Genomic DNA, 72,089 nt, shown 5'->3' on the forward strand with positions numbered 1-72,089 from the left:
TTATAAGAGGCGCAGAAAAGGAGCGAAACCGGAAACAGGGAGGAGCGCCCTCGCAGCAGGGCACCGTGCCCGTGCTCGTGGGTTGCGCGCCCGCGCTCTTCTAGGTTTCTTCGACTTCTTCGCCGCTTTGTGCGTTCACAAATGGGTCTTCATGCGCTCCACTTGATACATGTTGGGGGTGGCAGTTTCTAAGGGCCTCCGCGGTGGGTGATGAGTGTCATTTATGGCACTCATTTGGCCTCTTTTAGGATGAATTTTCATTTTTTTATGTCTCTTTTATCTCCTTTTCTTTAATTTTATTTGATATTTCTCTACTTTGTGTTTTCTTTAGTTGTTTTCCCATTTTCTTGCATTTCTTGGTTTATTTTGTTTTTTCTCTTTTATTTGTTTGCCTTTCTTGAATTTCAGGGAATTGGTGACGTCTTAGGATCCAAATGACCTTCTCTCAGGATACAAAGCTTAAGATTGATCGGGAGTTAATAGGTCGTTGGGACTACAACCCTAATCAAATTAGAAATTCATAATACCTAAACTCACACCAAACTAGTTAGTGGCAAGTATAGGGTCGAACCACGAAGACTAAGTGTATCAATCTATGCTAATTAGACAACTAGGAAAGGTTGTGAGTAAGAGAAAGATTCAACTAAACACTACTTAGAGCAAACAACTAAAACTAGGGAAAGTGGAATCCAATTATATCAATACATTCAACAACAACATTGCAATTAGATGAAAATGACCTCAATTAGGAACAATCAACACACTCAACTCACTCTCGCGCAATTAAGCACGCTAATTATCCTACTAAACTAATTCACTCTCGTGCAACTAGCCTAGCATAGGTATGGAAGAATTTAGACTCTCAAACAACTCGCTTCCGCGCAATTGATTGAAAGCACAATTAAGAGCATAGAATCAATTAGCTAGAAAGATTCTAATCCATATAAGCATCATCCACACACAATAATCAAGAACCAATTGCATACTAATCACAATCAATTATTCAATTCATCTACATAATCTTCATCCATTTCCCTAGAATAAAACCTAAGCTAACATGATAAGAAGAACATGAAAAACAAGGTAAAACTAGAATTAAAACTAAAATCAAACTATTAAACTAATTAACAACTCTAATCAACAAAGAATAAACAAAAACAAGAATTAAAGGAAAGCAATAAAGATGAGAGAAAGTTAGGAAGACTCATTGAATATATGAGAAGAAAATCCACAAATTGCTTCTTCAACCTCTCAAAACTCCATGAAAAATCTAAGCTTTCTCTCTCTAAAACTACTCCTAAACTAGAGAAAGAATCCTAATCTAACCCTAAGAGAGAGAAAATAAAAGAGGCTAAACTAATCTAGGGTGAATTAAATGTTAAGAGAGTAATAAACCCCTAAAGGATATTTATACAACAAGTTAATTAAAAGAAAATAAAAAGAAATAAAATAAATAAAGGAGTAAAATAAAGAAGGAAAAAGGAATAAAAGTAAAAAGAAAAAGAAAGAAAAACAAAATGAAATTCCCTCAAACCAAATCAGACCCACGACCCTCTTCTTCATTCATTTGGCTGCTCTGATTTCTGATCTTCACCATTCACGCATGAGCCTTCAAATCATCACCGTCGATCAGCTTCAATCGTGGCCTTTAGATTAACCCAATGAATCTCAGCCGTCCAAATTCATTAATTTGTATAATTGGACCCGATAAAATGGGGCGGCCGCGGTTAGGCATCTCCCCGGCATCTACCAAAAATTAGAGGGCTGGGAGCTCACCGCAGCCCGTGCCCGCGGCAACAGCAGCCGCACTCGCGGTGGACTGGGTTGCGGTTTGCTGCTATTTGGTGATTTCGGGATTCCATTTGCAGGTTGGTGGTGATGCGAGGGAAAAGGGATGTGAATTTGGGGGTGCAGTAGGTGCGGTTTTGGTGTTGTTGATTGCGGCTGTTGCGAGGTGAGCTGATGGTTGCTGCTATATGGTGTTTATGTGGGAGTTGGAGGTGGTTTGGTGCAGCTGTTATTGACGGTGGTGTGAACAGGGTAAGTGGGCTGTTTGTATGTTTGTTGCGGCTGAGTTCGGTGGTGGCGTAGCTGGTGGGTGATGGAGGGTGATTGCTGGTGATGATTAGAGGTAGTTTAGTGGTGAACTTGAGGCTGAGGTGTTGGGTGCGTGAAATGGAGTTGTGGGCAGAGGTGGTGTAGCAGGGAGCAGGGGAGGTTGTGGTGTATGTTTGGGAATTTGTGTGGTGTAGGATAGAAATTGTGGGGTGAAGTTTAATGGGTAGCAACAAGGGAGCTTAAAAGCTTGCTTTGACACCTTTGACTCAAACCCGGAACACCAAACACGACCAACAACAAAAACACGAGGGGATTATCAAGAGATAAAATAAAATAAAATAAAGTAAAATAAAATAAAATAACTTAAAGATAAAATCAAATCAAATGAAATTAAATAAAATAAAGAAAACAAACTTGAAAATAAAAGAAAATAATAAAAGGAGGAAAAGGAGAAGATTATTATAAACTAGAACTAAGACTTAAAACATTAGAGAAGTAAGAATTATAAAATAAATTACGAAAATAAACTAAAAACTATTAAAAACAACCAAAATACTCAAAATAAAGATCAAAAGACGAGAATGAGCAAATAAGTGAAATAAAGACTAAAAAGGGAGAAATTATTCGGAAAATAACTAGAAAACAACACTAAAAGGACCCCTAAAAGTGACATAAAAGTCACTTATCAAAGATGGAACCTGGTTCCTCCCCTTGAAGCTCAAAAGTGAAGGAGTGCAAAAGCCAAGTCTTTAAGGCCGCGCTCTCATGCTGCGTGGACATCAAAATCGGTGTTGAACCCACCGTGAAGGCCTCTAGTGACTGCCTCCTCCAACATGTATCAAGTGGAGCGCACGGGAGCATCGACGACCACACGAAAGAGAACTCCCTTACTCCCAGGCGCGGACGCGCATGAGGGAGGAGCGGCCACGCAGCCTCCTTCCCCGTGTTCCGTACCCATTTCGTTGTGGCCACACATTGAGAGGAGAGGCCGCGCCATTTGGGGTTCTTTTTGGACGTCTCACTAACGTCTCCATTGTTAGTTTTACTATATATAGAATTTCTTCATTTCTAGAGAGAGAATGAGTTTTGATTTAGCTTAGAATTAGACTTTGATTAGAATTTTAGAGAGAGAAGCTCAAAATTGGGGAAACTTTTGTTCTTACATTCTAGAGAGAGAAACTTGGTGAATTTGATGAATGCTACTTTAAATCTTCTTCCTCTTTGATTTTGATCAAAGTTCTGTAAGAATTCTTTACTCTTTAATGCAATTTTAGCTTTCGATTCTTGATTTTGATTGAATTACTTGTTGGTTGTTTGATTTGATTTTTGACCATTTTTGACACTTTTTAGCACTTCAACCGAACTTCTGTGCAGTTTGCCCGAACCCGAATGATTTGCGATTTACTCTGATTTTATGGATGTTGTTTGTGTGAATTGCTGCTGTGGTTGCTTAATTACTGCAGTTGATGATTATAAGAGTGAGATTTGGTGCGATTGGGAGCCGGAAATAGCAGGGGAGCTGTTTTGCTCTGATGTTAGTCGGCAATGGCGGTTTGGTAAAGGGTGAGCAAGGGAGAAGAGATGCGTGTGGGCTGGTGGTGAAGTGGAGGAGCTGCGGGGGTTGCAATTTGTTGCTTAATTGTTGCAGGTTCTTGCTGGTGACGGTTGCAGCGGTGTGGTGGCTGGACGTGGCTGTGAGGGAGTGTGCGAGATAGGGGTTGCAAAGGTGGTGGGTTTTGCAGCATTTTGGTGGCTGGTGGTTGCTCCGGTTTGATTGGTGGAGGCAGCAGCGTGAGGCTGCTGTGGCTGGTGCAAGTTGGTCGTTTGTGCCGCTGTTTTCGTTGGACTGAAATTGTGGTCTGGTGGTGATTGGGGGTTGTGTTGGGTGGCTGAACGTGAGGTTAAGGTGGCTGAGGGAAGGTGTAGATGAGATTGATTTGTTTTGGTGCGTGAGTGAGGGGGCGTAGCAGCAGCTCGATATTGGGTGGCAATTGAAAAGGCTCGGCTTGGACCTTGAACTCGAGCCTACACATAAACAAACTCGAGGGGAAAACTGAGACAAATAAAATAAAATAAATAAAATAGAAATAAGAAAAATAAGACTAAAACTAACAAAATTAAAGAAAACACAAATGCTATTAAGAAAAAATAAATAAATAAAACACAAACAAATAAAATATGAAAAAGACTCGAAACTAATTAAAATAAATAAAAGTAAATTAGAATACTTTCAAAGAAAACAAAGAAGGAAATAAAACAAATCCAAAGCAAATAAAATACAAAAATAAACTAAAACTAATTAACTAAAGAAATTAAACTAATTAAAACACTCCAAAATACCAAAATAAAAAGAAACTTTATTAAATAAAAAATAAGAGAAACCAAGCCCGAAAATGACTCTAAAACTACTCCCTAAGAGTGACATAAATGTCACTCATCACAAATCCTCTAGGATTCCCATATTGGGAATTGTGAATAGTCATCTCTTCAACAACATTGCTCGCAATATTCACATCAAAATTCATAAATCTCCCGTTAGCTGCAGAGTCAAAAATCATTCTTTAATTATATCCAAGCCCGTTGTAGAAAGCTTGGATTATCTGCCACTGTGCTAGTTTATGATGGGACATTCTCTTTGCAAATCCTTAAATCTTTCCCAAGCTTTATATAAAATTTCATCAGCTTCTTCGGAAAAATTTTGGATTGCACTCCTTAACAAAGCTGTCTTCTCTACATGGTAATATTTATTATAGAAATTCAAAGCAAGAGTATCCCAGTCAGTAATACCTAGTGCAGTTCTATTCAATCCATTATACCATGATTTAGCTTTATCACACAAAGAAAAGGGAAAAAGAATCTCCCTGATTTGGTCCTGAGTGACCCCAGTTTGCCTAATAGTATTGTAATATTGACAGAATTCCAAAATATGAAGATTTGGATCTTCACCCTTGGCTCCGCTGAATTGCTTCCTTTCAATCATAGTAATAAACTAGGGCTTAATCTCAAATTCCATCCATCTAGATTAGGTGTAGGAGCAAGATGTGGAAAATCTGTCAAGGACGGTTGCGAATAATCGCTAAGCTTGCGAGGTGGAGCAGGTGGTGGATTCACCATCTCTGATTCTGGTTCTGAAGAAACTTCTGAATCACTAGAATCAGATGGGGGTTCCAAAGGTGTATTACCCTCGAAAGTAGCTCGTACTTGTCTGAAAAGATTTTTCTATCTATGAAAAGATCGTTCGATTTGAGGATCGAATGGAATATAATATGATCTGAACCCCTGAGCATAAACACAGAACTAAACAAACAAATATGAGAAATTTGTCCCAAAGAACTTGCGTTCTCTAAGATGGGAGAAAATAATTTAGACTACAAAAACAATTATAAATAAAAATAAAATCATTTCCTCGGCAACAACGCCAAATTTTGAAAGGCTAAAGTCGTATCACCTAATCAAAAGTAATTCCTAAATCCTCCAGCTAAAGCAGATAGGGAAGTAGGGTCGAATCCACAGGGAAACAAGTCTTTCTATTCCTAATCAATTAAAATAATCTAAATTATTAAGTAACCAAATTAAAGATATGATGAATTAAACTAAGGGAAATAAAAGTAGGGAGAAATAAATAAATAAAAGCCTAGGGTATAGGTTCACCAATAAACAATATTACAGGGTAAAACATAATAATCAATCACCAATGCTATAATTAATCAGATTATAAAGGCTTTCTCTACGTATTACAATCACATGATTAATCTATCGGTATTGTTTCGGGTGTTTTTTGGATTTCCTCGGATACTGGTCACGCTCTTCAGGCAACGAGACTCGGACACCTGCAAAATGAACGAATAGTCCTTTACCGAAATATTCGCCTCCGACGATCAAGTTAGAGATCTAAAACGGAAAGGCTAGAGAGAGAAAGTAGAGAGAAGTTGGAGCTATTTTATGCTCTTTTTTATGTAACGTCGTAATCCCCCTCCCATCATAAATGATTGGGGTATTTATAGGGGTGGGAGCTTGTGCCCCTTTGGGGTTTGTGCCCTAAACTTCCGTGACGTGATTGACTGCGCAATCACGCAATGCCACGTGTAATATGGGGGCGTCGTTTTGCGGCTTTCATGAAGATCTCTCGGGATTTGGGCCATGGTGTAATAAGGCCTTTTTAATGCTGATTTCAAGGGCTTTTTATCCCTTGGACACGCGTCATCTTCCCATAGTGACACGTGTCGCCTTTTGATTGGGCCACGTGTCGCTACGGGATTGGTCCACGTACATGGGGTATTTTTACCCTAAACATTTGCCCCTCAGAAGGGGTGGCCCGGACGATAACGGCCGCCTCCTCTGATTTTTCACTTGCCTTGAAGCGTACGGGTATACAGAGATTGGGCGAACGGCTGTGGTACATAGGTCTGTCCGCCCCATTCAAAGTTGGCCGTCTTAGGCTAGCACGCTGCTTTCGTCCGCCTAAGGCTCTAGAAGACGCCTGGCTCTGAGAAGGAAGCGGACAAAGTACGCCGCCTAAATTTTCGGGGGAAAGCGGTCGTCTATCTATTGAGATGGAAGCTTTAGTTCCGTCTATTTTGTCCATCATTTCGGACGCGCCGTTATTTGGCCGTCTCTTTTTCCGTTCATTCTAACGGCATTGTCCTTTTGCCCCTTCAAATTCAAGGTTAAATTTTCAAATTATAACCGTTTAGCTTCCTTAGGCGGGAAAGGTGAATTTACTGTTATGCCCCCATAAATTTTGCATATATATACAGGGGTCTTGACCTCATTTTCACACTTTAGAACTTTGTGATTTTTAGAGAGAGATCGGAGCTTTTAGAGAGGGAAAGTGTTTTTTCTTTGAATCTTCAAGAGCTCCACCGTGCCTTTGAGTTTTCCGGGCGTGTTTTTGAGTTTTCCGGTCAACCCTCTAGACTTTTCAAGTTTTCTACACGTATAGAGGTAGGCCACCTGTTTTCTTTCACTTTTTACTTGTATTATTTTCTTGCTTTTCATTTTTTAAATCTGGCTCAACACTCGGCTTCGTCCGTTTCTCCTCATGAGGCCGGCCGTTCGCCTGGGACTGAGGAGTCTAGAGTGGACGAAGACGAGTTGTCTCCTTCAGGGAGTGGGTCCATTTCTAGTGCGTACCTACTCACCTCCACCTATTCTTCTCTGTTCCTACAGTTGATCATGGCAAGGACAAGGCAAACATATGATCTTCATGCGGCCAGAAATCCAAACGGTAGTCTGGTGAACCCTATAACTCCATATGACCCAAACATTGACTTAGAAACTCCTTCCACTACTCCTACGACCGCTTCCATGGGTACTCATTGCTCGGCCATGGAAGTAACTTCATCTTTTGAGGAGCGCCAACGTGCTCAGGGCGTCTTTTCTGCTGCTGGGGTGTCCGGGCGAACCCCTGAACCTAGGTCCTCACAACAAGCCAACTCGGCCAGACAATCGACCGGGTTGCGATCTCGCGAGAGGCTTCCTTCCTCTTCTAGGGCGGCCATTACTGGTTCATCCTCTTCAATTCCCTTACCACCCCATCTCCAACATCACAGGTTGGACAGGCCAAGAGTTGGGATCTCTATCAACGAACCGTCCGACCTGCCCCCTCGCAGTGGTCCTTCTTCGGAAACCAGGGCGGCCGCTGCTAAAGACAAGGGCAAAAGTTCCTTAGTTTCTAAAGAGCCTCCTTCAGCTGCGGGCGGCCACGTCTCTAGAAGTCGTAGCTCGGCCGAGGCAGCTGTCTTGGACAGAGTGCTGTCCTCCGAGTTCGGCACTGCCCCTCACCCTGGTGAGGAGGTAGGAGATGAGGCCGAGGCCGAAGGTGAGACGGCCGAAGGGGAAGTGGCGGCCGAAGATGCGGTCGCCAATGTAGACAACTTCAAGGATCCGTACGCCTGTACAGTGGGTAGCACAGCCTTGGGCTACCTAAATGATGGATTCGAGGGGTATAAGGCGTTTCTCCAGCTGGGAGAAGGATTTGAACTTAAGGCCCCGAAAAGGTCTCTTTCGGTGGCCGCCTGGGAGGATAAGCAGCCGTGCCGCAGATCATTCGGCTTCTACCGAGCTGCTTTGGACGTTGGACTTCGTTTCCCCCTTCACCCCTTCATTCGTACAGTACTGGATGAGTACGATATTGCCCTCTTTCAGCTAGTGCCAAACAGCTGGTTGAACATATTTGGGTACTTGGTGACGTGCATCCGTAAGGGCTTCAAGCCAGATTTCCCGGTTTTCTGCGAGATGCACGCAATGATCCGCCTCGAGAAGCACACGGACGGATGGTTCATACTTAGCACCACAAAGGATTATATGGTGGTGATGGACCGTGTGTCGAAGTGGCGTGATTGGAAGAATCGGTTCTACCACATCAAAACCAAGGATACAGAGTTCAATTTGCGGATGAATCGGTTTAATGCCAAGCCGATCCAACTCGGCCGAGGGGACCATAGACCATACAAACCACCCGTTCACCCAGAACAGGCTCACCAACTTGAATATTTTAAACTCAAGAAGGTTAGACGGGATGGAAAGTTGGTGGTCGTGCCCCAGAACTGGATCCCCTTGGCCGACTGGCTCAGGGACCCAATTTTTATGTCTGCATGTGGCCTGTACACAAACATTCCCCAAGGTGGGACTTTAGCTCTCTCTGGCGTCCGAACTCATTTCATGTTGAAAATTATTCTAACTGTTGGTTGAATTTTGTTTTTGCAGTGTAAGCGTACGCCATGCTGGACAAGGAGCAGAAGGGGGAGATTGACATGGCCGAGATTGACTTGGCCAGATACAAGGCTCGTCAGAAGATGTACGAGCAAACCAAGGAGGTATAAAACCTTTCAAGGTCTAGCGTTTGTGTTGCTAGGTTTGAAGGAGGCTTCTTCCTGAGCCTGCACGGACGTTGTTCCGAATATTTTAATTTTTTTTTTTTTTGTCCGAGTTGGTATGTTGGAAGCAGGATCCCAGCTGTATCTACACGAACGTTAACAAAGTTTTATTGAGTTGAACTTTTGCTTGCTCTTTGCAGCTGTCAACTCCGACCCTAAGGGCTAAACGAAAGCAGCCGTCCTCGGCTGCTACAAATGACAAGGACGGGAGGGCGTCCAAGCAAAGGAAGACGGTTGCAACTAAGACCACTTCCACCACCGCGGCAAAGACTATGTCGCGGACTGCCTCTAAGTAGTCTAAAGGAGAGCAACCCCGGCTGGGTGATAGCGGGGTCTCCAAGTCCGTGGATCCAGCCGCCAAGCCGGTCCATGATGAGTCCGTGAAAACGGACGATAGGGGTAAGTTGACCCCGGCAAAAACAATCGGGCCAAACGTGACTCTGCCCGTCCAAAGAGTCCAAAAATCTGATTGGCTTGAAGCCTCTCAGTCGGCCGGTGACCAACCTGGCCGCTCAGGTGAGGAGGGCGACGAGCCTGCACCGCCTCCTCCATTCACCTTCTACCCTATTTCTCCTCCGAGCTTCTCAGACGGTTAGATTTAACAACTTTGCACACTTTCCTTTTAAGTCTATTTGCTTAAGCTAAACTCTATTTTGCCCGTGTGCAGATATTACGGAGGAGTTGAACAGGAAGGTGCCCGGCCAGTCCCTTACTGGGGCGGACAGAAAGGCCATGAGGGAAGTCATGGCCAGGGCCGTCCCAGTTGAACAGCGAGACAAGCTGCGGGGGATTCATGAGGGCTTCCTCAGCCCTATGATTAACTATAGCACAGAGGTAGCTTTTCCCAACTCCCATACTTTTCATCTTTCTTTTGCTAACTTATTTTTTCTTGTACACAGCTCTTCTTGCGGCTGACCGCCTTCCTTGAGTGGAAGGATAAAGAAAATGAAAAGCTGAAAAGAGCCTAGGAGAAGGTTCAAAATGCCTAGGACACCGTTACCGGGACGACCGCCGTCCAAAGGGTTCACTTGGAGACCTAGATCAACGCGCTGTCCGACAAGGCGGCGCGGCAAGCTGAAGATCTGGTCAAGCTGGGCAAGGCTCTCGAACAAGAGACCCTGGCCAGGGAGACCATGAGACAAGAAAGGGACTTGGTTGTCCTGGACGGCCAGCGCTGGAAAGAAGGGTTCGAGGCCTCTGCGAAGCTGAAAAGCAACGTGGCCCTCACCCAAAAGAATCTAAAAGAGGCCTTGGACGAGGCGGACGCTCTCCGGGCCGAGGTGGAGACTTTAAAGAAGTCCGTTGAGGACTTGACCCAACAGCTGAAAACACCTCGGCCCCCTAGTGTAGACGAGGTTGTCCGCATCGAGCAGAATGCCGAGGATAGGTTGAAGAGCCACTTCTTCGAAGAATTTGAACTCATGGTGGATGATGGTGAGGCCACCTACTATTAGGAGCGCTTCACCAAACACCTTAACTTCGTCTGCCTCAGGGAAAAGGCTAAGAGGGCCGGCCAGCCTTCTCCCGACCTGGACGTTACACCAGCTACCTCAGAAGATGAGGAGGATGAAGAGGGGGCGGACGGAGCTGAGGGCGAAGAGGAAAGCAAAGGAGAGCCTGCTGATGATGCATCCTTCCTTGCCTCTAAGGAGCCCGTCTAAAGCCAAGATCCAGCTAAATAGAGCCCAGGCTGTCCCCTGATTTTACCTTTTCATTTATCTGCTTTCATTGAACAATTTTTCTTTTTCTTTTTACTAAGTGTCGCCTTTTTTGAGCGGTTTTTGTAAGATATTTTTCCGCCTTTTGAGCGGTTTTAATTAATGCAAGCTTTGCCGCCTTCTGAGCGGTTTTCCATTTCATCTATTTCGTACTTAGCAAATTTTTCGTATTTTTACATTTTTGCGCTTTCGTACGATGGGGGGGGGGGGTATGCCCCTTTATTCGGCGTTCGCCTAGTCCATATTCTGAATGGTTTGATTGACTTGGTAGTTTTTATACCTCAAAGGGTATGACTTTTAACAAGTTAATCAAATCATAGTAATGATTGCCCTTAGACTAGGTACAACGCCGAATCAACTACTATTGCGGCCGTATTACGGGCCTCATGTGAGCCGTCCATTAAATCTATCGCTCGGACATACTTAGGAAATTTCAAGTAATATCTCAACTTTAAAATTTCTAAGTTTGGCTGGGCTATTTTGCCTAGGTATGCCCTTGCCTCCATTTAAGGAGGTAAATATCCTTGACGGATTTAGGGTACCTTGTGCCTTTCTCCGTCCGTCCCCGTGGGAGACGAACGTTTGTCTGTACTTATCAAAGTATATATTATTTTTGCAATCCTTTGCGACCGTTTTCTATATATTAAATAATTTCGTTTAGCTTTAATAAGCCGTGTTGCTATGTTGCAAGCAGCATTGTTATGGCTTTTACTCGGCCTTTAGTTCATTTAACAGGGACGTACGCATACAAAAACAAATAACTCAATAAGATAACAATGCTTGACTTTCATTAATTTTGTCAAGATTACATTGGTGGGCCGTACGGCTTTAATTACAAGGCTCGGTCATCAAGACCTAGCTGTATATACAGCTTTTTGGCTAAGTACAAAAACTTCTAAACATGATATTTTTTTAGATTGTCCGTGTTCCATGTACGCGAAATTGGGCGGCCGTTTAAGGCTTCAAGACGGTATGTACCGTTTCGAACTTCTTCACTAATTCGATACGGCCCCTCCCAGTTTGGGGTCCGCTTCCCATCTTCATTTGCTCGGCCTACCACCTCCATTTTTCTCAATACTAGATCTCCCGTTTTAACGGACGCTTTGACACTCGGCGATTATATGCCCTAGTCATCCTCAAGCGATAAATTTCGTGCCTAAGCGCCGCATTGCCCCTGGCTTCTGGAAGGAAGTCTAGGGCGGTCTTCAGGGCCTCCCAATTGGCCGCTTCATCATATAGCAACCCTGAGGGTAGGCTCGTACATCTCAATTGGGAGAACTGCCTCAGCATCATAGACCAAGAAGAATGGGGTTTCTCCTGTGGAACTCTTTGTTGTTGTTCGTATGGACCATAGTACATTGACTAGCTCATCAACCCATAGGTCGCCTGCTCTTTCAAGCTTGCGCTGATACCATTGGAGATCAACTTGTTATAGGCCTCTACCTGGCCGTTGGCTTGCGATCGGCCGACTGAGGCAAAGCAATGAGCTATGCCCTGGTCTCCCAGCCATTCCTTGAGTTGAGGTGTTTCGAACTGGGGTCCATTGTCGAACACTATTTACTGAGGTATGCCAAAGCGAGTAATTATGCTTTTCCATATGAAAGCTGACACATCCGTCCACTTAATGCCCCGGACGGCCTTGGCCTCGACCCATTTCGTGAAGTAGTCTACTGCTACAAACACATATCGCCTTTGGCCAGATGCTGGCGTATATGGGCCCAAGATGTCCATCCCCCATTTGGCAAAAGGGAGCGGACTACTTATGGCCGACAAACTATTAGCTGGGCGATGGATTAAGGTTGCAAATCTCTGGCACTTGTCACATTTCTTCACCATTTTCATGGCGTCCATCTTCAAGCTCGGCCAGTAGTACCCCAGATAGGTGGCCTTTTCAGCCAGGGCTCGTCCTCCAATGTGGGAGCCGCACTGCCCCTGGTGAAGGTCGTCCAGCACATCATGCCCCTTTTCAAGGGTAATACACTTCAGGTACGGCTTCACAAAAGCTTTCTTAAACAACTCCCCTTGCTTCATTTCAAACCAGGCCGCTCTGTTTTTCATCAGCCAACTCTCTTTAGGATCGGCCGGGAGCAATCCATCCCTTAGGTAGGAAATGATTCCGTCCATCCAAGTAGAGCTTCTATCAATGATTTGTACTGGCTCGGCATCAATACTCCTCTTTTCCTTCACTTCCCAAAACACTGATCTGCGAGTATCACATGATGTCGAGGATGCTAATTTGGAGAGGGCGTCCGCCTGATGATTAGACGAACGAGGAACTTGTTGCAGAGAAAAGTGCTCTAGGCCCTTAGCCTCCTCTTTAACTATCTTCAGATATTTCATCATGGCCGGCTTCCTCGCCTCAAAGTCACCATTTACCTGGCCGACTACCAGCAGGGAGTCCGAGCTCACATCCACTTTTGTTGCCCCTGCCGCCTTACACATTCTAAGGCCGGCCAAGAGGGCTTCGTACTCGTCCTCGTTGTTAGAGGCTTGAAACTGAAATCTCAGCGCATACTCAAACTTATCTCCCTCAGGAGATTGGAAAATGATTCCAACGCCACACCCGGTCATTGTTTCACTACCATCTACATACACCTTCCAGATCTGGTCTCCGACCGGCTATAAGTCCGGCCGTGTCATCTCAGCCAAAAAATCAGCAAAGGCCTGCCCCTTTATGGCTTTTCTGGGCTCGAACATGATGTCAAAGCCTCTCAGTTCTAAAGCCCATTTAAGCATGCGGCCACTTGCCTCTAAAGTTGCAAACGGCTTCTTGAGTGGTTGATTAGTATACACCACTATTGAATATGCCAGGAAGTACGGCCGCAGCTTTTTAGATGCCATGTATAACGCTAAACCAAACTTTTCAACAGGAGGATACCTAAGCTCGGCATTGTGTAGCACAAGGCTGATAAAGTAGACTGGGATCTGGTGGCCGTCCCGTTCAACAAGCAGAACGGCACTTAAGGAATGCTCTGAGATAGCAAGATAGATGTAAAACTTATCATTCTTGAGCGGACTGACGAGCCGAGGCAATGTATGTAGATGACTTTTTAACTGTACGAATGCTTCCTCTGCCTCCTCCGTCCACTCAAACATAGCTTTCTTTTTGATGGTCTGAAAAAAGTATCGGCATTTGTCCCCTGATCTTGACATAAACCGACCGAGTGCTGCCAAACAGCCGGTCAATCTTTGCCCTTCTTTGACTGTTCTTGGAGACTTCATGTCCAAGACAGCTTGAATTTTTTCAGTGCCTCGATTTCACGTTGATCAATTAAAAATTCGAGAAATTTACCGGATTCAACACCAAAGACACATTTCTTCGGGTTTAACATCATCTTATGCCGCCTGAGTTCGGTAAATGTTTCTCATAGATCTTTCAGATGGTCGGCCGGCTCTTTTGTCTTGACAATCATGTCATCAATGTACGCCTCCATATTCCGGCCGAGATGATCTCTAAAGACCGTGTTGACAAGTCGCTGCAATGTTGCAGGGGCATTCTTAAGGCCGAACGGCATTACCTTGTAGCAATACAGCCCCTGCTCAGTCACAAATGCGGTCTTTTCTTGATCTTCTTCCCATAGAGGAATTTGATGGAAACCGGAGTATGCGTCCATAAAGCTCATTAGGGCATGCCCGGCCGTAGAGTCAACCAAACAGTCAATATTTGGCAAGGGAAAGCTATCCTTAGGACATGCCTTGTTCAAATCCGTATAGTCTACTCACATTCTCCAAGTTCCATTCAGTTTCTTCACAAGTACTACGTTTGCCACCCAATCGGGATAATAGCACTGCCGAATGAAACCGGCGTCCAGCAGCTTTCTCACTTCAGCTGCGGCCGCCTGATTCCTCTCTTCTCCGTGATTTCTTTTCTTCTAGCGGACAGGTTTAACGGTTGGGTTCACAGTCAACTTATGCACGGCCAGGTTAGGGCTTATGCTTGGCATTTCACTAACCTCGAACGCAAAAACATCCTTGAATTCTCTCAATAGATGAACTAACTCGTCTCTAAGCAAGCCCATAGCCTTAGTGCAGCACTGACTGTCCGACCTGGTTGATCGGGGTCAAGCATTACAGCCTGATGATTGCCGACTGGCTGGGGTCTCAGCTCTTCAGGCCGGCCGACAGTCATTAGTTGCTATGCTTGGTCGGTCATGACCTGCTTTCGCTTCAGGCCGACCTTGTATGCTTGGAGTGAGGGTTCTTCCCCCTTCAACTCAGACGGCTTTCCATGTCCGCGAGTCGTTGGCTTAACAGCTAACCGGTTGCACTCTTTTGCCATTTTTTGGCTCTCCTGAATCGAATCAATCTTTCCGTCCGAACATTCAAACTTCATCAACATTAAATGGGGGACGATCACAGCCTTTGCAGCATTTAGGGTGGGACGACTGAGTATGACATTGTAGCCAGTCAATTCCTTCACTACCAAGAATCGAACGACCATATCCCTCCCTTCTCCTTTTTGCCCGAATCGAACTGGCAGATCTATTTGTCCGACTGGGTGAATGATATTTCCCCCAAATCCTACCAAAGGATGAGTGATGTCCTTCAAAGCATCTTCTGGGAACTTCAAATTCTTCAGGGCGGCCAGGCTGATGATATCGAATGAGCTTCCCATATCTATCATTATTCGGCCCACTTTCAAATTGCCTATCTTCATAATAAACATCATAGGATCATTGTGCAAGGCTTTGACCTCCCCCCGGTCGGCTTCAGACACGGTTATTTTGGGGAAAGGTTCAGCCTTCACAGCGTCCGCCTGCATCACCTTTCCCAAGTTCCAAACGTTTTGCTTAATTCCCTTCATGGTGGGGCCGCCTGATGCAAATCCCCCCGATATCACGGCCACAAAGCCCGAATCGGTACTGTTCCCATCATCTTCTTTATCATTTTTCTTCTTCTTCTCGAATGTGTTGTCTGTCCATGCATATGTGAACTTGGACTTCATCACATAAGAGTTCAGCATGCCCTTCTCGGTTAGCTTGTCCAACAATCTCTTCAAATTGATGCAATCGTTTGTGTCATGTCCCACGTCCTTGTGGTAATGACAGTACTTGTTTTTAATTCCTGTACTGAGCCAGGCCTCTTAGCGGCTGGGGCTTTTCAAATTTGTCTTTAATCTCCATCAAGATGGAGTAACAGTCTTTTTTGAACTCATACTGGGGCTCATACGTCTTGACCTTCTTGGATTTCTGCTGCTGGCCGTCGGCCACCCAGACTTCCTTCCTTTGCTTCCATCTTTCTTTTTTCCAACCAAGTCTTGCTGAGTAGATTGTTTCTTCTCAGCTCCCTTGGCCGGTGCCTCTGCTTTTGTAAGAGAGCAAAAGTCGACTGCCTCAATATAAGCTTCGGCTTCCCGCAGAACACCTGTGTATGTCCGAATCTTTTTTCTTACCAAGTCAAACTTAAAACCATTATGCCTTAATCCCCGAAGAAATTCAGAGTAGGCCATTTCATCCGGCAGATTATGAATTTGGGCTTTTTCTTGGTTAAATCTCTAGACGTACGGCCGTAGGCCCTCATTTTTTCCTTGGACAATTGTTGACAAATTAAGACTTATCTTTCGAGGTGGTATGTTGTAAGAGAAATTTCCCACAAACAGCAAACTAAGAGTAGTAAAGAAATTGATACAGCCGGCCGAAAGGCTATTGAACCAATCCTGCGCCACACCCTTCAAAGTGGTCGGGAAGCATTTGCACCAAGTAGCATCGTCTACACTTTGTAAGTACATCAAGTTTCTGTACGAAGTGATGTGCTCCTCTGGGTTGCCTGTACCATCATAGGCTCCCACGAGTACACTTTTTACCTTCGGCGGCTGAGGAGCAGTTAAAATTTCTTGCGAAAACGGAGGCGGCTTATCTCCAAGAGTCAGTAAGCGTATCTGCGAATCAATTGGCTGAGGTTGCACAGGCTGTCCGGCCAAATAGGGAGTCTGGCCGAGCGTCTGACCGAACGGCCCATATTGTCTGAACACTTGGGGGCTCGCCTGCAAAATGCCGTTGAAACCCTGGGGGGCCTGAAGCGACTGCACTGGAATAGGGGTTTGAGTACGCACGACTTGACTCCTGCCGGAGATGGCCGAGTTGCTATGCTGGGAAAGGGAGTGGTTGGAGAATTCATCCGGCATTGTGGGAGTGGAGGCCGTGTCTGAGTAAGCGGCACGTTCCCGTTGTTTATGCCGAAGGTAGGCTCTCGCGTCCTTCCAACGTCGAGACGGCTCTGTCTCCTCTCTTCGAGGCTATCTGCCCCTCCCCCCAGCCGACTGGGTTTTCGCCAACAAACTAGACAAATTCGTTCTTGGCACCCTAAGACACCTTCCATTCGTCCTGCGAAATGGGGTGTTCCCAGCATCTGTTGCATGGGTTACTCTGTTCTGAATTTTCTTCGGAGCTCTTTCTCCCTCTTTTCTGGGCGGCTGCCTAGAGGTAGAAGCTCGGATGCTCTCAAACTCCCTCCGAAGTTTGTTGAGTGCGGTCTGCAAGGAAGCAGCAGTAACTGGAGGATCATCGGCTTCTTGAAATGAGGCGGTCAAAGGGTTGCTGCAATGAATTGTAGGGACTATATCTTCTACATGACCGTCCTCGCCTGGACGAGGACCGGTATTAGGTGTCTGATCATCTATTGCCATAACGGACGAGTATCCCCACAGACGACGCCAAATGTTTCGGGTGTTTTTTGGATTTCCTCGGATAATGGTCACGCTCTTCAGGCAACAAGACTCGGACACCTACAAAATGAACGAATATTCCTTTACCGGAATATTCGCCTCCGACGATCAAATTAGAGATCTAAAACGGAAAGGCTAGAGAGAGAAAGTAGAGAGAAGTTGGAGCTATTTTATGCTCTTTTTTATGTAACGTCGTAATCCCCCTCCCATCATAAATGATTGGGGTATTTATAGGGGGTGGGAGCTTGTGCCCCTTTGGGGTTTGTGCCCTAAACTTCCGTAACGTGATTGGCTGCGCAATCACGCAATGCCACGTGTAATATGGGGGCGTCGTTTTGCGGCTTTCATGAAGATCTCTCGGGATTTGGGCCATGGTGTAATGAGGCCATTTTAATGCTGATTTCAGGGGCTTTTTATCCTTAGACACGCATCATCTTCCCATAGTGACACATGTCGCCTTTTGAATAGGCCACGTGTCGCTACGGGATTGGTCCACGTAAATGGGGTATTTTTACCCTAAACAGTTATTAAATCGCATCTCTCGAATCTCGACTTAACCATTTATAAATTAATCTGCCTATTGAAACTAAGCCTAAACATCAATTCTCATCTCTCGAATCTCGAATTAATATTGCATAACTCATACAATTAAACCAGGCCTAATCTAATTGCACAACATTAAATCAATCCATAGGAAATTAATCAAGCATTGATAATCAACTATAATAAATTACCCTTTCATATTATTTATGGATCCCCAAGAACCCTAGATTTAAACTACTCGTGCATAATTAAAACTAAACTAATCAAAACAATTAAATTAAACATAATTTAAACAGTAATAATAAACTAATATGAAACTATGAAAGCAATTAAATTAAACACAAAGCATAAAACCTGACAATTACCATATGAGCATAAAGAATCCGTAAAATAAAAACTAAAACTAAAGCTAATAATGGAAGCTAATCTTAAACAGAAGGAAATAAAAACTGCTTAAAAACAATTCAAAAAGTCAACTGTAAACTAAGGAAATTAATTCTAAGTTATTAACATAAGAAAAATATTCTAAAAGCTTTGTAAAACAAAGCAACATTCATAAACTAAAGCTGACACTAATCTAAAAGCTTGATAAATACTGATATGAAAATCCACTAAAACCGATTCTACGGAAAACAAAGTTCTAAAGACTAAAAAGAAAAGATAATCTGACCTCCCCCAATATTTGCCTACTAATGGGGTTTAAATACTACAAAACCCACCAATAGTCAAATGCACGAAACCGACTTAACAGCTAACAAACCCCAAAAATTTCAGATATGCCCGATTGGGCCCGTTATTCCATTTTGCCTAGTATCTCTTAATTAGGCTGGAGCTGCTTGCTTCTTTGATTTCAGCAAATCTGGGCCATTGATTCACCGAATCAAATTCCTTTAACTCGGACTTGGGCTTGAAATACTCGGTCATAAAATACGATCCGACTCTAATATTTTCGTAGTGGCTCAATAATCTCGAGTATCATCATAAATCTGTAAATTCCTACAAAATAATATCAACTCTATAGAAACACTAGAAAATGTATATTAGTAATAAAAATAGCTCCGCATAGCTCAAATAAGCAAAAATATGACTATGGGACGGGGAATAAAAATACATATAAAATAGACTCATCAACCATATTCATGATCACATAGATCGCTAACTCTATAATGGTCCTAAACCATGACTAGATATTCGGGGATGAAGGTACAAATCCAACCTACACTACTACAAAATTGGCCAAAGAGACTCTAGCTCACAGATCTCTTTGGCCTAAGAGACCATTTTATCAAAAGTGGTCTCTTGTTTTAAAAAGAAAGACCGCTTATTTCAAATAGATGGTCTCAGTTTTTAAAAAATCTGAGAACACCTATTTCAAATAAATGGTCTCAGTTTTTCAAAATTTGAGACCACCTATTTCAAATAGATGGTCTCAGTTTTTCAATAACTAAGACCACCTACACTACTACAAAATAAGCAATAGAGAACGCCTGAAATAAGTAATATAGAACGCCTTAGAGGCGTACTTTAAGTGGGGTGCCTTATAAAGTATACGAGACGCCTATTTGAGGCGTTCTATATCCTATACAATACAAGACGCCTATCATGGATGGGCGCTTCTTATTCTATGTACAAAATATATAAAACTCAAAGAAAAAAGAACAGTCATCTTAGAAAAGGCGTGCTCTATTTAGTATATAAAGAGAATACCTATCTTAAATGACAGTTTTCTTTTCCATATTTTTGTTTTTTAAAAAAATATTATTATTATTATTATTATAGTAATAAATAAATAAATAAAAGATAAATATGATACGTAGTACTTCATTTCCATTTGATTTTATCTAACTTTAAGATCAAATTCAAAGACAAACAAGCTTACATTAACTCCTTTTAAAATTTGTTACAGTAATAAAACTTGAACATAAATATAAGATGTCTTCCATTATTAAATGGAATGAACACAGGGCTTCTATCACTGCCAAACAGTAGCGCAATCAACCACATACTTTTGATGAAAATCTTGGACTCTAACTCTAAGATGATTTCCTTGTACCCATATACCTTCTAGCCAACCTCAAAACAAACAGTAAAGCCTTTTCTTCAGCTATCTCAAGCGTCCAATAAGACCGAGATCTTCTCTAAGGTTGCAATAAGTAGACCAATCCACTCTTCATCTGCGAGCGAGGCCTCATCATTAATTTTAACTTTGTCAGCAGGAGGTGCACACAATTTATTTGGGCATGTAGGAGGACAAAGACCAACTGCATTATGAATTCAGGTGGGACACTTTCCTGTTCTTCATAAAAACTAATATGTGGTCAAATAAACAATTCATAAAAAATAAAAAGGATTCATGAGTTTGAGAAGAAACATTAAATCTAGCTTAATTAATTTTAAAGTAACTCATAGTAAGACAAAAAGTTTTGTTAATTTGTTAAGTATTACTACTATATAGTCATTTGCATTACAATAGCAATCCAAACAGATATAATAATGCTCAAATAATCCCTCTAGTAAAGATTTACTTTATGTTGCATATATAAGGTACCTTGAAAAAAACTCAAGGTTATATAAGGTACCAAACTAAGAAAATTCATAAGCCATAGTTCATTATAAAATCTGAGTTACACCTGAAGGTACCTAAATAAAGATATTTCAAAACTAGCTTTTATGAGGAGAAAGGAAATGAAAATAATAGATAGAAGTCCAATGCAATGCATTACAAAAGCCAGCAGGATACCAAAGAAAATGCTTTGTGTTAGCAACAGAAACAAATTGAACAAAATATAACATTTGAAAAGAGATTAGATAAAAAAAAACTCACACAACCAAATCCAAGAAAAGAGTATCCCAATGTCAACCAGATCAAAATTTGCAGTCGGTTCTTAAAGAGAGGCATTCACCTTATGTTTTGTGCAAGCTGGTTTGTCAATCTAGATAGAATAATGGTTTTGATTCAACAAACTTCAACTTCTTAATCTTGCGGCTGGTGCAAGCATAATGGAATATTTGTCTAATATAGATCACATGTCTGATGAGCAATAACTTATACTACAATCACCTTTCCAACATGAATTGTAGTTTAAACTAGCAAAGACTGTAAGTTCAGTCAGAATATCAAGCCTATTAATGATGTCGACACTTGAATTCAGATAGAGAAAACTATTGTAGTAAACATTATTTCCTCCCAGTTCTTTTCAACCCAAAATAAAACCTATCTTTGCTAATAATCAACAATAGACAGATACACAACTACAACATTACTAGTATTTTCCTGCTCCGCGGTGGGGTAGTTAGCTTATAGTTCTATTAAAATTAACAAAAACACAACCCAAAACAATCAACTAAATTCAAATTCAATTACAAAACTAATCAATCAAATTCAAGGACCTGACTTGGATTCATGCCACGCACACTTAAATCATGGTGATGCAATTAGCTACCAATTTTAAATTTTGCACATAAATCAACTAAATGAGCTACTGATTTCAAATTTGCATAAATAAATCATTGTTGTAACTGAATATGATCATCAAGTTAATGTGATTACCCAACTCATGTGGTCGATGTGGAACTTTTCCATAAAAATGAACATTAAGGCATCGATTAGTGACTCTTGATCCCACACCATCAGCTCCGACGAACATCGCATCGTAGGTGTGGTTCACCACTGTATATTCATAAAATGAATTGTTAACATTTGATTAATTTAAAAAAAAAATTTGATATCAATCATAAAATTAGAAACTGTAACCTAGAAATGCAGATTACAAAGAGATAAGATAAGATTTTCAGGTTTTGTTCAATAGATGAAAGACCTCTCGTAACTCGAAAGTGATCGAGTTCAACTATGAACTTCAGCAGCAAAGTGGATTCCATCGTTGTCTATAATTTCAGAGAGGTAAACGGCCCCGATGTTGCAGGAACCGAGGCCAGAGAGGAAGCGGTCGGAGAAGGAGAGAGAAGACAGGGAATTTATGGCGGACTAGCGAGGGTCAGAGGAGAGAGAGGGAGGGGTTGTGGTGGTGGGATGAGGAGGCGGTTGTCCAAGTTGTGGTGGTGGTTTCGGAGGAGGAGGAAGAGGTGCTGCGTGGTGCGGTGGTGATGGTGGAGTTGAAGCTCTTTGACTGGAGATCGTTGATGAGTTCGTCGACTGGTGGAGGTTGATTGGGGTTTTGGGTTGGGTAAGGGTTGATCCATGGAGGAGGAGAGAGAGAGGAGAGAGAATGAGAGTGAGGGAGAAGAGGAGACCTGGAATGAAACGGCGGTGATGAAGAGTTAGGTAAAAAAAAAAAAAAAAAAAAAACAGAAAACAGGAGAGATGAAAATTGGAAGTTGTGATTATTGTGTGAGTTAGTTTTATTTATTTATTTATTTATTATAATGTTAAACTCAAATAGAACAGTTAACTATGAAAGGCGTTTTATATTAGTAAGTCACATTTTTATTAAAATAAATAACAAAATCAGATAGAGCGTTTAACTAGAGTAGGTGTTCTATATGATTTAACATATAGGACGTTCATCTATCCTAAGCGTTTTATATAATTCTAGAAAACGCCTATTCAACTTGACAGGTTTGTATTAAGTGTTACTTTTTCCACTTTTTGTGGTAGTGCTATTTTAAATACATGATCTCTTTCTTTATTTTTTTAATTAAAAAAAAAATTTATTCGTATTTAAATATATATAATATCAATCAAACAAAAATACATATTCATTAATACTAATAACTATACATGTAGTTTGCACTTACAAAAAATATACAAAACCAATACTAGAAAATTCATTAATACTACAATCAATATTTATTCAAAAATTATACAAAACTCATACTAACAAAACTCATTAATGCTACGCATATCTTGTGCCACTAACCGAACAATTCAACAAACAAAATCATTAATCTTCTTCAATGCACTTTGTTTCCTGAAAATTTTCCAAGAAATCCAAAATTAGAACACAATTATAATAAAAAAAATATATATTAAACAAAGTTTAAAAATTATCAACTAAATTTAAAACAGAAATTAAAAAATTAATTTAAAACAAAAATTAATTCAGCAACTCACTCCCTACTACCCCACCCACGACCCCTCAACATCACCAACCACCCACAACCCACCACCGCAGTAACACACGCATACAACAGCTGCTGCTTCCACTCCCCGGTTCCCCGCACAAACAACAGAACAACATACAACCCACTTTTTCCCTTCCTTCTCGCGCTCACTCCCACCAATTCGCCATTCTCCCTCACCTATTAGAGCACAACACCAACTACAACAATTCATCACCCGCAATCGACAATTCTATCGGCCAAATGAAGGTGATAATTGCAGAATTAGGTCTTAAAAACCCTAGAATACCATGCTAAAGGAGAAAGAAAAGGAAAGAGGATAACGAATTTGAGGCCGGTGGTGGTTGTGGTTACGGCTGCGGTAGTGCGTCGTCACCCTCCCAACCACAGCCCCAACCCACACTCACGCAGTCACGCCCGCGCCCACGAAGCAACACCGAAACACGATCTACACCCACCCGCAAATTCTAATTCACCTAAAAATAAGGCAAAAAAAAACCTAACTAAAACCCAAAAAGACCAAGAAATCAGAAATCAAACCACTGTTGGCAAACCCAAAACTATCCTAATCAAAGTGATTCCATGTCAATCGAATTCCGAAAATCGAAAACAAATATACCCACAATTCTAAACAATCAGATTCCAATTCCAATCAATGCAAATCTATGCACAACGAAATCGAAATCGAAACTCTAACCAAAATTTTACAAAGTAACAACAAAAAAGGGGAGAGAAAAACCTGGTTAGGAGCATCATTGCCATCTGAGATCTAGAGGAGGGCCGGGCTGCGGTGGGTGAGGGTATGGCGGGGCGAAGCTGCACTCATCTTTAAGGAGAATGGAAATTAGAGGAGAATGGAGAAGGATATAGGCAGAAGAATCAAGATGCCTTAAAAAAAAAAAAAAAAAAAAAAGGCAGAATAATCGAGATGTTGAAATTAAAAAAAAAAAAAAAAAAAAAAAAAAAAATAGAGAGACCATTTATTTTAGGGAAGTGGTCTCTCATTTTTTTTATTTAAATAAAAAAAAAAGGAGAGACCTATTATTTCTAATAAATGGTTTCTAGTATATTTTCAGCTTCCTAAGATACTACCTAAAAGACCATTTATTTGAAATATTGGGTCTCTTGAAACATAGTGACCATATATTTAATTAAATGGTCTCTTATTTGATGTCTCTTTGAACATTTTTGTAGTAGTGCTAAAAGAGATTGAACCTGCCCTAAATATGCCTCTACTTTGTTCTTCTCATATTCATGTGCGCTTTCCGATCAACATACAATCAATATATTAATCCTAAACCTGTTTAATCTACGTTGGTTGATTATTAATGTACAAATAAATCTATTATTGGTGATCACTTGAATTAAAATTATATTAGCCTAATTCAAATTATTAATTATCTTATTAAGTGTAACTTCAAGTACAAATTCCCTTTAAACCTGCAAGAGAGGGCGTGATCAAGCAATAAGAATAATATCAAGAATAATCAAGCAACATAATAATATTGACACAACAATCATCATCATCATAATAATATTCTCAAAGCATAATAATATTATCAAGATCCTAGACATGATACTAACAAAATTAATAACAAATCCTAGCATGTCACTAAACAATAAAAATCAAAGCTTTATTCCTAACATGATACTAGAAAGCAATAAATACATCTTGACATGATAGTAGGAATTAATAAAATATTCTAAACAAGATTTTTATATCAAAAGAATTAATTAAGTAATCAAATTACTTACTTTGATGCCTCATACCGCTTTCTATCAAAACAAAACACACGTTAGTAACTTCAATTAAATATTAAATTAAACAATCAATATGAATTGAAATTAGATTTGAGACCAAACCCTCAGAACTATCAACCTTTCACGTCGAGGTCTAAGGCAACTTTGAGCTTGATTAAGGGTGTCTAAGACTCGTGATGGACGTATGGTGTATTTTAAAAAGGCTTAGCTTAGAGAGAGAAGAGAGATGATGATTCTGGGAGATTGTTGGTGATTGAAAACGGGGGAAATCGACCCTATTTATAGAGAAAAATTGACCGTAAACGATAAGAAAAGAGTCAGAATCTGACTCGGAGTAAAACCAGCTCCATCGCGACGATATAAGGTTATCGTGACGTGATAGCGCTATCGCACAGCGACAGGCCTATCGTGGCACGATGGACCTATGGTGGCGCAATAGAAGCTGCATGATAAAATACCGTACGGAGTCCTTCTAATTGAATTGGGTTACTTAGCGTCCGTACTTATCTTTTATTAATCTTGATTTAATCTTTTTAATACACTTGTTTTATTCCAAATAAAATTATTTATCTTTTCAAAATCAATAATAATCATAATCATTAATCCTAATCCCTTTAGAATTCAAAATAACCTTCTAGATAATTCTAGAAGATTAGAATAAATCCTAATGACTGTAGGAATACAATTATAATTAATGGAATCTCCACATGATCATTGGGCCACCCATAAAACTCATTTTAAGTCCAGTTTAGTATTTTGGCCATAACTTTCTCCTTATACCTCGGAATCGGACTTATAATATATCGTTGGAAAGCTCTTTTCAAGCCCATCCAACTACACATTTATTGGACCTATATCGTAAACCAAACTAAACTGGATTGGACATTTTTCATTAATAGGATACGAAATGAATTTTCGAAATAAGAAATGAATTACTTTTAATTAAAATCAATTTAGAAAAAAGGGAATTCACGAGAATCTTCAGCATTTCACCTCGTTCGATATTCAACGACGTGAAAAGTACTCATCACTGGGTTTTGTTTTTGGAGAGACACAATCAAGTGTCTACAGGTATCAATGTGAAACTATTAAATCTAAATTTTAGGATGCTTCAAGATAAATCAAAGATACAAGATCTTTTTAGTCCAGCCTCTCCCTTGACTCTTCTATTTATTCATAAATGATAAATCATGTATCACTATGCCCAAATAAATGGTTTCATCATTGATCTAATCGGGTCACTTTTAGATCCCATCTTGAATATCATTGGATAAAGTGGAGTACTGTGATCTTTGGGCAGTAGAGATCATGTTATATTTTTGTCAATTTAAAGTACCTTTGTGGCTGTACTGGTGTCACGATATTTGAACTATAATTTCCCGTACTGTGAACAGGCTCCAAAAAGAGCAGAGCTCTGAAGATGAAGAAACTTCCAAAACTAGTGTCGCAAAGTCTCTGTCATTTAAGTGGACAATTGTGAATTTAGAGCTACTCTTGAAGATATGGTGAGATCATAAGATGTTTACACAAGTCTGCTTTTAGTAAATAAGAAGTTGTCAACAATCTAATACAAGTGGTTTTACCTTGCAGGTGAATTCGAGCTCAAAATTTATAGTTGGCGGCAAGTATGTAAGGTTGGCGGTTAATAGTTGATGTATAAACCAGAGGATACAACAGAAATTCACAAAGCAACCTTATGTGCATGCGTGAGATGAGTATTCTTTCCTCTAGAATGAGAATTTTATATAAAAAAAAAGCATTTTCTAAATAATTTTGTACTATAATTGAAATTTTGTATTGATGATTACAACGAACATTGAAAAGTAATTGAAGATGAAATTCAACATTTAGTGTTAAGATCATGTTATCTGTTTGTCACGTTAATGAACCTTTGTTGCTATACTTGTATGTTTCCTATGTACGAGGAACAGTGGAATTTTGCTTATTGTAAACACCCAAATGTGTCTCCCCAAAACCAAACCCAGTGATGAACACCTTTTGCGTCGAATGATAATCGAACGAGGTGAAAATGTGAAAGCTCAGGTGTTGCGGTTAGTTTTAAAAATTCTTTCTTTCTGTTTTCGAAAACAACTCTATTTTATGAAAACAGCCAATCCAGTTTAGTTTGGTCCACGACAAGGGTCCAATACTAGTCTAGTTGGATGGGACTTGCCAAGAGCTTTCCAACGATATATTATAAGCCCAATTCCAATGAATAATGAGGAAGTTATGGCCAAAATACTAAACTGGGCCCGGTTTGATCTTTACATGCGACCCAATGATGTAGGGGAGGGCCCAATATTAATTACTATTCCTAAAGTTATTAGAATTGATTATAGTCTTCTAGAATTCTTTAGAAGGTTCTCTTTAATCCTAACAGAATTAGAATTAATAATTAGATTTTGATAAAGTTTTATTTGGAATAAAATATTATTTTATGAAAAATACGATTTCGGTTTTCATACGAACTTTATAAATCGATTTTGATTCATATGTGGACTCCGTGTTTGAAAGCGCGTAGCAATCCAGGCTGTCGCCAGACGACAAGCCTGGCGACAAGCCTTGTCGCCACGCGACATACCTTGTCGCCTGGCGACAAGGTCGGTTTTGCGGCGACAGCGTGGAGTTTTATTCCTTATCAAATTCTACCTATTTCCGGACAGTTTTCTTATAAATAGGGTCATGAACCTCCGTTTTCAATCATCAACAATTCACAATCATCATCTCTCTCTAAAGCTAAAAGCTTTCTCTCTCTATTCTTTTTCTAAACCTTCCATCTTACAAAATTTCGCATTCACGAGATCTAGAAACACCTAGCCGAGTTCGAAGTTGCCTTCGCCCTAGACGTGAAAGAAAGAGGCACGAGGCATCAAAGTATGTAATCTTGTTGCTCTATTCTTGTAGAAAGCATGTTTAAAATTGTTTAATTCCTAGTATCATGTTAGGATGTCTTTATTGCTTTCTAGTATCATGTTTAGGGTGCCTTTTGCTCTTTTCTAATATCATGTTAGTATCATGTTAGGGTTAAAGCTTTGATCTTTTATGTTTAGTGACATGCTAGGATTTGTTATTAATCTTGTTAGTATCATGCCTAGGATCTTGCTTTTATTATGCTTTAACATGATTATAATTATGATTTATGATTATTATGTTTCTTGATATATTTTATATATTATTTATCGTTATTGCTTGATCACGCCTTTTATGCATGTTTAAAGGGAATTTGTACTTGTAATCACGCTTAATAAGATAATTAATAATCTTGTTTAGGGCTAATGTGATTATAATTCAAGTGATCGCCAATACTAGATTTATTTGTGCATTAAATTCAACCAACATAGATAAACAGGTTTAGGGTTAACCTATTGTTTGCATGCTAGTTAGAAAGCGCACATGAATACGAGAAGAATAAAGTAGAGGCCTATTATTAGGGCAAGTTTAATCTCTTTTAGGTTGGATTTGTACCTTCATCCCCGAACCCTATTTGGTTCAAGACCTTTTGGAGTTGACGATCTCATGGATCGTTAAGGGGTGTAATCTTCACCTTGTGAACGGTTTACAAGTTTCTAAATCTAGCTTCCTTCCCTTTGGACGCCACCATGCTTAAGTGTATGATCAAAGTGGGGTTCAAGCTTGGGGTAATGCTTGAAATATTCCCTACAGTTTTTGGCGACTCCACTGGGGACGATTTCTATTTTAATTCCTGAAATTTATTTCGGCAATGATTTAGAATGAGTGGATGAGACTCGAAAAGTGCTAAGTATTTCATGTGCGTAATTTTGATTAGCATTATTGTCATATGCATAAAAAAGGTCCTCATTGGATAGACCATCTGAAATGAGTAAAAAAACATAGGATTTTTACACGTAGGAAATTTGAGAAATATCTTTCACAACTAGAATCGAAATAATACTGCGAAATCTGGAAAATTCTAAGAACGTAGATACCTGCTGAGGCATGTTGGAACTAGCACCTAGAAAACAGGGCTTGTCGCCTGTAAAGTGCTTCTGTCGCCTTGCGACAGGGGTACTTTTGCGGCGACAGTCCCTGTAGTCTGGCGCCAAGTTCTTCCAATACCGAGCCATAACTCTGCCTTCTTGTTTTGACCATTTCTAGCACTGTTGGCTCGATTCTACTTCCTGATTGAGTTTTTCTCACTTTTCTGAAACCTATATGTGTTCTACATATGGACATAACCCTCTGGGGGTTCACGCTCCATCTACCCAATCGAACGCTCCTGGCAACGACGGTTACATCCGAGTTTGTGAATCCACCAAACCGTGGAAGCAAGTTTTTAACTTGCGGGGTCCCATCCACTCGCGCCAACCCTTCCAAAGGTAAGGCTTCCGCGCAGTGCATCCGGACTCATAACCATGGACCCTCTTTGACTAACCCATATCCTGAACTTTAGAGAACTAGAGCCATGGTTAGGTTGCAAACTCATTGCATCATGTTATGACTACTTGACTATTTGTGCATTCTTTGCGTGTGCATACCTTATATGTGCTAACCATTTGTTTGACTTGTGTTTGAGTCTAAATAAACCAATTAATGACTAAAAAGGACTTTGTCTAATTAATTAATTAATTAATTTGACTAATTAAAAGACTAATAAAGTAATTAATCTGACTTAGTACGACTTTAGGCATGTCCCCTTAAAGTAAAATTACTGGAAACAGTCCCAAATTAATGTTCTAGCAATGGCGCAGGAGGTTAGGGCTGTGGCGCCGAAGTTTACTGCTTGTCGCCTGGCGACAAGCTTTAAACTGTGGCGACAGTTCTGTTGTTCCAGCGACAGTCCAGATTCTTACTCGAGTCATCACGACGAGTCTAATTAACCAGTCTGCTAATCAGTTTAACCAATTTGTTAATGGCTTTAGCCATGTTTAAGTCTTTAATTGAGTTTAGGCACTTAGTCCCATGGTCATACATAAGAGTCAAAACATGTCACTTGCACTCACTTATAAAGCACACACTTAACTTGTATGTCACACCTTGACCATGTCTAGAGAATCTTGAATGCGTGTTTTTCGTCATTTTCTTTTTGGGGGGTAAGTCGGATATTAATCCTCCAATTAAACCACTTGTTTGAACCCATTTCCAAAAATATGCACCCTATTTTTGCTTTTTTTTAAAACCATAAAATCAAAGTCAATTTGAGTCAAGTCATTAAAACAAATATGGTTTACTCTACAGCGCGTGGTTAAGAAAGGAAGGGCGTTTAATCAAAGACAACACTTTCGTTCAAGTCTCACTTTTTGATAAGCCCATCGGTTGAAAAAGGAAAGCTAAGAAGACAATGGCAAGTCAGGAAGAAGTCAACGAGCTCAAGGGGCAAGTGGCTAACATGGCTGAAATGTTGAAGAATCTGACTCTTCAAATCAATGACCCTGCGAGACAACAGCAAATGGAGCTCATCTAGGAAAGTTTGAGCAGACTATCCAATGACTATAGATTGCAAGGCATTAGCTCACAAGGGGTCTCGGTGGACTAGGATCTTCTTCCGCAGAAGTTTAATGCCAACGACATCCCGAAATTCAAAGCAATGGATAACCCTTACTTTCATAGAGCTTTCGAAACTATAATGAATATTAAGGGAATAGACAAAAAAGCTTTTCATTTTGTGTTTTCTCTATCTTTAGAAACCGTTTGTCAGCAATGGTACTTTTCTCTTGATAAAGAGAAAACCTCTAGTTGGGAGTCTATTGTACACGCTTTCATTGATAGATATAAATGCAATATTCAAGTTGAAACTGATCATAGGGAACTTGAAATACTTAAGCAGAAAGAGAATGAAGGCTTTACTTCCTTTTTTAATAAATGGAGGGAAACCTCTGCAAAGATGGTTGAGGTGCCTAGTGAGAAAGAATCTGTGAGGATGTTCATCAAGAATCTCCAAGAAAAATATTCTAAGCATCTCAAATACCAAAATAACTTGCACACTTTCAAGGCCGTCTATGACATTGGTATCAATATTAAAGACGACCTAGCTAAACAAAAAGCTGCTAACAATAGTAACTCCAATAGTGGCTGGAAAGGCAAGAAGAACGACAATCCTTCTTCTTCCAAAACCACCCACTCGAACAATGTTAGCACCTTTAATTTGAGTGAAGTCCTCGCTATGAATAATCAAGGACAAAAGAAACCATTTAGGAGGAACTTTACTCCTATTGGTATGAGTTATGACACCGCATTCGATCGCTTACATGCAAAAGGTTTTATAACTCCCATAGGACCGTTTGGGGACCCACCTGTCGAGAAGAGAATGGCTAGCTGGAACCCCAATGCACATTGCAAGTATCATCAGGGTAGGGGCCATCTCACAGAAAATTGTTGGAAGCTAAAGGAAGCAATCCAAGATTTAATTGATAACAACAAACTTCCATTTCCCCCTGCAAGCAAAAAGCCAAGTATCAATAATGCACCACTGTCGGATTCCTTAGCTATTTTCGATGAGGAAAATCAGGTTGACACCTCGAACCTCATTAAACCTGTCAAAGCTATTGAAGAAGAGGAGGAAATCTTCGAGGATGCCGAGTATCATTTTCCTTGTGAACAAGAACCTGCGACTAAACAAGAAGTGTGTATTCTCATTCAGGTTGTATTGGAAGCAAGAGAATTATTACGCGAGGCCATGGAGGTGGTAAAGGAACGGAACGAACTACTCAAAAATAGACCTCTACCTAAAGAAAAGAAATCGTTCTCCCTCCAAGTAATTGACACACCCAAAAGGAGCAATAGGCCATACACTCCAATTGGGACTTCTTATGCAAATATGTTCAAAATGCTCTTCGAGAATGGTAAAATTCAACCTCTCGAACTGAGACCATTTGAATCACTAAAAAGGACAGATAGGTACTACTGTCCATATCATCAATCAGGAGGACATACTATAGAACATTGTTTCAAGTTCAAAGACTTGGTCCAAAGATTGATTGATAACAAGAAGCTAGTTCAAATCCCACAAGAACGAGATGCTACCATTAATGAGGTTTGGGATAGTGATGACGAGGATGTCTACCTCAAGGACGTCGAAGAAACTCCACTTTCGACAATATATCCAGTAGGTGACATTTGGGATGAATAGGATTCACCTATAGATGTCCTCACAAGGTCCGGGAGAATGCAACCTCCCATTACTACACAACCTATTCCCACTACTCAGCAAGTTCCCATACCAATCATAGAAGACAACGATGTTGTCAAACAATTAAAAAAGACTAAGGTCGAGATGAACTTATGGAAACTTCTAGCTACATCTCGAGAACATAGAATTGCGGTCATGGATGCCTTGGCTAAAGTAGGGATAAAATCGGACACCACTCCTGAGGGGTTGGCTAACTTCCTCACGAGTGATCTCCCAAGTCCTACTAATTTGATCACTTTTTCCGACAAAGATCTACCACCGGAAGGTGAAAAGCACAACAAAGCTCTCAACCTCACATTAATTTGCAAGAGAATGAACGTCCCTATGACTCTTGTAGATAATGGATCGGCAATTAACGTTTGCCCAGTTAGAACTGCGAGGATGTTAGGAATAAGAGATGAAGATTTATCTCCATCAACACAAGGGATAAGTGATGTATGACATTTTTGGCACTCATTTGGTTCCTTTTTGGATGGTTTTTATTTCATTTTATCTCTCTTTTCTTTAGTTTTCCTTAGTTTTATTCTTGTTTTCTTCATTTTATGCTTTTTGTAGTTAGTTTCTCTTTTTCATGTCTTTTTCTAATTTACTTGTTATTTTTCTCTTTTACTTGCTTTTTATCTTTTGCTTGTAGGTGGTAATTGATTGTCCAAGAATTCCCGGGCTTCCTTTCTATAGTTTTCCATTGATTTTCATGCCTAAAGCTTGTGCAAGAAGTTTCAAGTCAATGAGAGGTTCAAGGAGCATGCTTCAAAGTCTTGTTTATGCCTTCCTCATGGCTCATTTTCTTCAAGAAATTCAAGGAAGTTGCTGCCTACCTTGTCCTCCATCATCATCATCTAGGATGCGTGCACCTCGTGAGCAAGGGCAAAGAAGAAAGGAGGAAGCTGCAGCTTTGTGCGGGCGCACTTGAGGAGTGTGCGGCCGCACATCTGTCGTGTGCGGCCGCACATCAGGTGTGTGCGGGCGCACATTCCTGGGTACACTCCTTCGAGCGCCCGCACTTACGAGGGTCTATTTTTGGGCGTCATTACCGACCTCTCCTTTGTATATATAGTTATTTCTACCTGTTTTTGGGAAGAGGAAGTTTTAGTTTTAGATTGAATTTGATAGTTAGTTTTTGGGAGAATTTTAGAGAGAGAAACTCAAGAACAAGAGAGAGAAACTCATGAATTTTGGTGATTGCTCAAGGATTCCTCATTGTATTTGATCTTTGGATCAAAGTTTTGTAAGGATCTTCTTCTTGATTTCAATATAAGTTTGATTTTAGTTGATTTCATTAGTTTTTCATATTGTTGATGATTGATTTGGTTATTGATTGAATTTTGATTGATTTTGATTGATTGTTGGTTTAATCTTTGAATTCAAGTATGTTGATAATGAATTTGATGAATGTAGTAGTTTTGATCTCCATTTCTATGGCTAGTGAGTAGTTTCCTAGCTAGGGAGATGGTGAAGCATGTATGAATGATGGAATAATGTAATTTGGGGATAATTGATGGAGTTGATGATATGATTAAATTTGGTTGATATTTCATGTGCATGTGTGTGATTAATTGAGGTTTGGCCATCTTTGATTAATACACTAGATTGCATTGTAAGCTTGCTATGATACGGACCATTGATTAGTGAACTTGCAATTTCACGATTGAGGTGCTTTGTGACGTTCCCTAGTTAGTGTTTAGCGTAGTTGACGCTAGTTAGACCTCTAGGTGAACCACCTTAGTATGCTCTTTTGGATACATGATGATTTTCCTTCATATCGCTTGACTTAGTCGGTTTGACCTCCCAAATTACCGTTTCCATTATGATTGCATGTGGATCCATTGCCCTAGTGTCTTAGATTGATTTAATACAAGTTTGCATACCTAGTTAGCTTTACTTCTACCTCAAACCCCTTCTTGATTCCAAAATAGCTTGATCTAGACTTCGTGCACTTGATATCCATTCCTTTGGGTCCGACCTTGACTTGCCACTACGCTAAATAGGGGTTAGTTAAGTTACAAATTTTGTTTGATAGGGTGGGGTGGTAGCCCAACGACCTACCATTCTCCGTCCCATCAAAATGGCGCCGTTGCCGGGGAATGGTGCTTGAGTGTATGTTGTTTTTGAGTCTATTTCATTTTGATAAAATACAAAAAGATTTTGTTTCTCTAGGCTACATTTGTAGCCGTGCTACTAACATTTTTGTGTGAGTTTTGCATGCATAGAACCCGTGATCGTCCCCTTGTTCCCCTTGATTCGGAAATTGAGAGGACTCTTTCAAGAAGAAGAGTGGATAATAGATCCTTGGCTTATAGCTCTTCAAGTGAAGAAGAAATTCAAGAAGAACAAGGAATGGGTGAAAATCCTAGAATAGCCTTGAAGGAGCTTGGAGTGCCCGGGGCATATAGGTTTGAGAGTGGAATAGCTCCACCTACTACCCCGGCAAATGACTTCGAAATCCGGCCGGCAATGATCACCTTGATTGAGAGAAGGCAATATAGTGGGGCTAAGAATGAGAGCCCATTGAACCATTTGAAAGAATTTGAAAAATATTGCAACACTATCAAAGTCAATGGGGTCTCTCAAGAATTCATCCGCCTCAAGTTGTTCCCTTTCTCTCTATTAGGAAGATCTTTGGAGTGGCTAGACAAGGAAGTGAAGCCCAACTCCTTGAGAACTTGGGATGATGTTACAAAGGCTTTCTTGTCCCGTTTCTATCCCCAAAAGAAGACGGCGGAGGCAAGAGCCTTGATTCAAGGGTTCAAGCAAAGGCCGAGTGAAAGCCTTTATGAAGCATGGGAGAGATTCAAAGAGTATCAAAGGGAGTGCCCTCACCACGGAATCCCCACATACCAAGTGATCCAAATCTTCTATGGCGGTTTAAGTCCCCAAGGCAAGTCATGCCTTGATGGAGGGGCCGGGGGCCCTATCATGAACAAAACCGAAGAAGAAGTTGTGGACATCATTGAGGACGTGGTGACATATTATAGGGATTGGCAAGATGGGGAGAGAGACTCTTCAAGCAAGCAATCTTCATTGTATTCGGTGGACCATCTCAATGCAATCAACAACCTTTCCTCCCAAATGACAAACTTAGGAAAGGAGGTCACCGCAATCAAAGCTAAGTTGGAGAGCACTTCTACCTCTTCTCAAGCTTCTAATCTTCCCTCCCAATTTAAGGGGAGAGGTACTCCTTCTAACTCTCAACCCCCTCCCTCTTCACATAATATGCCTTTGGGTTACTTGTTTTGTGATGCATGTGGATCGTATGATCATGACTCTAGTGTTTGTCCTAATGAATGTGTTTATGAATTTGACAACAATGAGTGTGAACATGTTAATTTTGTGTCAAACAACAATGTTCAAAGGTTTGATAATCAAAAAGGCCAATGGAATAGGAATTACCAAAACCAAGGCAATTTTGACAACTATAATCATAATGGTGGTTATAGGAACCAAGGGAATCAAGGTTCTCGTGGTAACCATAACCAAGGTTATAGTAGCCAAAATCAAAGCCAAAACTATGGTAATCAAAATCATAATTATGGTAATCAAAACCAAGGTTATGTAAATCATAACCAAGGTAATGGAAACCATAATCATGGTGGCGGTAACCATAATCAAGGTTATGGTTCAAATCAAAATAGGAGTAATTGGAACAACCAAGGAAGGGGAAATTTTCAAAACAATGCTCAAAGAGGTCCCCCACCCGGTTTTGTTCCAAAGACTCAAAATGAAAATTCCTATTCACAACCTTCTTCTCCTAAGACAACCTTGGAAGAATTGATTGATAATCAAACCAAGATCATTAACACCTATATGGCGGTTAGTGATAAGAAATTCAATGAGATGATGACCCACAATAAGATGCTTGAGACTCAAATTACTCAATTAGCAAGCACTATTAAGGATTTTGCTAGTCCTTCATCTTTGCCTTCCCAAGGTGTTGAACCAAAGAAACCCGTGTACTCTATTGCCACAAGTGGTGGAAATGATTTTGATGAGGGAGTTTCTTGTTCAAAAGAGGGAAGAGATGAGAGTGGTGCTAAGGAGAATGAAGTGGAAAGGGTTGAGTCTAAGGAAATCTATTGTGAGGTTGACAAAAGAGAAGAGTGTGCTGGTGAAAAGATGAGTGAGATAGAGAGATTTCCCGATCTACCATATCCCCAAAAATATTTGAGATTCAAAATGGATGAGCAATTTGGGAAGTTCCTTGAAGCTTTTAAGGATGTTCATGATTCTACACCCGCTACCGAACCAATTCCCGACATGCTTAAGTACTCCAAGTTTGTTAAGGAGATCTTAAAAGAGAGAGAGGATTTTGATGAGGGTAGTTCGGTGGAAGGAGGGAAGTTCTTTAGTGCTCTTATCCATGGTGAACTTCCGAAGAAGATGGAGGATCCGGGAAATTTTTCAATCCCTTGTCGAATTAAGGAAATGGTTTTTGAAAATGCTTTGTGTGACCTTGGTGCTAGTGTTAGCATTATGCCTTTCTCGGTCTTCAAAAGGCTTGATCTAGGTGAGCTTCAACCGTCCAAGATAACACTTCAATTGGCCGACCGTTCTATTAAGCTTCCTAAGGGAAGAATTGATGATGTCCCCTTAAGGATTGGAGAGTTTGTTTTTCCGGTGGATTTTGTTGTTCTAGAGATTGAGGAGGATGAACATATTCCAATAATCTTAGGAGACCTTTCTTAGCTACCTCGGGAGCTTTAATAGATGTCAAAGGAGGTCAAATTACTTTGAGGTGTGGGAAATTAGAAGAGAGTTTTAAGATAAAACCAATGCATGAGTCTTTATCTTGTGTCCAAGATATCGCATGTGCTAGTCTTTCTCGTTCCATTGATGGTATGTGCATGATTGATTCTTCTACTAACAATGTTTTTGAGATTGTTGATGATGTTTGTGCAAGTATTAATGACGTTTGTGAAGAAGAATTTGTGATTCAAAAGCCAAAGGATGAGAAAGATATTGGTTTTCCAAATTGGTTCAAGCTTAATTCTCATGAGGAAGAGAAAGCCTCCATGATTAAGGATGTTGAAGTCAAGCCGAAGAAAAAGGCCCGTGACTCGAAGAAAACAAGGAAAAGGAAGAAGTTGAGAAGTGAAAAAGAAGAATTTGAAAAGAATTTTGTGAGAGTTTCATCAAGCATTAATGAGAAGTTGCCCAAGGTTGAAGAAGAATTTGCTCTATCAACCACCTTGAAGAAGGTGGTGTTCTTTGATCCTCCATGATTAGGAGGAAGGGTCGAGCTTAGGACCTTAAGCAAGCGCTTCCCGGGAGGCAACCCGGCGTTTCTAACCTTTCTCTTTGATTTTTGAATTTTCTCATTTTTGTTTCTTTTATTACTTTGTCTTTTCTCCTTATTTGGATTTTTAGGATGTCCGTTTGTGGGATTGGAATTCAACAAATATGCATGATGGATGGAAGGTGTTCATGGCACAAATCATATTTTGTTCGATTCTAGTCGAAATTTGAGGTAAAAGGGTAAGAATTTTAGAGAGGTAAGATAGGAATTTCATATTTTGAAAGTTGGAGGAAATTGATACTTAGTGAATTTTTGTGGTGTGCACATGAATTTTCAACTTTGAGGACTTTGAAAATGATTCTAGCTACTGCCTATGTTGTTCCTCATCACCATCATGATTCATGTGCGCACCCAAATAGGCAGTAAGTATCAAATCTTTGAGAAAAAAAAGAAGGAAGGAGCACGCACAGGGATGTGCAGCCGCACACGAGGCATGTGCGGGCGCACAGCCTGCGTGTGCGGGCGCACATCAGTGCTGTGCGGCCGCACAGATGCTGGACGTGCATTTATCTTCTTCTTCCTCCTTTTTCCCCTCATTTTCTCACTTCCCTCATCTTCCTCACTCTTACCCTCATTCAAACCCTCCTTTGTGTGCACTCCTCCACCCTCATTCATCATCCAAAAACACTCAAATCCTCACCAAAATCACTACATTCTTACTCAAAATCACTCACAAATCTTTCTACACTACAAATTCCTCACAATTTGACCCAAATTTCACTCACTCTCTCTCCTACTCTTGGTGGCCGAAAATTGGGGGTTTTGTGTGGAGTTGGAATTGCTTGCTCAAAATTGGTTTATCTTGCTTCTTTTATGGTATAATCACTAATCCTTGCTTTAATTTTGCCAATTATATCATAAATTTGCATGAATTACAAATTTGTATGAGCATGAATAGTGTAGTATTGATTTTGTGAATTTTGATGCTTGTTCTTGATTTTGGTTGTGATTTGGTGATATTTGTTGATTGATTTTGCATGACATTGTGTTGTTTGTTGATTTTGTAGCAATTTTCATCAATTTTGGTTGAATTCTTGTGAGTTGAAATTTTGGAAAGTTGGTAGTAAGTGGTGATTTCGGTATTGGCTTTGTGTTTGCTCTTGGATTGATTGAAAAGGAATTTTTCTTGGTTCATTGATATTGTTGATTGGTTTGGAATTGGTTAGATTGAAGGGAATTGTGAAATTGGAGTTTGGTGATATTGGTAGTAAGTGGTGAATTTGGGTGTGGTGCTCTTGGTTCTTTGGTTTGCTACTTGATTGGTTGTTGGTGATCTTCTATACTTCTCACAATGTCTAAATACCTCAAGAAACTCACCAAAAAGCGAAAAACCGATGTTAGCATCGAGGAACCTCCCCGCCCAAGTACCTCCACTAGGCCTAGTACATCTTCTAGGCCTAGTACTTCCAACCCATCTTCCACTCAAACACGACCTCCTACCTCTCTTCCAAAGAAGAAAAATTTCACCGATAAACAAAAAGCCTTTTATCAAAATCTGAAAGATGAAAGAACCCTCAAACAAACCCGCCATTACTTTCAATCCGATATGCTGAAGTTGGGGATTGATAATGATTTGCAGTCATTGCTTTTGAATTTGAGATTGGGGACTTTCATCGCCGACGCCTACCGCACCTACAAGGAGCCTACCTTGGAGTTCTTGGCTACCTTGGAGCTTGTACCCATTGGAAGGGTATATAGGGTGCGGTTCCAATTGTTCAACAACATATTTGACCAATCTTTAGAAGAGTTTAACGCCGCTTTGGATTTTGATCCCCATGGGGATATTATTAACGTTGAACACTTCATCTTCCTGGATTATGATCAAGATTCTTGGTGGGAAGACATCTCCGGTGGTAGTGAGTTCATCGCCAACAAGGCCAAGATCTCGGACGTGTACCAACCTTGTCTTAGGGTTGTACACCGTCTATTGGGATATGTCTTGTTCCCCAAGCAGGAGATGGGGAAATTGAGTAAATTGGAGCTCAAAGTCCTTTGGCTATCTACTCGCCCGGAGTTTGTGGGCCGGTTGAACTTGGGCTACATCTTTGCCCAATATTGCTTGGACCTTCACAAAAGGAGGACGGGAGAGATCCCTTGTGGGGGTATGGTAACTAGGCTTCTGACTCACCTTCGCCTCGATGATTATCTCCCATTTTGTAAGGAGATCGGGGATGCAGATTCCATCTACCTCGATATGCAACAATTGGGTCAAATCCAATTTATCTCCAAGGGTTTTAGTGAAGGGAGATATGAGTGGCTAAGGGGCCACGAGCATTGGTGCTTCTTGCCTAACCCTAGCTTGACTTCTTTGGCTAGGATTGCCGACAATGTTTGGCATGTTCCCAGGTCCTTCCGGCATCCCAACTTTGATTCCGAGGAGGATGAAGAAGAAGAAGATGAGGAAGAACAACAAAATCAACAACAACAACAACATCAACAACAACAACATTTTTCTCCACAACAACAAGCTCCTCATGAGCAAGAACAAGAGCAAGGGCAACCTGCTTTTGCCAATGAAGATTTGAGGGCTCTTAATGAGCAAATGAGTGGATTGAAAGTCCACGTAGACGGCATGTACGATCAAGACTTTGGGGCCCTCTATGACCAAATAAGAGGTATTCAAGAGATGCAACAAGGTATGTTTATACAACAACAACAACTTTATGATGCGGAAGTTAACCGTGGGAACATTACTCCCCCGGTTAAATATCCGTATTTCCCGCCCCAACAAGGTCCTCTACCTTCGTTTGGGCATCCTTATTGGTCGGGGCCTTCTAACCCCGACACCGAGCGTCACTATTACCCGGACGAGCATGGTAACTATGATTACAAGGCTCCGGGTGGTAGTGACTATAGGGGGGATCCTAACTACCCCCATGTCCATCCCAACCACCCTTTTGAGCTCACTTTGCCCGATACCTACACCCCTCTTGCTCCTTGGCAACACGATCTTTTCAAGAGGCATTATGGGTGGCCCGAGGGGTACACCGGAGGATGGGAGCCTTACCCTCATCCCTTCGATGACCCCGAGCGCAACAGAGACCCCGATGGGGCCGGGCCAAGTGGGAGTGGTGGTGGTGATGGTAGTAGTTATTAGTTCCCTTTTAGCTTCTCATGCTTTTTACCTCCCTCCCTCATATTTTTGATACTTGCTTTGTTTTGATCGGGATGTTGAGATGTATTTTCTATCTAGCTTGGGGGAACTAGTAACTTGCTCGGTGACCTTGTTGTTGTTGTGTACATATCTTAGTTGCTTGCATGTTTATTTTCATTCCTCTTTTTGGTTTCCTCATTTTCTTGATCTCTAGGCTACTTTTCTTGTAGCTAGCTTGTTTGCCCTATTTTCTTGGATGTTTGTTGTTTGTGGAGTTGTTTTTCTTGCCATGTTGTTGTTGATGATCCCTTATATCCAAATCCCTCAATCCAAATCCCTTAAATCCAAATCTTGTAGTTTAGAGTAGTTCTTTAGTTCGTCTAGATTTTATTTCTTTTATTCTTTATTTTCTTTGGTAGTTTAGCTTCTCTTTCCTTTAGTTGTATATACTTCTTGCTTTGTTTATTTTCTTTTATTTGTTGTTTTCTTTTATTTGTTTTGAAGTTACTAACCTTTTTCTTTGTTCATAGTTTCTTTTATTTCTTTTTTTTTTCTCTTCTCACTTGGTTCCTTGAAGAGCTTATGGATATGGAATGCTACGAGGTGGTTTCTTATTGCTTCGTTTGTTTTTGCTATGCTTGGAATCCCGGTGAGACCTTTCTTATTTTTCTCTTTATTTTCCTTGGTTGCATAGAATAGGATTAGTTTAGGAGAAGTTGAATGGTTCGAGGATGGATGCTTGTTAACACGTAATGTGTTTGGGATCGGTGACCTTGTTGTCTATCGATCACCTGTTTGTCGATTGGGATTTTTATTTGTTTAACATGCTTTCTAGTCCTTTGCATGCTTTTCTCCTATGTTTTCCTTTCCTATGTCTCCATTTCTTTTCTTTTACTCTATTTTATTTTACCTTTTTCTCTTACTTTCTTTTATTTTTCTTTTTATTTTTGATGTGATTTTGAGGCATTGTTTTTCATTTCTTTTCTTTTGAAATGAACATTGTACATTGGACTTGTCTTTTGCATGATCTTCTTCCTAGGTTGTAAAGGTATGCACGGTTTGAGATTATGTTCGGTTGACTCTAGGATAGTGTATGCTAGGGTAGTTGGTTTGAACTAGGAGGATCATGAAGCCGGATTCTACTTGTTTGTGGTATGTTGGTAGTTGCTTCCTATAGTTGATTTGACACCATTGGTGAGTTTTTGCCACCACCTTGTGAGGTTACTTGTTTTTCAAGCCTTCAACATTCCTTGTTTGAGCGGCATGGATCCTTGACTATGCAAACCTAATCTAATAAAGCTTGATGTATGATTCTCAAACACGAGGCCGAGCTATCTAGGAAGGACAAAGGCACATTTTTCGGGGTGGTATTTTCATTTTTACTATATTTTGTTATTTTCTTTTGTTTTTGGTTTACATTTGCCTTCTTGCAACCATTTGAGCCTTATCCCTTCTTTTCAAGCCACATCTTTAGTTATTTGACCTTTTGTTTCACTTTCTACCTTTCTTGATTTTTGTGAAGCAATATGATCATTTGAGATGAAGTTTGTGGTGGTTACGTTGGAATTTTGGTTTTTATGAAAGCAAGATTGTGTTATGATTTCTTTGTGAATAATGGCAAATGAGTATGAGTAAAAGCCGTCCTTTATAATAAACGGCATGGACAAATAAGTGCAAAAGTTGTAAAAGCCGTCCGAATTTAGCAAAAGGCAAGGACTTTGCAATTACAATATAAAAACACAAAAAAAAAAAGAAAAAAAAATGAAAAGTGAAAAATTCAAAAATATTTTGATGTATTCTTTTCTCCTTCTAAGCATTGAGGACAATGCTCCATTTTAGCTTGGGGGAGAAGCGTGTACGCTTTTTGTATATATTTTTGTGAGTATAACTTCTAGTAAGCTTGGGGGTGTTGTTTTTGTTTGGTAATTTCTTGATTGTGGTGTTAAGGATTGATCACCCTTTTGCTTCACTTTTTAGGAAAATCACCAAATTTTAAAATTTTTGCCTACCTTCACCCTTTATGCCTTACGTTACAACCTTGGGGAAAGAACTTTCGACCTAGATAGTTGAGTCACTATTCGGGGGAGGGCATCATGGGTCATTGCCTAAGGAAAGGGGATGCATAGTCAAGATTGTCGAGTAGCCTTAAAATATTTCTTTTCCGGTTCCTTCGAGGAATCATTGGGACACTCACTAAGGGGAGATTTGAGACTAGTGGGAAGAACGCGGTAAGATTGTTTGGGATGAAAGTGAATTGTGATAACTAGTTCCTATGCCTAGCATACCCTATGTTTCAATCAACCTTGGATATCTTGAAACGTGCATACCTTAACTACTTAAGAAAGATTGTCATTCACATGCTTTATAGTCTTTATGTTGATTCATTTCGTAAAGAATTGTTTCTATTTCATTTTCTTTCTTTTAATTCTATGGTTTGCCTCATTGATGTTTGGTGGAGAGTTATGGGTCAAACTCTTAGGATACCCTTACGAGACCTCACTCGTCCTCATAGGCGACTTTGGGGTTTAAAGGGCTTGTTGTAGCTAAAAACAACCGTGATTCCTACGACAATGAGTTTTAGTGTATATTCTTATCTTGAGTCTTTCTTTTTCGTTTTTAATAAAATTTTCATCCTCTCTTTTTCTTGCTTTGTTTTGCTCGAGGACGAGCAAAAGTTTAGCTTGGGGGAATTTGATGTGTGACATTTTTGGCACTCATTTGGTTCCTTTTTGGATGATTTTTATTTCATTTTATCTCTCTTTTCTTTAGTTTTCCTTAGTTTTATTCTTGTTTTCTTCATTTTATGCTTTTTGTAGTTAGTTTCTCTTTTTCATGTCTTTTTATAGTTTACTTGTTATTTTTCTCTTTTACTTGCTTTTTATCTTTTGCTTGTAGGTGGTAATTGATTGTCCAAGAATTCCCGGGCTTCCTTTCTATAGTTTTCCATTGATTTTCATGCCTAAAGCTTGTGCAAGAAGTTTCAAGTCAATGAGAGGTTCAAGGAGCATGCTTCAAAGTCTTGTTTATGCCTTCCTCATGGCTCATTTTCTTCAAGAAATTCAAGGAAGTTGCTGCCTACCTTGTCCTCCATCATCATCATCTAGGATGCGTGCACCTCGTGAGCAAGGGCAAAGAAGAAAGGAGGAAGCTGCAGCTTTGTGCGGGCGCACTTAAGGAGTGTGCGGCCGCACATCTGTCGTGTGCGGCCGCACATCAGGTGTGTGCGGGCGCACATTCCTGGGTACACTCCTTCGAGCGCCCGCACTTACGAGGGTCTATTTTTGGGCGTCATTACCGACCTCTCCTTTGTATATATAGTTATTTCTACCTGTTTTTGGGAAGAGGAAGTTTTAGTTTTAGATTGAATTTGATAGTTAGTTTTTGGGAGAATTTTAGAGAGAGAAACTCAAGAACAAGAGAGAGAAACTCATGAATTTTGGTGATTGCTCAAGGATTCCTCATTGTATTTGATCTTTGGATCAAAGTTTTGTAAGGATCTTCTTCTTGATTTCAATATAAGTTTGATTTTAGTTGATTTCATTAGTTTTTCATATTGTTGATGATTGATTTGGTTATTGATTGAATTTTGATTGATTTTGATTGATTGTTGGTTTAATCTTTGAATTCAAGTATGTTGATAATGAATTTGATGAATGTAGTAGTTTTGATCTCCATTTCTATGGCTAGTGAGTAGTTTCCTAGCTAGGGAGATGGTGAAGCATGTATGAATGATGGAATAGTGTAATTTGGGGATAATTGATGGAGTTGATGATATGATTAAATTTGGTTGATATTTCATGTGCATGTGTGTGATTAATTGAGGTTTGGCCATCTTTGATTAATACACTAGATTGCATTGTAAGCTTGCTATGATACGGACCATTGATTAGTGAACTTGCAATTTCACGATTGAGGTGCTTTGTGACGTTCCCTAGTTAGTGTTTAGCGTAGTTGACGCTAGTTAGACCTCTAGGTGAACCACCTTAGTATGCTCTTTTGGATACATGATGATTTTCCTTCATATCGCTTGACTTAGTCGGTTTGACCTCCCAAATTACCGTTTCCATTATGATTGCATGTGGATCCATTGCCCTAGTGTCTTAGATTGATTTAATACAAGTTTGCATACCTAGTTAGCTTTACTTCTACCTCAAACCCCTTCTTGATTCCAAAATAGCTTGATCTAGACTTCGTGCACTTGATATCCATTCCTTTGGGTTCGACCTTGACTTGCCACTACGCTAAATAGGGGTTAGTTAAGTTACAAATTTTGTTTGATAGGTTGGGGTGGTAGCCCAACGACCTACCATTCTCCGTCCCATCAATAAGAGTCTACGATAACTCACGTCGCCAAGCATTAGGCACAATTACTATGAACATAACGACGGGAGTAATTGAGCATGCCACCACATTCCAAGCGGTAGATATTAAGGCTTCGTTCAACTTACTGTTGGGACGCCCTTGGCTTCATGACCTCAAGGCCATCCCTTCATCTCTTCATCAACAAGTGAAAGCCATAGTTGGAGGGGTACCAATTACAATCGATGCTTCACCCATGAGGATCAAAACAGTAGAAAACCCACTAATCAATGTGGAGCACGATGAGAATGACGAAGATATGTGGGGCTTTAATGAAGAGGTCTCCTTAATCGAGGAAGATGAAAGGACCCCTCTTCGCTATGACCTCCACTTCAACATGATAACCAACGCTATCCTGAGAAAACAAGGACACTTCCCTAAAATGACTCTAGGAAAGAAGAAAGGGATAGCAAAACAGATGGGACTACCTGGCCTCCCTAAATTAGATACTTTCGGACTTGGTTTTGAACCGACTCTCGAAGATCTAAAGCGAGCCTAGGAAAAATCAAAAGCACGTAGAAATGCTCACGCACAAAAGAAAGTAATCCCAATGGACGAATACCCTCTTACTTTAAATGGACAATTCATAAGAGAAGGAGAAGATTATCCATGTTACGAATTTCCAGAACCCTTCGTTGTAAACGGCATAAGACAACCTGGGTTCAAAATATTTCTGGATTGTTGCTTTCTAGATGAAATCCCAACTCCTACCCATAAAGAAAAAGCACCCCCATGCTTTGACTTTAACGTCATGGGACTTCTCTTTGGGCAAGAACATAATGAGCCAAGATATATAGAGGATAACTCTTCACTCATTCAAACAGTCCTACAAAGCGAAAACTTTGATCCCTCCAAGCTCATCACCCTGGCAGAGGATTTAGTACGAGGATGGCGCAAGATAGTAAAGGTGATTACTGCAAGCGGAAAGAAGATCTCAATAACTACAGGACAAGGACCAATGTTCGAAGAATCATCTGAGTCAGAGTCTGAGTCTGAGTCTTCCCCTATCGAGTCCTCTAAGTCTCTAGTTGTAGCACCTCCCTCTAATTCTTTTATTTCAACATCTACTCCTAGGATAGTTAGCAATCAAGTCCCAACGGACATTTCTTTATTCGATGTAATGATTTATGAGTTTAATAATATATCTTCTTCCCCTTATTCCTCGTGTTTCTCTTTAGCTCAAGATGACGAGTATTGCTTAACTAACGATGAAAATGACAAAGAAATTATTAAAGCAATGGAAACACTTGAAAATAAGACACTAATAATTGAGGACACTGAAACGGTTGATATCTCAAAAGATCCAACCATCAAAAGAGAAGTTAAAATCGGACTCACGCTAAACAAAGATGAAAGAACTGGTTTAATTAATCTACTTAAAGAATTCATCGATGTATTCGCATGGTCATATGAAGATATGCCAGGTATTAATAGAGAAATAGCTCAACACACTATACCACTAATCCCAGGAATGAAACCTGTAAAACAATAGTTGCGTCGAATGAAACCCGACGTAGCTCTTAAAATAAAAGAAGAAGTACAAAAACAAATAACTGCAGGTTTTATCAGGGTATCCAAATACCCTGAATGGGTTGCAAATGTAGTCCCATTTCCAAAAAAGGATGGTAGGGTTTGAATGTGTGTCGACTATCGAGATCTAAATAAGGCAAGTCCAAAGGACGACTTCCCTTTACCACACATCGATATTTTGGTAGATAATACAGCAAACCACGCACTTCTCTCATTTATGGATGGATACACAGGGTACAACCAGATTCTCATGGCCGAAGAAGACATGGAGAAAACAACATTCATAACCCCTTGGGGTACTTACTGTTACACGGTAATGCCATTCGGGTTGAAAAACGCGGGTGCCACTTACCAACGAGCAGCAACTGCCCTACTCCATGACATGATGCACAAAGAAGTCAAAGTATATGTGGACGACATGATTGTGAAATCTAAAGATCGTCCCGGACATCAAATGGCCTTAAGAAAATTCTTCGAGAGGCTAAGAAAATATAACATGAGGTTGAATCCATCCAAGTGTGATTTTAGAGTAACCTCAGGCAAACTCTTGGGATATGTCATAAGCTCTAGAGGAATAGAGATAGACCCAACCAACATCAAAGCAATCATGTCAATGCCACCGCCCAAAACTGAGAAGAAAATTCGAGGATTTATTGGCCGGTTGCAATATATAAGTAGGTTCATATCTAAGCTAACAACAATATGTGAACCAATATTCAAGAAGCTTAAGAAAAACGTGCCAATAATATGGGACGACAAGTGTCAAAAAGCCTTTGAGAAGATCAAAGCCTATCTCGCCAATCCTCCCGTATTAGCCCCAGCGCTTCCAGGAATCCCTCTAAGGTTGTACTTAACAGTCACCAAAGAAACAATGGGAGCTATGCTCGCACAAGAGGTAGAAGGGAAAGAAAACGTCATTTACTACCTAAGCAAAAAGATGCTCGAATATGAAGAACGCTATACACCACTTGAGAAATTGTGCCTCGCACTGGTGTGGGCCACAACCAAATTAAGACACTACATGCTTGTTCACACAATCTTTTCCAATTTTTGTCAGAAGCTTCCTCTTCATCCATCACTTTTGCTAAAAGACATCCATTAGAGGCTCTACATTCGATTTTAGTATGGATAGTCTCTCCCACAGCTAAAACTCCATGCTTTTTCTCTCCCCAAACCTTCTTTTCTGTAGAGTCCACCTTTCTTTTCCCTTTGTCTTCATTAACACTCTTCTTCTTAGGCATCACAGGAGTCTTAAACTCAACTCTTTCACCTAGGCGTTCCTTAACAGGAAATTTCTTGTCACCAAGGCGAGTCTTCACATTGGTCTTCTCTACTTTGGTTCGGTCCTTTTGAGATCTACCAGTCAACCATTGCTTCACATCATTGGACAAAGAAGGTGGAACCTTTTGGGTAATCACTTTCCATAATGGCCTAGCACACCAATACTTGTCAAATCTTTCAACTTCTTGTGAAACAGGGAATTCATAAGCGTGACGAAGATCTCCCGTAGGAATGGTTTGCGCAATTCGATATTGCCTCTTTACTCTACAGGGATAATAAAAGGTCAATTTTGACAAACTAGGAAGACGACAAAAGGGCTGGGCATTACAACCAATCATCTTTTCAAGATTCCACCAAGGAATGACCCATTTAATGGGGAAGTCACAACAGGCAAAAACTTTGCCCCACTCTCGGCGACCCATCTTCAAGGAGAAACGCTTCTTTCGCCGAACAAAGCAATTGGGGGTATATTTGTCAATATTATCAGGAGGACTAATCAATTCTAGTCTCTCCATGAGCCACATCTGTAAAAATCAATGCACATAATCAGTATTTCTATACAAAAATATATTTTTAATTTATGTAATTAAGAATATTATTTTTCTACCTGTAATAAAATTGGGGAGCCTCGAAGAGGTGCTTCTGGATTCTTTTTCAATTCATCAAGACTAAGAATAGTCTCTCCAACGATTAATGGCATTGGATTTCTCCCAGATTCGATTTGTTCTAACACAGATATTATAATTGCTTGACCATCATTATTTTTACCCTTAGTAAGAAAAATTTGGCTAAGCATGCAAAAGAGGAAAGCTCTTCTCCTATAAACATGAAAAGATTCAGAGCGTGGTCTATCAAAATAAAAACGTGCAAATTCTTTTAAATCAACATTATTACCATGCACTATGTTTTTTAGATCTTTACCCCTAAGGTCAAGGAAACGCTCATAATCTTTGTAATAATACTCACTCACCGTAGGCATTACCACAAGATTTAATGGAGGAAACCCTAGAATGGCACCAAATTCTTCTGGTAAAGGGCAAATTTCATCATAGCCTAATCTAAAACAATGAGTATTAGGATCCCAATAAGGCGGTATGAATAAAGTCTATATCAAGATATACCCCCTTTATCCCATAAATACCCCCCATATGGAAAAAGTCAAGTTCTTTTCTCTCCTTAGCAGTTAAAGAACGACACCACTCACGAGTGAAATCACAAAAACTCTTCTTAATTAAAGCCATGATTAATTTTTGAGCTAATCTGTTCGAACTATACAGAAATCGTCAAATTTTGGGGCTATTTATAAACAATTTTTTGGCAGATTTTTAAATTCTGAAAGGATTTGGAAAAATAAGTATGTCGCCAAACGACAAGTTTGTCGCATGGCGACAACGTCTGTCACTTGGCGACAAAACTTGTCGCATGGCGACAACGCGTCTAAGCCAGCGACAATTACGCGCTATGCAAACTGCGTTTTTCTGACTTCGATTCGACTTTGATTTTGCACATTCCACCCCGATATTCAATACCCCTATATACAAATCCATTCCATATTGCCTTTTTCTTTTGACTAAATTAAGCTAAGGCTTATTTTTAGTCGAAATCATTTTATTTTTCATTTTTTCTTTTGGGAGAGAAAGTCGGATACCCTCCATTGATAATAAATATGACGGAAATTTTTGCGCAAAAATTAAGTCACAATTTGCACACACTCACATGCACATAAAATGAAAAATAAAATGCAAAGATAAAACAGGCTTAATATAAAAAGTTTGTATATAGAATATGTGAGTCATATAATACGACGGACAAAGTCCTATGTAGTCAAATAAATAAATAAGCACAGGTACAAACTATGGTGCCGGAGGCCGTAGATGATGAGGTACGCCCATCATATCAAAGAACGCTGTAGTCCGGGGTGTATGCCCCTCACCATCTCCTGACCCACCAGTCGGTGGAAACCTCAGCTCAGGGCCAGTCCACCCAGGCTCACCAATCGACAACGGCTGAGGCTGCAAGGGCTGCTGCGACGACGAGCCAACCTCGTACGTCCCACCACCCATCGAAGGAGCCGATGTCACGCCTCCTTGGCCCGTCGGGCCAGCAAAGACATCCTCAGGTGAAGAAGCCGAGCCCTCGGTTGGAGCAGCCTTAGACCGGCCACCTCGGCCGCTGTCAGAAGTGCGGCGACGCCTTGAGCCAGATCTACTCAGCTCTCTCCTAGCCTCGGGTCTCGACCGAGTGCGGGGTGAAGGAATAGGCTGTCCCTGCAAAGGTAAATCAAGTCAAACACCAAGGAAAGAATATAATGAAAGGTGATACAAAAGAAAGACAAGAGAGATACCTCCTCAACATCGTTCCCCCGACAGGTAGCTCGGTTCCGTAACCTCACGAGCTGGCTGCGAAAGGCGTCTATACACCTCGCCATAGCTGTCACCACCTCGCGAGAAAACTGTCAAAGGAATAAGGTCATTAACAATACAAAACAAATACAAAAGCAAGAAAATAGATAAACTCACCCGAGTCTGGTGACGAGGAATGGAGCGCTCCACAAAACGCTGATCCTCGGGGGCTGGAGGAATCATCTCCTCGATCGGTCCAAACGTACCCTGGTAATAGATAGACATCCTCGGAGGGACGAACTCCCTAGGCCCAGCCTGATAAAATTCAAATGATCAGAATTCACTTGGGGGCTACCTAAAGAAAAATAAAAACTAAGCATACCGCTGCCTCCTCAGACAAAATAGGGGCCGGCACTAGCAAAGGCAGTAAGTCATCCTCGTAACTCTGCTCCAAATGGACAAGAGACCGCCAGGGAGTGCCAGGAGACGACCGACTCGCGCAGTCACGCATCAACGCCTCGTGAAACATATGTTGAGGCAGACAAGCAGGGACGACAAAAGCATCCGAGGAGTGTTGAATAGCTACTCTCTCACCAAGATACATGGTAGCGTCATACATCCCCTGATAACGACACTCGGTAGTATACCGCGCGACCAGCACAGGTATAGCCAAATCAGCCCATGGTCGGTATACCACGTCAGGCTCCTACAAAACAGCTATATAAGATAAATGCACTCAAAAGAGTAATATCAAAAAATAAGTGTTCACGAGAATCTACCGAGAGGATCAGATCTCGAATACGTGCAGTCTCGACCTGGCTAGTGCGACCTCCCCAACTAGCGCCAACGGGAAGCTCGCGAGGTGAAGGTCTCACCAGCGCAAGCGAGGGGAAGTACTCGTAGAACCAAATCTACATAGATAAGAGAAAGTCAGCAAATGCTTGCACAAGTCTAGAGCTAATTTCAAAAGAATAGAAATATACCTCTACGACCCTCTAGAAACTGAAAAGTGCGACCTCTCCAGACAAGGCCCTGTGACGGCAGGAACGTCCCAGGCCCAGAAGAAAGTCAGCATAGGCCAAGCTGGCCCAGTCATACGTCTCGACCAGAGGAAGGTCGCGAACAGCTCTCAGGTAGTAGAGGAGCACTCGACTACCCTTGTCAGGAGAAAAGGTCCCTGGCAGCAAAATAAGAACAAAGACGCGCACTCGCTGCTCACGAGTGGTCGCATCATCCTCAAAAGCCGCTACCAAGGTGGAACGGTGGATGCACCGGGAACTAAGCTGTCCCGGCTGAGCCTCAGCACGGGCCCGAACAGCAATCGGACCCAATAACTCCGAAACCATCGATGAGTAGACAGTAATATCACTGTCAAATGGCAGTGGATAAGAACGAAACTCCAAACCCGTGATGAGACTGAAGTCGGCAGGAGTGACCGTCATCTCACCCCAGGGAAAGTGAAAGGTGTTGGTGGTGTCCCAAAAGAACTCCACCAAAGCTCGGACGACGAGGTTACCCCCATCATAGGAGTACATGGCCTGAGTAGCCCGAAAGAGGGGAGTCAACCCACAGGACTCCCACAGCTGTCGCAACGCCTCATCTCTACTGAAATACGCTTTATATAGCGTACTGATGACGTTGTTGCCAGAACCATGACTGCGAGTCCTCCCGCTGATGAGCCCGCGTCGCACCCGCTCAGAAATATGGTGCTCAGGAGAAAAGAAAAGAGTGTGCTCATCCCACTCTGGAAGAGGTCCAAGTCTAGTAGAAGGGTCATCACCCTCGCCGACAGGCTCGTCCTCCCGGCGTGTGCCCCTCGACTGAGAACCAGAGCCGCGTTGCCTAACCATGCTATATTATGCAAATAATAAAGATTAAGGTTCTATAGTATCTAAGGTTCGCCTAGCCGCATGATACTATGTTCGTAAAAAACGGAGTACGTAGTACTAAAACAGAGCACAAATTTCATTAAAGCATAATCAGCATTTTCGAGCAACCAAACAATTTCTTGCAATACTATGACAAATATTGTGACAAATTGTACAAGAAGAACTTGTAAAAACACAAAGAACGGATCACATTGTTCTTCACGACCTCAAGAGGTCCAACAATGGTGAATCTCTCATTTCTTCACCAAATTGAGTCAAACAAGTCTCAAAACACTCCCAAGGCAATGCATAAGCATAATCAAGCAAGTTCAAGGCATAAAATTTAACAAACAAAGCAAATTAAGCAAGAATATGTTCAAATTTTCGGAAAATTCGCGAACAAAGAACGCATAATTCAGCAAAAACCAAGTTGAGTTTGAATAAAACTTACATGGAACGGGAAAATAGATGAAATGAGCTTTGATTTGCAACAAGTTTGAGCGAATTCGGTCAAGAATTGAGCGAGAACGAGGAAATTGAAGTTTTGCGCAAATGCGAAAAAACAGAACATCAACAGCGGAAAATGAAGAAGAAAGGGAGGGTATTTAAAAAAACCCGACCCTGTCGCCAAACGACAAGTTTGTCGCGTGGCGACAAGAAGAAATAGTGGCGACAAGCAGTTCCGGCTAGCGCTGGAGTGGCGACAGAGTACTGAGCTCTATAATATGGTTATGTGAACCTCATACAGCAGTTTGGGTTACTTGGTACGCCAGTTAGCCCCTCTAAGAAACTTGACATAATTTAATGATCGGCTCGATTACGATTAAATCAAGTGATCGACCTGATGAAAGATCGTCTCACTTCGCTTAAAGCGCCTAAACTTTGGCTCATTACAAAGGCACCGACATAATGGTTCATAAACAGCAAAGGCACCGACATAATGGTTCACAAGAAGTAAAAGCGCCGACGTACTGGCATAACAGAAGCAAAGTTCAAGCGAACTTTAAAGGATCAACAGGCATTGGTCTTCGGTGATATTATTCGGAGTATTATCGCAACAAATGAAGATGGCTACAAGAAGAGTTATCTTCGATCGTGTTCCCTAGGATGTGGAAGATGATCACAAACAACTGAAGATGGATACAAGCAGAGTTATCTTCGATCGTGTTCCCTAGGATGTGGAAGATGGTCACAAGCGGCGGAGAATGACTACAAGCAGAGTCATCTTCGATGAAATAGGAGGCAGCTACAAGAAGAGCAGTCTTCAACAAATGCAACAAACCTGTTACTTCATAGACGTGTGCTCGACGGTGCAAGATACGCGTTTCTTAACTCTTTTATCTGTTTTAACTAACACTAGTTTACAGGTATCGGCGTTACAAGAATGATTTAGGATCGCAGAACGTTCTGAATCATTCTCCGTCCCTATCGCTACTTTGACTTTCGTTTTCGAAACTTGCGTTTCTCCAAACTCAGTCAAAGTGGGGGCTTCTGTAGACACCCAAATGTGTCTCCCCAAAAACAAACCCAGTGATGAATTCCTTTTGCGTCGAATGAGAATCGAACGAGGTGAAAATGTGAAAGGTCAGGTGTTGCGGTTAGTTTTAAAAATTCTTCCTTTCTGTTTTCAAAAACAACTCTATTTTATGAAAACAGCCAATCCAGTTTATTTTGATGCACGACAAGGGTCCAATAATAGTGTAGTTGGATGGGGCTTGCAAAGAGCTTTCCAATGATATATTATAAGCCCAATTCCGATGAATAATGAGGAAGTTATCACTAGTAGAAAAAGGCTCATTTGCGTCGCTCATTTATAGTGTATTTGCGTCGCTTCTATGAGCGACGCAATCGCTCGCGACGCAAATAAATTTTAAATCATTTGCGTCGCTCCTAGGCGCGACACAAATAAGAGTCATTTGCGTCAGTCCTTTATAAACAAGTGACGCAAATAAGAGTTATTTGCGTCGCTCCTTTATAAACAAGTGACGCAAATGACTCTTCTGAGCAACTTCGTGTTTGTTATTTGCGTCACTTGTTTATATAGGAGTGACACAAATGACCTACTAGACAATACAAAATTGCTTTATTTGCGTCACTTGTTTGTTTAATGAGTGACGCAAATGATGTGAATTTTTTTTTTAAACTATAATAATTGCTTGTATATGTTTGTAGTACCTATTTTCCTTGGTAGTGGTATAAAGTAATACGCAAACGCCAATAATTGAAATTAAAATGAAATATTAATGAATGCAAATGTAAATTTCGGCAGAGTCTCCTTTATATTTTGGCCTACCCATAAAATTGGGAATGACGGCATTATATTAACAACCTGTCCAATAATTTACATCTCAATATCATTGACATTATACTCATTATCCCAACACCAATTAACCAAAATCATTCATGTCAAGCCTATAATCCAAAACAAGAGTCCAACATGCGCTAAGTGTAAATCTAAAGTTCAACATTGCATATAAAATACTCTGCCCAAATATCTCGAATCTCATTTATCTCCTCCTTGGTATACGGTGTAGTTCTTGAAAAATCCTATCAACACAACAAATATACAAGAGGAAAGTTTTAATTCAAGATTGTAGCTAACATCAAATTGTATTTATCAAACAAAAATGAAATATTTGACAACTCATAGCTTAATAAGATCCTCACTGCTACGATGATGTTCAAGTATTTCATACATATAACGCATGACGTAGTAGCCACACTCACGTCCACCCAATTGTTGAGGACACTACATGTAATATATTTATAAGTTGAATTAAATTGCTATACTTAAATTATTAAGAAACTGAAAGTTTGGGCAAGAAATTAAGGTAACCTGTCCCAAATGCCATGTCAATTTACTTCCCCTAGATTGTCCACTTAATGCCTTGTAACTTCGAAAAGCACTACAGATTTTAAATAAATAACATATTTATACATAATATGTAAAACCATCTATTATCCTTACACACACATAAAATCATGACATTAATAACAAACTAGACTTACTTTGTCATTGCAAACTTAATTGCTAAATTTTGCTTCTGCCTCAAAGAATCAAATATGATGACTTCACGCTTAGCCATGCATAAGACCAAAAGAACCCAATGATTCCTACATAATAAATTAGACACACATTTGTAAATGAGTAAATAATATCAACAATTTGCAAAGTTGAAATAAATACAAGTTCAAAGTTTATACTTTTCATGGTATGTGCATAAGATGAACTGCTTAGATTTTTGTTTTTCCATCACATATGTCATGTATAGTAGGATACGATCTGCATCGCTATGCAAATAGGTTTCTGAAACCATTTCCGGACACATGAATCCAATGGAAGCCACATCCACCGTATCGAGTATGTCACTCAAGGCCCTACATATATATCATGTAATAACATTATAAATGGTAATAAAGTATATATGGGAAGAGTGAAATTTGAATATCTTACATCATAACAACTTGCAAAATTGAAATATTCAACCAAGCTCCCGTGAGAAGTTGATTGACATCTTCACGTCTGATAATCATGTCCTTACTGTCTTCATAACTAAAGGTCCAAGCATCAACCTTTACCTTAATAGTTTCACCTTCGGGTAATGAAAATAACAAACTATTCAAAGACCCACACTTCTGAGACAAGTTTTCCAAAGCATAATCCATAAGAAAAACTTTTTTTGGATTGGTGTTGGACTCTTTTGTTTCGTGACCACTTTCAACTACTTTCACTTTGTCTTGCATGTTTTCTTTGGCCGCTTTATTGTTATCATCGTTCTTATTTGATATGAATTCCTAATCAATAGTAAAGAAAATCTATTCAACAATTTGCTATATTTTGTATGGAAAACTATGTAAATTGTTATAAAAATAATTTACCTTGTCATGCATGAGTGAAACCAAGTCTTTCGGCCATTGGGTAAAGGTACCGTGAGCATGCTTAAGTTTCTTGATGACTGAAGAAGGAACTGGAACCGAGAATTCTTTGAACTCGTCAAAAAAATCATCAACACTTACCCTCACGTGATCTGGAAGGAGGTTACTATGATGATCAAGGATTAACTCCGAATGATATGTACCTTCAGCGACAATGACTTTCTTAGAGTCATTTTTCAACAATGATAGCCGACATGGAACCGGTTCCTTACAAAGATAGAAAAAACTCATTACAAAAAAAATAAAATAAAATAAAAAATAAAATTGAGTTACAAAGTTAAAAGTATATCGCAGACATAAATCATTACAAAAAAAAGATAAAAAAAATAAAATAACAAAGTTTTGGATACCTGTATGTTTGCAAATGGATCATTACCCACTGATTGGCAACTACTACGATTTTGTGGAGTCGTCCGGCCTATGTTATTCATTTCCATCAATTCAGTTGGAATTTGAATACCAATCTGTTTAGCAAATAACATAAACTTCTCTTGAACCATGGAATCCATTTTAGAGTCCATCTCCTGCATAGTCTCCTCTCGTACCCTCCGGGCTACTCTTACCTCTAATTCTTCCAACTCAGCATCTCCAATTTCCCTACCCCGTCGGCCACTACGCCTCTCTCCGGATCCCCATACAGCTTTAATGCCAATTCCACTGCCAAATGCTATTGCCCGACCATTACGATCTTTTTTCCAAAGGGCACGAGATAAGATATCATCATGCCTATTAGGAACAAATTTTCCATCAGCTTGTTGCTTTCTCCAATTATCCTACACAAAGACTTCAAGTTAGAAAACTTTGGTTGCAATACATAAACTTAACAAAAGATATTAAAAATTGAAATAAAGACTTATTATATACTTACAATGGATTCTTTCACCTCTCTTGTTTTCTCATCCGGCAAATAAGGATTTCCCTTATCATCTTTTATTGATCTTGCTAGAAGCCAAGCATATGTCCTATCCGGCAAACTAGACACAGCCGAAGAACAAGATGAAGTACTGGATGCTGAAGATGCTGTGGGAATATACCCTTTTCTACGCCATTCAATATTCATTTCACCATATGATTTGGCTCCTAAATGGTGAGGGTATTCGTTGAAAGACTGGCTTTGTCTTCCCTTCTCACTGATTTCCTATTTTCATGAGCATAAATGGAGAATAGTACATAAGAAGATGTTAACAAAGTATTAATAACATGCATGATCATTGATATTAATACACACACAAACCTTAAAATCATCTGTACTATGCTCCTCCACAAATGTTTTCCACATATCTTCAGATATGAAATCATAGGGTACATACGACATTCTTTTCTCCTTCGGCATATTCCTGGTACATGTGATCCAACCACTGACCAATTTTGTTTTAAAATCTCTCCAACAGTTATCACAAGTGCGTAGGACCTTTTTTTTCTTGTCTTCATCTTCTTCGATTTGAAACTCTCTCTACAAAAAAAATTAAAAAAAAAAAGTTAGTAAATAATTTCATCATATTCAAATAAATTGTTTTCATCATACTCAAATAATGTCAAAATGATCATATAATAGTATAACATTTAACATTTAATAGTGAATATTACCTTAACATCTTCCCACAAAGTGTCTTTTATTCCTTGTGGAACTTGATTCCAAGCTTTATACAATATAGACACTTTTGCACGGCTTATTTCACCAAGATGAGTTTTGTATGCTTTTGCCCACTTTCCAATGGGTCGACACAATTCATCCCATTCAAGCACTCTAGGAACCCATGCATGGATTTCAGGCCCTTTGAAGGACCTCTTGGCTTCTTTTTCTTCTTTTGAGAGTCGGTTGTTTGTTGCTCTGATTGTGATTGATTGTGTGGCTCATCTTCCTCACCTTGCGAAGGCATGGAACGATTATGCATATCCTCATCCTCCATTATTACTTACCTGAAAAAAAAAGACATAAATAAATTAAGACATCGATTTGTATCATTTATAAATTATAAACGTGTACACATAACAATAATAAGCAATTTATGCAATTAGTAACACATATTGGAAAAAAAAATCACAGAATTCATACCTACTTCATTCTTCTCTTTTGCGACATAAAATCCTTCATTATGATCTTTACGTTTCAATGTTGTGTCAAAATCATCAACTATTGGAGGGATGCTCCAAACGGAAGGTGGTGACTCATTAAATTGCTCATCATATTCTTCCTCGTCCACCACATCTTCAACGCCAAGTGTCCTTCTTTTACCCTCTAAAACAACTGACCATTTACAATCAGCTGGGTCATCCATGTAAAAAACTTGTTTTGGTTGTGAAGCTAATATAAATAGATCAGCTAGATGCCCTCGTCGACTAAGATTTACAAGGGTCAAGTTCCCTTGTTCATCTTTTTTTACACCACGGCTACTATCAGCCCACTTACATCGAAATAGAGGAATCTTGAAATCAACATAATCCAGCTCTATTATTTCTTCAATGATTCCATAATAAAATTTCTTCTTATCCACAAGTGTTTTATCATGTGCACTAACATACTCAGATGACAAACCTATTACTTTAACACCACTATTTTGTATTGTTGACTTGTCATCTTGTTGGCTAGTGTAAAAACAATACCCATTGATGTCGTATCCCTCATATGACATGACTTGACATTTAGCACCATATACTAACCATCTCAATGTGTTAGATATATCATTAGCTGTGGTGGACAGTTGGGACATCACTCGTTCCTTGAACCATGTAACGAATGAACAATTATGCTCCTTTATTAGCTGAAGATCACTTTTGGAAGGATATTTATTTTTAAGAAAAATCATGTGCTCGTCCAAGTAAGGATGAACCTCGCTAAGATTTTGCAACACAAAAAGCTCGGCCTTATTTTTCATTTCAAAGCCCATGGATATCCTTTTCCTGCCAATAGTACCTTGACCTCCAAGCCTCCCATCGTGTCGAGACTTTGGCAACCCAATTTTCTGTGAACGTGCAAGATATTGAGCAACCCATGCTGCCACTTCCTCAGCAACTGTTCGTTGTACAATACTAGCTTCAGGTTTGGCCGGATTCATGACTTTTCCCTTTAAGTCACCCATTTCTCGTTCAAAAGGATACATGTATCTCATACACACTGGTCCACAAAGTTTAATTTCGCGTACAAGATGAATAACCAAATGAGGCATCACGTCAAAAAAAGATGGGGGAAAATACATTTCAAATCGACACATTGTCTTAAGTATATCTGCTTGCAAGTCATCTAAAATACTTGGATTTATGACCTTGCTACAGATAGTGTTAAAAAAGACACATAATCTTGTAATCGTATACCTCACTTGAGGTGGCAAAATTCCTCGAATGGCAACTGGTAATAATTGTTGCATCAAGACATGACAATCATGAGATTTCATGCCACCCAATTTCAAGTCAGACATTGACACAAGTCTGCGAAAATTAGAAGAATATCCATCTGGGACCTTTAAACCATGCAATGACTCACAGAAGCTAGTTTTTTCCTTTTTAGACAAGGTAAAGCAAGCTGGGGGAAGATACCAGCGTTTTCCACGAGATTCGGGTGCCAACTCTGAACGACCCATAGCAGCCATGTCTTTTCTTACTTTAACTCCATCCTTTGTCTTTCCTGGCATATTTAATAAAGTTCCCACAATGGCATCATAGACATTTTTCTCAATATGCATTACATCTAGACAATGTCTAACTTCCAAATGTCTCCAATATGGAAGAGACCATAGCTCAGACTTCTTCTTGTAACCCCCAGTTGATTTGCTTTTGTAAGGCTTACCAAAATCAATCTCAATGTCTTTGTCCCGCTGATAAACCTCACATGCACGTAAAGGGCCACGGGCTTCTCTCAACTCCACTTTTCCATTAAAAGCATCCTTATTAAATCGAAAAGGGTGGTCTTCAGGAAGATGTTTGCGATTATCCATGTATACATGCTTGCCACAATTGTCTAGGCGTAATGCCTCCAAATCATCTTCACAAATGGGGCAAGGAGTTGTTCCCTTCACAGTGTACCCCGACAAATTCCCATAAGCTGGGAAGTCATTTATCGTATAAAAAATTATGGCACGTAAAGTGAAATTGGTTTTACTATATGCATCAAACATTTGGACACCTTCATTCCATAACAATTTCAAATCTTCAATGAGAGGCGCTAGATACACATCAATGTCATTTCCAGGGTTTTTAGGCCCAGATATTAGAAGGGACAATATAATGTATCTAGACTTCATGCATAACCAAGGAGGCAAATTGTAGATAGTTAGATGAACCGGCCAAGTGCTATATTGGGTAATTAGTGTCCCAAATGGGTTCATTCCATCTGTACTAAGACCAAGCCTAAGATTTCGGTCTTCTTGACCAAAGTCCTTGAACTTTCGATCAATATTCCTCCATTGCGAGGAATCAGCCAGATGCCTCATTAACCCATCTTTCTTCCTCCCATCAGCATGCCACCTCAATAATTTTGCAGTTTTTTCATCTGAGAAGAGTCGCCTAAATCTCGGTATAATTGGAAGATACCATAATACCTTAGCCGGAGACCCTTTCTTACGCAACTCACCAGTATCATTCATCTTGTAACAAGAAACTCCACACCTTGGACACTCATGCAAATTAGCATACTTATTTTGATACAACACACAGTCATTGGGACAAGCATGTATCTTCACATATTCCATACCCAAAGGGCACATAAGTTTCCTGGCCTCATAAGTGGAGTTTGGAAGTTCATTCCCTTCGGGAAACATTTCTACTAAGGCTTCCAACAACTGCGTAAAACCCTTGTCGGTCCAACAATTGCTCGCCTTTAAGTTGAATAACTTCATAATAGCACCAATTTAGTGAATTTTGTACAACCAGGATATAACGAGGTTTCTGCAGCTCTCAAAATACTATCATATGTCTGGGGACACTCTGTGAAATGTTCTTCAACATCATGCATCATTTCATCTATCCTGTCCTTCTCCACTTCACTCTCACTTTCAACACCAATATCAGCTGTATCGATATCCTCACCTTGGTGTTCATTATCATCATCACAATGATTCTCATCTTCCCTTGGGAAATAACTAGAACTTGCCTCAATATATATGCTTTCACCATGCCATGTCCACCTTGTGTAGTTTTCTTTAAACCCACGACAAATTAGATGATCTTTAAATTTTATCTCATGTAAATGCAATGACATGATCCAACAAGATCCTTATCACTCCAACCTAACCCATTCTTGGATGTCCTATCTCACTAATAATTACTTGTAAAGTTTGGTTCTAAAGAAAATCCGGCAGCATTTCCCTATAGTTCTCCAAGCACACAATGTAGATAATCGGCTATCTACATATGTACCCAGAGAACGATCGGGAAATAGTGAGCCATGATCTTCTTAGACCCATAAACAGTTCAAGTAGTTATCACCTAAATGAGATAGAACATTCAAGAACAGTCCCAAACCGGGGACTATTCAAGACTTACTCCTAATGAGTAAGCCCTGAACGGGTATCTAAGCCAATGATGCAAGTATTATTGCAATTCCAATCAATTATATCACAATTAAAAATCTCATACAATTCATAATCATTATGCCAACCACAAAAAATAAGTTAATACAAAGAATGGTTCAAATATATATACCACAAGTGAAGACAATCTCGTATGTGTACTACCGCCTTAATCGTTTGTCCACAACCAGAACCTCGAGCAACTTGTGGAATTCACTTCCGCATAATTAAGAATCTGCCATATAAAATTACATATATTAAACCAACAATATTCAATCATACTATAAAATATTTTCTAATTAATTCTATCTACAAATAAAATTACATATATTAAACCAACAATATTCAATCATACTATAAAATATTTTCTAATTAATTCTATCTACAAATAAAATTACATATACTAAACCAACAATATTCAATCATACTATAAAATATTTTCTAATTAATTCTATCTACAAATAAAATTACATATATTAAACCAACAATATTCAATTACACAATAAAATATTTTCTAATTAATTCTATCTACAAATAAAATTACATATATTAAACCAATAATATTCAATCATACTATAAAATATTTTCTAATTAATTCTATCTTCAAATAAAATTACATATATTAAACCAACAATATTCAATCATACTATAAAATATTTTCTAATTTATTCTATATACAAATAAAATTACATATATTAAACCAACAATATTCAATCATACTATAAAATATTTTCTAATTAATTCTATCTACAAATAAAATTACATATATTATACCAACAATAATCAATCATACTATAAAATATTTTCTAATTAATTCTATCTACAAATAAAATTACATATATTAAACCAACAATATTCAATCATACTATAAAATATTTTCTAATTAATTCTCTCTACAAATAAAATTACATATACTAAACCAACAATATTCAATCATACTATAAAATATTTTCTAATTAATTCTATCTACAAATAAAATTACATATATTAAACCAACAATATTCAATCATACTATAAAAAATTTTCTAATTAATTCTATCTACAAATAAAATTACATATATTAACCCAATTTTCTGTGAACATTTTTTTTTTTTTTGAGAAAATGAAAATATTGAACATAAATAGAAGCAATCTTACCTTAGGTGAAATTGAATTCACAAATTCAACAATGTCGAGCCTAAATGCAGTTGATTTGGGCGAACACTGGTCGAACTGCTACACTAATCGAACTTCAATTATAAGGCTGTAATTTGCTCGTCCATCCTCGGATTTTTGGGGGGCGAAATTAATCAAGTAATTAACTCAAAAATTCAATTATAAAGGCAGTAATTCACTCAACGAATACCTGGAGTTTTAATTCGATTTTTTTGCTCGAAATTACTCGAATTTGGTCGTATTTGCCCATAATCGAATTTCTGGGGTTTTTTTTTGTTGTTTTGCTCGAATTCTTGGGGTTTCTTAGGTTTTTTTTTGTTGTTTTGCTCGAAATTGGGGGTTTCTAAACCTGAATTTTTTCAGATTATGGGTGTTGTCAACATTGCGGTTTGGTTGTTGAATTTGTGGGGGTTTTTTTGGTCGAATTTATGGGGGTTTCTAGGTCGAATTTCTGGGGTTTTTGGGTCGATTTTATGGGGTTTTTGGGTCGATTTTCTGGGGGTTTTTGGGTCAAAATTCCTTAAATTTCAGGGTGTATGGGTCGAATTTCTGTGGTTTTTTTGCTCGAAATTCTGGGGGTTTTTTTGCTCGAAATTCTAGGTGTTTATCTGTAGGAAATCGCTGTTCTTGGAAGATAGGAGTAGCAACTATGTTTTTTGTTTTAGTAAAAGGAAGGCAGCTAGCAACTGGAATCAGAAATAACGTAAATGCAAAAGAGTGATTTGCGTCACTCAACTAGTAAAATGTGACGCAAATAGCTCAAAGTTTAATGCTGCACATTACTTATTTGCGTTGCTTATTAATTAAAGGAGTGACGCATTTAATTCTATTACACATTTGCGAAACTTGTCACTAAATGAGCGACGCAAATAACATTATTATATGCGTCGTTTCACTAATTAAGAGCGACGCAAATAACAGAAAGCTAAAATGTATCTGACTTTTGCATCGCTTCTTGGTTAATGTGCGACGCAAATCACTTTTAAGGATGCTAAAAAAAACCATTTGCTTCGTTCTTTTGTATGAGTGACGCAAATGTACGTTTTTCTACTAGTGTATGGCCAAAATACTAAACTGGGCCCGGTTTGATCTTTACATGCGGCCCAATGATCTAGGGGAGGGCCCAATGTTAATTATTATTCCTAAAGTTATTAGAATTGATTATAGTCTTCTAGAATTCTGTAGAAGGTTCTCTTTAATCCTAATAGAATTAGAATTAATAATTAGATTTTGATAAAGTTTTATTTGGAATAAAATATTATTTTATGAAAAATACGATTTCGGTTTTCATACAGACTTTATAAATCGATTTTGATTCATATGTGGACTCCGTGTTTGAAAGCGCGTAGGAATCCAGGCTGTCGCCACGCGACAGACCTTGTCGCCTGGCGACAAGGTCGGTTTTGCGGCGACAGCATGAAGTTTTATTCCTTATCAAATTCTACCTATTTCCGGACTGTTTTCTTATAAATAGGGTCCTGAACCTCCGTTTTCAATCATCAACAATTCACAATTATCATCTCTCTCTAAAGTTAAAAGCTTTCTCTCTCTATTCTTTTTCTAAACCTTCCCTTTTAAAAAATTTCGCATTCATGAGATCTAGAAACACCTAGCCAAGTTCGAAGTTGTCTTTGCCCTAGACGTGAAAGAAAGAGGCACGAGGCATCAAAGTATGTAATCTTGTTGCTCTATTCTTATAGAAAGCATGTTTAAATTTGTTTAATTCCTAGTATCATGTTAGGATGTCTTTATTGCTTTCTAGTATCATGTTTAGAGTGCCTTTTGCTCTTTTCTAATATCATGTTAGTATCATATTAGGGTTATAGCTTTGATCTTTATGTTTAGTGACATGCTAGGATCTGTTATTAATCTTGTTAGTATCATGCCTAGGATCTTGCTATTATTATGCTTTAACATGATTATAATTATGATTTATTATTATTATGTTGCTTGATATATTTTATATATTATTTATCGTTATTGCTTGATCACGCCTTTTATGCATGTTTAAAGAGAATTTGTACTTGTAATCACGCTTAATAAGATAATTAATAATCTTGTTTAGGGCTAATGTGATTATAATTCAAGTGATCACCAATAATAGATTTATTTGTGCATTAAATTCAACCAACATAGATAAACAGGTTTAGGGTTAACCTATTGTTTGCATGCTAGTCAGAAAGCGCACATGAATACGAGAAGAATAAAGTAGAGGCCTATTATTAGGGCAGGTTCAATCTCTTTTAGGTTGGATTTGTACCTTCATCCCCGAACCCTATTTGGTTCAAGACCTTTTGGAGTTGACGATCTCCTGGATCGTTAAGGGGTGTAATATTCACCTTGTGAACGGTTTACAAGTTCCTAAAACTTGTTGGCGACTCTTTTGCTCTAGCTTCCTTCCCTTTGGACGCCACCATGCTTAAGTGTATGATCACAGTGAGGTTCAAGCTTGGGATAATGCTTGAAATATTCCCTACACTTATACTGGTACTGAAGATGAAATTGTCAATACTGGTGTTGAAAAGTTTCCAAGAGTCTAGCATCTCAGTAAACGCTTGTGAATTTAAGACTATCCACGAGGACAAGGTGAGATCATAAGATTGTTCAATAGGTCTACTTATAATTTGAACAAGCTATCAACATCTGACTAGGTTATATCCTGCAATTAAATTCGAGCTCTAAATCAATAGACTAAAGTTGATGGCATGTAAGGTTGGCAGCTTAACAATCGGTGCACAACCAGCTACTTGAATATTAACTCAACCAGCACCTTACTCCAAAGCACTCTTAACCAGCAAACCACTATAAACAATAGGATTTTACATAAAAAAAACACTTAGTAAATCAAAATTAAACTTTTACATAAAAGAGAATAAGATACAGAAAAAAACTAGAACATTATAAAATCTTCCTAATAAGACAAAAAAACACTAGCCTTATATTACGCAGAAGAACATAAACAGCCTGAGTAAATGCTAAACTTAATTAGTTAATTAGCATGATACAATTTTGTCTAAATAATACACAATATTCGAATTAAAGTATTTAAACAAAGTTGTTTCATGATTAAACAGTGATATACTTCGTATATGTCAATTGAAAAACAATCTAATATTCACATTCATACAAAAGTAGTGTACCATATACCTAAGTTGCGAATACAAATTACACATAAACTTAACTAACTATAATCATGATATATAGTACTTAAATTGAATCAATTTACTCTTTTTTTTTACCAAAATTTTATCATTAATTGCAATAAAAAAAATTATGATAACTTGGGGAAGCGCTCGCAACGCGCACGATGCCACAACTAGTCCAAAAAAACATAGAAACGCTTCCCCCAAGCTTAAATAGAGCATTGTCCTCAATGCTCTAAACTAAAGAGATCACATCTATATCAAAATATTTTAAAATTAATCATTTTTTCTTTTTTTTTTTAATTTTTTTTATTATTTTTTTTTCATCTTGTTCACTTCAAAATTCAAAGTCATCAATAGTGTTCGGAGAATTACACCTTTTTAAATGTTTATCTACTTATTTTTTCCTCACTAATGTTAGTTGGTTCTTTTATTAAACTCTTAAAAATAGTGTGTGGACATTTATACCCCCAAACATATTTGTTTATATATTTTTCCTAATTAATATTACCAACTACTAATACAATGACATAAAACCAAACTAAAGAGATTCCCAAATATAACTAGCTATGCGCATGCATTTGCCACCCTAAATTTTACATAAGCTATTGGGTTTCTTTATATGCTTGTATGCTAGCTATTATATAAATTATAAAATATGGGGTAGTTAGTATAGACTATTGAATTTCTTATACGAGCTATGTTATAGTTGGTATAAGTTATTGAATTGAATATATAAGTTATTAGGTTAATATTTTCATATAAGCTATCAAATAGTAACGTAAGCTATTAAATTATTGACATAAGGTTTGAATAGTCAATATAAGAGGATCTACAATAATGACAAGCTAATAGTTTATTAGCTTGTCATGTCACACAAGTCTAAAAGCTAATTAGTATTTAGGCACGGACAATTTCCCGGATCATTACATTTTTCTTGTAACTAAATTTGTTATACATATTAATATTATGTATCACAAGGTAACATAAAATATCACATAACTGTACTTGCTGGTACGAACCTCAATTCTAAAATTAAAGGTTGCAAGTTCAAACCTTTTGGAGAACTTTTTCTTTATTATAAGTGCATGACATGCAATGAGAAACACATGGAAGGGAGAGCCATGTGACGTTGAGTGGGTGATGGGCATAATAAGGAGTTGAGTGGATGATGTTTTGGTAATTTTTACCCAAGCCACGTGGGCCAATCAGAAGGCGACACGTGTTAGCCCTGGATTTGTCTAAACTGGACCTATCCACATTTGACATGTGGCGTTCCCAGACTTTAGGAAAAAAGACGGCTGTCAGGGCCCAAATCCCGAGAAAGCCGTAATTCGGCGCAGCCCATCAAAATTAGGTCAGAGTGACCTAATCAAAAGCACATTTACCAATGACCCTATAAATAGGGAGATTCCCCCCATTTTGGGGACATTTACAATTTATTACATCCTACCCTACATTCTCTTACCTCAGAGAAAACACCTGATCCCGTAATCCGAGAAGATCTTAGTTTTACTTTTCCGCACTCTTTACATTCTTCTACACGTTCTAACTTGATTGTCGGAGGCGTAGCTCCTACCAATTGGAGTCTATGTGTTTTGCAGGTACGGACTGCGCCAGACTAGTCTTCGAGCTGTAACTCTCCCGAGGGACAAAAACACCCAAAACATTTGGCACCGTCTGTGGGGAGAGTACCTCTAAGATGTTTCAAGAGTCTGTACCACCACCTAAACCCAGCCGGCCTAGAGCCGATGATGAGGTCTATTTAGACCATGATACAGACAACGACTGTGAAGTTGAAACCCGAGTGGGCCTTGATGGGTCACTCCTCTCTAAACACATTTGCTCCAGAGACAAGCTAGAACGAGTCAACAATGAAGCGGGTACCAGTAGGACTGCTGGACCACCGCCTGGTAATACCCAGGCGGCAGGGGGTCAAGCTCTAGTACCCGAGATAAAATCATGAAATTCATGACAAGTTTCAAGGGTGAAATCAAGGACCTGATCAATAAGAGAACGGCTGGCTCTAACAAGGGTCAATCGGCCAAGAAGACTCCTCAAGCTACGGGGAGAAAGTCAGTTAAAGACAAGCAGCCTACTCCACATCCAAAGGAGAAGACTATGCCTGCCATTAACTGGACAAAGATCCTTCTGCCCCAAACGGGCAAAAGGAAGGTCATCCGAGCTGTTCAGCCGGATGGCAGCAAGAAAACCTTCTTCGATGCTCGTCACATCATCGAGCACAACCGGAGTCAGCAACTGTCTGATTTAGCCTCTACATCGATCTTTCCAGACAGCTTTAAAAATACATCTGCAAGGAATTCTCAGTCCTTGCATGAGAGCCATACAGGCGGTAAGTCCGTCCATATTGGCCCTCAGATGATTGGGTTAGCCCCGTATGTGTCTCAGATGCCATACGGGCAATACACCCCTCTTTTTATGCAGCCAGCCCTCTTCGAGGGACAGGCGGCATATAATGTCCAACCCTTGGACTGGCAGCTTCGTCTGCTTAAACTGGTGAACAAACTTCTGCGTTCACCAAGGAGATAACCAAGGCGACACAACTGGCCAAGGTTAAGAATGTTTTAGTTGGTGCCTATGATGGTACCACCAACCCTGAGGACCACCTCATGCCCTACACCAACCTTATGCACATGAAGGGGTTGGAGGATGCTATGTGGTGCCGATGCTTCCCAGCTACCTTGAAGGGCATAGCCCAATAATGGTTTGGCAACCTACCAGCCGGATGCATTGATAGCTTCACGAGGCTTGCCTTCCTATTTGCCTCCAACTTCTCGATGAACATCCCTGCCAAGAAAACAAGTCTCGACTTGAGCACCATACGACATGGAGAGAGAGAAGGAATCCGCTCCTACGTCAGACGGTTCAATCTGGTGAGAATCCAGATACAAGGGTTGTCTTACGAGGTAGCTTAAACAAATTTCTTCAAGGGTCTGAAGGATGGGTCAACCTTTAAGTTTGACCTCGTCCGAAAGAGGGTCTTCACCCTCCAAGAGGCGTTGATAGAGGCGGAGAGCTTTATCCAAGCTATGACCTCTGCTCGTCCAGCCATCAGTCAGGCTCTAAGTTTGACAAACAAAAAGAGAGTCTATTTGCTCAGTCAGCTCAGAAATCTGAAGAGCGTAAAAAGGGAAAAGAAGTTTGGGCGGTGGATGAGCCTGATCAGCATTCCAAAACGAAAAAGAAAGAATTCAAACCGTACGTTCCGAGGTACGAGTTTAATAAAGATTGTTACTCCATCCTTATGGAGATAAAGGATCGGCTGACCATTGAAAAGCCAAATCCGATGAAGAGTTCTGTCCAGTCACGGAACAAGAATAAATATTGTCACTTCCATGAGGAAGTCGGACATAACACCAACGACTGCTATAGTCTCAAGCGGACGTTGGACCATCTGGCTGATAAGGAGGTGCTGAAATCCTATGTCTTGAAGTCCAAAGCGATTGTCAAGACGAATCTGGGGCAGTCGTCCAAGACTGTCCACCCTGCTAATAGTTCAGATACTAACAAGGAGTCGGTCTTACTAGTGGAAAAAAGGCCATCCGTAATGGGCAAAAAATGTCCATCCGTAATGGGCAGCGGCCGTTACATATGGCCTTTGTTATTCAAAATGGGCACCGTCCGTTACGAATAATAGGTTAGTCGTAACGGGCACCTGAAAAGCCCGTTACAAATAACCCATTATTCGTAACGGGCAATTCTCCCGCCCGTTACAAATAGTCTGTAAATTAATTTTTTTTTTTTTATAAATTTTGGCAACATTTATTTATATTTATAATTAATAAATATTAATTCTCCTGTGATAATAAACCTGTTCCTCTACATATATACCTGTAAATAAACAATTATACCGAACAAACATTCGTGGAAATTAATAAGACATAATAATATAAAGATATAAATAATACATTACAAATAAAAACTTGTTTAAGTTTATCCAACACAAACAACACACTAATAATATATTACATTGTTCTACCTAATAGTTATGCATTCAATAAATATTTAGATCTAAATTATTGCGCCCATTGTTCTCGAACCACATTCAACTCACCAACATCATAAGGGGCTTGTCTTGGACAAAAATCCTTAAAAAAAAACATATGAATGAGGTTACAAAATAAAAACAATCATAAGAATATATGTTTTCTTTCCCATATTTCATATTAAAGAAATACAACTCTATCTTTCCCATCTTTCATGTGTTGACTCTAGTCGTTTCAAAATTGCCTAAGGGACTTCTATCTTTCCCATCTTTCATGTGTTGGTCCAAATTATAGAAATAAAACTCATAACATCCATAATTAACTTTTATTTTGGTTTCTATGAATTGAAATCAATAAAATATCTCCATTAACTCACTTTTGGGGGCATTTAGAGCAAAAAAAGGCTTCAAATTTGCCAAAAAAGCTACTAACCTCCTCTAAGACACCTTTGCACTCCAAGTGAGAAGTAACAATCTCATACATGTATCTCATAATGTAGTAGCCACACTCAACGCCTCCTTGTTGTTGAGCACACTAGCATTTATAACAAATAGTTAAACATTTTGTTTTCAAAGTAAACAATGTATAACAATATGGGGTGAGTACTGTATTTACCTCTATTTGTATGAATTTCAATTTTTGCCAATGTAATTTGAATTCATTCCCTGTGAAATTCGCCCAATATAATTTATAAGCCCTACAAAAATGATATATATTCTAACACTTAGAACAAAATAATCTACAACACCACATACAATATGAAAATAGAAACTAGGGCTTAATTTCAAGTTTGTGGCTCACGTCATCATGATTTTGGCAATTCTCAATTGTCGTGGTTTTTCTTTAGGTAGCTTCATAAAGTCAAACTCATATGTTAAACCTAATTCTAGATCTACCACCACAAGAACCCAATGACCACTACATTATTTAAGAGGAAAACACAAGTTACAGTATTGGGAAATTGGTGAAAAACATATCATTGATATAAATAAGTTTAGTGGAAGTATAAAAAACATAGTTCGAACCTTGCTACATATGGGGCCACTATGAATTTGCAACGTTTACCCGTCTTTCTTACTCCATAGCATACACAATGAGGATTTGACCAAAGACTACAGTTACCTTTTTACCTTCACCAAATACACTCTTTGCTTAATTAACAGATAATAATTTGCCAAACCTTCTTCTATAAGAATTATCAATAAACTTAATCTTCTCAAATTATTTTTTTCCAAATTTAGTAGACTTTAGAAGCCTCACAAATTCACAAAAGCTGTTATTCCCTCCATTTTTTTTTACTTTTCAGACACTTGAGATCCTCTGACTTTTGAAGTCAATGAATTAGATCCAAACTTTAACTCCCAGCCTTAGGGAGGAGAAAGAAGAATATGTCATAATTAAACTGTCCAAATAGTGTTAAGGTCCTAATAAAGCTACTTCTATAGACTACAAATTACGAAATTCAATTGTCAGATTCCATCTACCATGAATTAAATTACTCCATGCATATACAGAATGATTGTGTATAGTAAAAGAAGCTTTCCCAACAAACATACGCATTTTGCATTCAGTAATGAGAGCCGTGTGGTGGAAAATGCTCAACATCCATGGACTAGAAACCAGATTGCTGTATTTTATATTGCCAAATTTGACTACAAATTGATAGTACAAAAGCAATTATCTAACTAAAATACTCACTAAAAAAAGCAGCCAAGAAACAAATCATTACTTAGCATGTTGTGAAAAATTGAAAATTTCACAATAACAAACTTCTTAAACAATTTACTTGAAATAAAAACTTAATTGTTTACCAGAACGCACGCCGGCTTAACCGACACGGTGGAGAACTGATCGGAGCGCTGCCGATGACCTTAGGAAAATCGAGGGAGAAGAAGGCTGCGAGAGAATTGAAGACTGACGGCGTCGAGGGATTTCCACCGGAGCTTCAATGGAGGAAAATCGAAGGAGAAGAAGGGAATTGCGAGGGAGAAGAAAGGGGCTGACGGCGTTGACGTATTTCCACCGGAGCTTCAATGGAGTTCGACGGAGAAGAAAGGACGGAGTTCGACGGAGAAGAAGGGACGAAGTTCGACGGGGCTTCAATGGAGTTCGGGAGTACAGAGAATGAGAAAGGGGAAATAGAAAGATAGAGAAAGGTGAAATTTCGGGGAGAGAGACAGAGAATGAGAAAGGGGAAATAGAAGTTAGGGTTTAATTAGAAAGCTTATTTGTAACGGTCACTATTGTTGGCTACAAATAATTCGGTCAACATTTAATTGACTTTCATATTTGTAACGGGCTTAGGCCGCCAGTTACAAATAATTGTTTATTTGTAACGGGCAACTTATGTTGGTTACAAATAATTCGGTCTAAATCTTATTGTCTTTTTTATTTGTAAAGGGCATAAGCTGCCAGTTATAAATAATTATTTATTGGTAATTGGCAATAGAGTGCCTGTTACGAATAATAACATTTTTGAGTAACCGTTACAAATACTTCTTTTCCTTCTCAAGTCACCACTTTTTCGTAACGGGCATTGATTTTTCCCATTACAAATGATGTTATTGTAACAGGGATTTTTTTGCCCGTTACAAATAGGCCGTTACGGATGGCCTTTTTTCCACTAGTGTCTACACCATAGCAGGCGGATTCGCAAGTGGTGGCCCGACCATTCGGGGCACCAAGGATCATCTGAAGAAGATGATCCATTCTGTTGATGATGGGCTGGC

At 39.4% G+C, this 72,089-nt stretch overlaps 1 protein-coding gene, 1 long non-coding RNA gene and 1 pseudogene across 3 annotated transcripts; all 3 read right to left on the reverse strand.

Moving 5' to 3' along the window:
* Nucleotides 1-19,719: 19,719 nt before the first annotated feature.
* On the reverse strand, nucleotides 19,720-23,800 carry LOC145584969 (uncharacterized). Of its 2 annotated transcripts, XR_014100473.1 has the most exons (4): nucleotides 23,680-23,800; nucleotides 22,739-22,789; nucleotides 21,412-21,531; nucleotides 19,720-20,152 (listed from the first exon to the last, which is right to left on the reverse strand). It is a non-coding gene; the product is annotated as an uncharacterized LOC145584969 (long non-coding RNA). The 2 variants fall into 2 exon arrangements; XR_014100472.1 differs by lacking the exons at nucleotides 22,739-22,789; nucleotides 23,680-23,800 and adding an exon at nucleotides 21,680-22,102.
* A 10,777-nt stretch (nucleotides 23,801-34,577) lies between these two features.
* Nucleotides 34,578-34,676, reverse strand: LOC145587044 (small nucleolar RNA R71; annotated as a pseudogene).
* A 22,787-nt stretch (nucleotides 34,677-57,463) lies between these two features.
* LOC145583941 (uncharacterized) lies at nucleotides 57,464-60,383 on the reverse strand. Its single transcript, XM_081640886.1, has 2 exons — nucleotides 57,608-60,383; nucleotides 57,464-57,471 (listed from the first exon to the last, which is right to left on the reverse strand). Exons 1-2 carry the CDS (start codon nucleotides 60,381-60,383, stop codon nucleotides 57,464-57,466), a joined length of 2,784 nt encoding a protein of 927 aa, XP_081497012.1.
* Nucleotides 60,384-72,089: the final 11,706 nt, after the last annotated feature.

The sequence above is a fragment of the Chenopodium album genome, chromosome 16, assembly GCF_948465745.1.
Source record: "Chenopodium album chromosome 16, dcCheAlbu1.1, whole genome shotgun sequence".
Classification (NCBI taxonomy): Eukaryota; Viridiplantae; Streptophyta; class Magnoliopsida; order Caryophyllales; family Amaranthaceae; genus Chenopodium; species Chenopodium album.

Bases quoted from the DNA above. Each gene is read 5' to 3' on its own strand.
- LOC145583941 (XM_081640886.1), bottom strand. From the start codon at position 60,383: ATGAAGTTATTCAACTTAAAGGCGAGCAATTGTTGGACCGACAAGGGT.